Source organism: Cajanus cajan, chromosome 11 (genome assembly GCF_000230855.2).
Source record: "Cajanus cajan strain Asha chromosome 11, NIPB_CcT2T_4, whole genome shotgun sequence".
NCBI classification, from domain to species: domain Eukaryota; kingdom Viridiplantae; phylum Streptophyta; class Magnoliopsida; order Fabales; family Fabaceae; genus Cajanus; species Cajanus cajan.
Genome location: NC_138527.1, coordinates 31,219,766 through 31,291,854, shown reverse-complemented (window position 1 = coordinate 31,291,854; position 72,089 = coordinate 31,219,766). Strand labels below are relative to the sequence as shown.

The following is a 72,089-nucleotide window of genomic DNA, read 5'->3' as shown; positions in this document are numbered from 1 at the left end:
GCCAGTTCTCGAGCATCGGCTTCTCTTTGTCTTCGGATGGCTGCCATTTCCTCGCGCAATGCGCGCAAGTCATCATGGAGGTCGGGCTGGGCTCCGTCGACGTTCGGCCGGACCTCTTGTATCACAGGCTCCGGTTGTGTTTGAGGCATTCAATATGGGTAACACTCTTGGTTGTTCATGGCGGGATTGTTTTCGGGGTTAGGGATCGGTTGGGTTGTTGTTGATTGTCCTTTGCGTGTTACTACCATGTCTCGGTCTCAGTTATAGATTTCTAAGGGGTTGAAAATGTCTTCTCGGCCCCACGGTGGGTGCCAAATGTTCCTGTGTTAGGATACACACTTCAATTATCCTTGTTGCAGCGGGTCTGATCCTAGGTCTCGGTCTTCTTGTTCCTCTCCGAGCAGTCCGAAGTGAGGGGAGGTGCCTGCAAAGACACTCCAACGCTCAAGTAAGTGCTCGGCGTAATAAATGCGGTAGTTGAAAAGTTTGTTACATACCTCGTTGGGGTCCTATTTATAGTGGTTCTTATTGGGTCGTGATTAGGGATTGGGCCCCGGAAAATTAGGGAGCTAATCCGATGCATTATGTTAATTAAGCTCTCCGTAATCATCCTGGCTAAGGCGCTGAACTCGGCCGACCACACCGACATGTTTTATTCACTTTCAGAGTGGTCGGCGGGCTCGGTTATTTTGGTTTAGACGTTCACGGGTTTGGACATTGGCCTAGTCATCCACCATACGGTATACCTTTCAATAATTCACAACATTAAATCACTGTAACACAATAATTAATAAAATAAACAATAACTAATAAGAACGTATAATATTATAATAAGTTTCACATTAAAAGAAAAAAGTCCTAAAATAAGTACTACCATCGTATTAGTTTTCTAATGTAGTATTAATTATCTCTTTTTATTTATATTTTTAATAATATAATGTAAAAAATAATTTTTGTGTGTTATATTACTTATAACAAAGATGATTAATCATAAAATTAATTTTATAAAATTATTATTTTATTTTATTTTTTTATTTCCTAAAATGATAATTATTATTATGAGATCGAAATAGTTTTTATTTTTACTTATTCGTCATGTTTTTTATCCTGCAAATGTGGTTAAATCTTACGTACCATTTATTTCCGGGGTAGTTACTTTCATTATGCCACATACTCCATAATTTTGCTTATAAGTAGGGGCGGGCAAAAAAAACTGAACTGAACTGAACTGGTGGTGAACTGAACTGTACTGTACTATAAAAAACTGAACTGTTTGTAAAAAAACTGAACTGAACTGTTTAAAAAAAAAACTGAACTGAACTGAACTGTTGGATAGTTAACTGTATTGAACTATAAAACTGAACTGAATTATAAAAATTGAACTATTTTTATAAAAGGATAAAAATTAAATGTGTCTAACATGTTATGTCTTAATGGATTAACTCGATAGTCTAATAACTAAAACTTAAAAAAAAAAAAAAAAAAAGTGATCCAAAAAAAATTATATCAATTTTGTCGAATCTAACGGATCAATTGAGCTATGTTGGACTACTTATTTTTAGGCTTAAAATTCAATGAGTTTGTTTGACTTAATTATATATATATATATTTTGAAAAATTTAAATAAAATGGAAAATAAAGTAATATTGGCAAATGTGTCTTATTTTGATAGATCAATGAGTCAAAATTGTTCAATTCAAAATATCATAACAGTTCAGTGCAGTTTAAACTACAGTTCAGTTCAAGTTTTTATAGTATAGTTCAGTTCAGTTCAATGACACAAAAAAATAGTTCAGTTCAGTTAGTCTGAACTAATATTTAGTTTAGTTCAGTTCATAAGAACTATTTTTAAGTTCAGTATAGTTTTTATAAGTTCAGTTCAGTTTATTTTGCCCACCCCTACTTATAAGAGATCAAAACACATAGAGTAATTGCTGGTGTGATTGGCGAGAATAGTGCGATTCTGATACACAATTTATAAATCTAGATTCTAGACTATCATGTGTAGGTAATTTCACTCATGCAAGTTTTATTTAAAAGATATCAATATTTTTTATTGATTAAAGTTATTCAAATGATGTGATGTGTTATTTTTATCAGATTTATTATTTTATAAAAAAGTTTTAGATTTTCCATATTAGTTCATCATTATTCATTACATTTTGGAGAATAAGTTTCACATGATTTATATGTTCGAAGTATCTTACCTTTAAAATATCTTTTTCTTATTTTCTCTCGGAGCACTCTCACTCTCCTTCTCCACCACACACTTACTCTGCTCCTCTCACTCTCCTTGTTTGTCGCACTCTTATACTGCTCCAAAACCTAGTTTGTGTCAATTTCGCCATCTACAACAAAAGAAATTTCACTTAGGATTTTGTATCATCTCTGATCGTTCATTTATTTATCTTATTCCCTCTTATTTGTTGTTTTCATCAGAATTATTTTCCATAGTTTTGCTTAGTTTAAATTATATCTGCCTTGACCACGAAGGATTGATTTCCCCTTTTGAAACAAACGTTTTACACATTCATCCCTCGAATTAAGTGACCTTTTCTCAAAGAAAAGAACAATCATCAATCGAGGACTAACATGAAAATTAAACTAATGATTTTGCCTTTTATGTTAAAAACAACTCAGCAAATAATAAATATTAGTACTGAAAATTTCGGCCACTTGTAATAATAGGAAAGTCTTGTACATGGTAAATAGTACACAAATTTCCAAACCTGTGTAACTACTACTACTAATAATAATAATAATACACCGACTCTCATGACAACCTCTTGCTGCAACCAAACATATCCATTGCAAATTTCCACGTCAGATTATCCTCTTCATTATTCTTTTTTATTTTCCTTTTTGGTATTATGTCATATCCCAAACATCACAATCACTTCCTCTTTCAGGCTTGGCCAACGACAAATCCTTCCCACTTCCTCTTTTACAATTTTCTTACAACTTTTCTGTGTTTTAAATAATCAAACAAAAAGGTCATAAAATAAGTGACTAATTTTGTTTGCCAATCAAATGAAAAGGAATCTATAGATTCCCATTTCCCAAACACAAGCTTTTAATTAAAAACAAAAACCAAGGTTTAAACTTTAAATTAAAACTTAATAATATGGTAGTATTAATAAAGCTTTCAAGTTCACACTTGTTTCATGCACAATGTTCGATTCTCCGACAGATCCTCCATGCACACATCGCCGCCGCAAACCACCATTCTCCTGCCGTGGCTAACGGCGGCGTTGGTCACACTCCGCCACTCGGACCGGACCCCATCGATAAACTCACACACCACGAACTCCTCCGCTAAGGAAGTGTTCCTCACGTACACAAAATCCCCAATCCACGTCACCTCCACCGAACCTAACTCCGAACCTCCCATTAACCTCCGAACCATCTCCTTCGGCATCTCAGCCACTTCCTCCATCCCCGAACCTAATCCCCCCCGAACCTCCCACAGCTTCACGCTTTTCACGTTCCCCAATTCCCCCACCACCCCCGCCACCATGAACCGCTCCGCTAGGGTTCCGGTGACGCAGTAGCAAACACTCTCATCAGGTCTCAAATCGAAAGGTCCCCTCCAATTTTTCATTACAGGATCGAAGGAATAGGTCACGCCGGAGAATTTCTCCGTCACGTGCATCATTCCTCCGGCCACCGCCACCGACAGCCACGAAGACGCCGTGGAGCCCTTCAGCAGCGCCGGCATGGACTCGCACGTCTCCCACGCGCGGCTCTGCGCGTCGTAGACCTCCACCGCGAGCGGGTCGTTCTCGAACTCGCACGCGCCGCCGGACACCACCACGCGCGTCCCGACGCGCGCGACGATGGGGTCGGTGCGCCACACGCGCGGGGCCGGCGCGTGGTGCCAGTGGAGGTGGAGCGCGTCGAGGGAGAAGGCGAACTCGGCGGGGGTGAGCGTGTAGAGCAAGGTGGAGTGGGAGGAGCGCACGGGGGAGGTGTGGGACGTGGCGCTTTTTATCTGGAGCCACACGTGCGAGCGGGGGTCGTAAGCGTGTAGCGTTGTCACGTGCGAGGCGCGGGGGCTCTGAGTGAGGACTATGAGCCATGGCTTTATGGGGCTGATGTGGGCGAGGGAGGAGAACACCGCACGCTTCCAGGACTTTGACACGTGGGAGGCTGGCACGAGGTGGATGAGTGGCACGTGGGAGAATATGGCCTCTAATATATCGCCGTGGATGGGTGCTTCTTCTGGTGCCACTGCCAATGCCATGGGTGGTGTAATAAGCAAAATATGTGGTGTGTTTGTGTTTGTGATAGTAGTAGAGTGAGAGGGAAACGGGAGTTAAGGGTTTATATAGAGGGTGGAAAAAGAGAAGTGAAAAAATAGGTCCCACGTTATCCAATGGGTGCGTGCCACCTCTTTTGTCTTAGAATGTGGTATTGGTGAAGGATGGGGACCTCTCACTCTAATCAAAATTTCGTCTGAATTGGTTCACTACTTTAGTGAATCTCTTTCAACATTGATTTTCCACAATTATATCAATCTCGAAACTGTACAAATTGTGTGCCATCTCTAGGGTTTACTATTACTAAGTTTTCAATATTTATATGAAAACAATGTTTAAGGAAAAAAACTAACTTATGATAGCATGGTTTTGTGCCGGGAATTATGTTGTAATTACCCAAAAGGAAACGTTAATTTTGTATAATTAAGATGAGACTCAACTATGGTAGCACTATGATGACGATACTTGAATTTGGGTGATGGCATAATATGATACGGCTACGGCACTAGCTGAGGTGGACTGATGGTATTAATGGCCACCATAAGTTCGCCACAACAATAGTGGCATGTTGCGGCGACGAAAAAGTACGGGTACTTGTGGAATTTTTTTACGTAAATAGAATTTTTTTAAAAAAAATTATAAAAACAGCATCTATTACGCTTTATTTACACAACTAACACTGATCACTGTTCACATTCAGAATTCGGTTTCCCAGGAACCGAATTCTGAGCTTCAAATTTTTTTTTTTTGTGTGATTAGAATTCGGTTTCCGGGAAACAGAATTCTGAGTTGTTTTTTATTTTTTATTTTTTATTTTTGCATTTGTGGCCCAGTGTGCACGCTTTTTGGAAGTAGAACGAGCCGTTCTGGAAGCAAAACAGCCCGTTCTGCTTAAACACATAGAGTGTTATTTTTGAAATTGGAACGGGCAAAGAACGGGTCGTTCCAATTCCAAAAATAACACTCCATGTGTTTAAGCAGAATGAACCGTTCTGTTTTCGGAATGGCCCGTTCCACTTCCAATATTCTCTTAGACTGGGCCACAAACGCAAAAAAAAAAAAAATTAAAAACAACTCAGAATTCGGTTCCCGAGAACCGAATTCTGATAATAATAAAAATTTGACGCTCAGAATTCGGTTCCTCGGGAACCGAATTCTGAGTGTGAACAGTGATCAGTGCTAGTTGTGTAAATAAAGTGTAACAGATATTATTTTGGTAATTTTATTTTAAAAAATTCTATTTACGTTAAAAATTCGGTACTTGTGAGTGCTCTAGTTTTGTTTTTTTTTTCTTTCATAAAATATTTTAAAATTTGATTTAATCTTTTTTGTAAAAATTATTACATTTTTAAGTTCTTACAGTTATTAAAAATTTAAAATGATGTAATTTTAAGCTTTCGCCAGGAACTTATAATAAATGTTTGTGTTTAAATATAAGAATTAAAATATAAATATATTTCTAATTATTAAAAATGTCTTTTTTAATATCATATGATTTTCTCAGGATAAAATTATTTATTGTTTTAAAATATACCTTAACATTTTTATATAAATACAAAATAGAGAAAGGAGATTCTTTTCTTCTCATTTCATTTTAATTTGGGAGAAAACTATTTTAAGATGAGTCCGAATAAATATCTTTCTTTCTTTCTCCTCATTTCTCCCCTCAAATAAATGATTGGAAATAGTTTTTTTTTATTGTCATATTTTCTTCCTACGCCACTTTATTTTCACCAATTCCAGATTCTGACCACCAGTTGGATTCTAAAAACATTATTGTATCCTAAACAAAGTTGGAATTTTTTTTATGTCTTGTCCCTAGATGACAACTATCTATTTCTTTTGAAAAAAAGAAGCACGAGTTTAATGTTGCACCAGTAGCATTCTACTAACATCAATGGTCAATAATTTTTTTTAAATAAACTCATAATTGTCAAAAAATATTAGGTAATAGGCATTAAGCTATTGACATTTTTATTTTTGATTTTTAATTATTTTATACATCTAGAATTATTACTATAAGTTGATTATATCTTAAATTTTACTTTAACTTTAATGTATGTTAAATTTTAAGATAAAAAATACACTGACATTTTTTGCGGTTTGTTAGAAGTTAACACGTTATTCTTATTTTTTTTTTTTTAACATCTATAGTAAAAGCATATTGTATTTAATATTTATACTGTATATCTGTATGACTTTTTTTTTGTGAATAAAACAGTATAAGTGTGATAATAGTGCACTAATTTTTATAACTTAATCACACTCATCAATGGTTGAACTTGAATGTGATAGTTGAATTATGGTGATAACACAATAATTATGTCGCACCCATTGTGATGTTATATATAGCAACAAAAATTTATTGATTATACTTTATAGTTGATGATGTCGACGTGAGATGCAGATTAACTCTTACCATGTTTTTAATGAGTGGTGTATATTTTTCTTTTTGATGAATTAACTTTCCATTTAAAATAAATACAAAAGTATAGTAATTCTATGACTATGAGTTTAATTTTTAGAGAAAAAAATCTATACACGGATACGATAAAACATTTTTATATTATTATTTAATCATAAAAATATTATATGATTAATTTATTAATTTTTACAGTAATTATATTAGTATAATAAGAAAATTATTATTTAATTACGAATTATATATGAAAATTTTATTAAATTTAAAATAATCACATTAAAAGACAAATCAATTATATTTTCTAATGAGTTCACTGTAAAAATATAGTACACTAATAAAAATACCTAAACTTTTTTTATATATTGTGGGTATAAATTATTTACAAAATCAATATAATAAATAATTATAAATATAATCTTTAAAATAATTATTGTAAAAATTAAAAAAATTATTATACATAATATTTTATGATGAAAGTACGGATGGGAAAAAAACCCGCACCCGCGGGTATCTACAGGTAAAATCCGCTACGGATAATAAATGGATAGATTAATTGGGTACCCGCAGATAATGGGAACGAATACTTTTTTACCCATTTATAAACGGAACAGAGGTAGGTATGATGATATTCATACCCGCAGGTACCCATTTAATAATATTTCTTAAATATCCTAATTATCATTATATCACATAACCCTAAAACTACACTCTCTCATCTTTGTGATATGAGATTTTCACTTGTGAGATTGATGTATTTTAAGTTATTCATTATCTTGCATTTTTATTATTATTTCAACAAAATTAATGTTAAATACAAGTTCAAAATTAACATTAAATTTTTATTTTTAATATTTCAATGACATTAAATATAAACTTCAAAATATTTGTAATATAATTTTTAATTTCTTAAAAAATTTATAAATATTCATAGATATTCGTGGGTGTTCAAAAAATTCATGAATACCTGCTTAATGGATACACACGCGAATATAGAGTAAATATGGGACCAATTTTCATCTAGCAGGATAAGAATGAATTTACTATTACCCGCCCCATGAACCCCACTGTCAGTATAAAAATCTTTAATATTTCATTTATGTTTGATATGATCTAAACATATTTAATTTAGTCTGTTTTTAATCTAAACAAAATGTTCTTTTTTTATAGTAACATGACTGGTTAGGAACTTATAAATTCATTTAATTTATAATATATTTAAATAAACTTCTTCATAGCATTTATAAAAGAAAAAAATAACATTTATAAAAAAAAAGTATGAAAGAAAAATAAAATAAGTTTCTTTATAAATTAAAGTAATTTATGTATAAACTAAATTGTTAAAGTTTTCTATTCTAATTTTTATTTATTTTTAAATTAATGTGTAAACTAATTTTAATTCTATTTTTTTATTTTACTTCTTTTAGGTGCACTTTTAGAGAAGCTTATCATAACAAAGTCTTTGGTTTAACATGATCTTAACATATTTATTGGATTAAGTTAAGTTGGGATTATATATATATATATATATATATATATATATATATATATTTATTTCTAATGTAGGATGTAATAAGGGTCTTTGGCCCCCTCACTCCTAACTTTTTTATAGTTTATTTTTTGTTTAAATATGTTTTTAATCTTTATAATTTTTAAAAATTTTGTTTTAGTCCTTCAAATCATTAATAACATATATGAAAATAACTAATTAAAACGGTTATTGTAACGTAGTTTAAAAAAAAAATGGTGGCTAATTTAGTAGCCCGGAACGGGCCGTTCCCAATCTAGAACGGGCCGTTTCAAACTATTAAATTAAACTGAAATTCGTGGTTGGGAACGGGCCATTCCGGAGGGAGAACGGGCCGTTCCAAATTCCAGAGCGGGCCGTTCTGGTTGGAGAACGGGCCGTTCCGGAAGGAGAATGGGCCGTTCCGGAGGGAGAACGGGCCGTTCCGGATGAGTCCCGGAACGGGCCGTTCTGTTTTCAGAACGGGCCGTTCTGGGCGTGGATTTTGTGTGTGAATTGGGAGTTCTGTACGGGCCGTTCTGGCCTCTCCGGATTGCCTATAAATAGGGGTGAGGGGGGGCCGTGAGGAGTTCTGATTCTAGAGAGAAGTTTTAGAGAGAAGGTCTCTGGGTCAGTGAGCTCCTTTCTCTCCCAAATTTGTCTGTTTAATTCATTTTCTCCTCTAGATCAATAACTCCTTCTGTCTTTTCTTGAAATTCAGATTAGAAAGCTTGTTTTGGGAGGACTGAAGTTCCGAGTTAAGCCTCGAGGGAAAATTCTACTTTTGTTCAGTCTTTGGCTATCTGAGTCAATCTTCAGGTAAGGAAAGCTAGAATGTTTGTTATTTAGGATGTATGTGAGTTTACAAACTCAATGGGATTAGGCCGGGCGCAGGTTGAGTGTGCCAGGCGTGGAAGAGCTCAGAGCTCTTGGGTTGGTGTTAGGCTAGGTACGAGCTGACTGCACCAAGCGTAATTATATTTATAAATAATTGTTTTAAATTGATGCTTATGCATGTTTAAAGTTAAAGTTTTAGATCATATATGTATGTATGGTGCGATATGATTCATATGTATGTTTGTAATGATACGTATGAATGTTTGAATATGAATATGTTTATTGATCATAATGATGGATAGATCATTTATGATGAATGATGCATTATTGCATGTGATGTCTTATGACATGTGTATGATTGTTGATCATGATGGTGGGCAGACCATTATGATGTATGATGCATGATTGCATGTGATGCCTATGACATGAGTCTAGCCTAGGACTTGAGGAGAGGAAAAATATTTTCGAACTGGAAGAGCTCACATAGAGTCTCTTGGGAGTGGTGCTTGGATAGGCCACTGATATATGAGAGTGGTGCTCTGGGAGGCCACTGGATTTGGGAGAGTGGTGCTCAGATAGGCCACTGGGTTGGGTGAGTCTCCTCTAAGTCCTTAGCTAGTGTTGGAGCGGGGTATGAGGTCGAGGGTTATTCCCTTAACCAAGTACTCGGGAAGGTGCGTGGATCCTTGCAGATAGTCGGTGAGCGAACTCCACAATTGACTTGGTTAATGCATGCCAAGGTCGTGGTAAGCCCGTACCCAGCTGTGCTATACTTGACGGTGGATCTGGACTTCCAAGTGTGTAAGTGACATCATCCGAGTAAACTCGAGGGAGGATTATATCCTGTTTAGCTGTGACCGAGCGGGCGCTTTGGGCGTGAAAATGGTTGGGGTGGTTTCAGTAGGATGGAATGTCACTTATACAGCTCTATTGTTATGGAGATCTCCTAGGTGTATGCGTGACGACGCATTTGATGATTGATATGCATTGATATCTGTCATGAGATGCATTTACTGCATGATTATTGACATGATGAAGTGGGGTGTTTGACTTCATGCTTGATGAATGAATGATTGATTGAGATGAAAGGTTCCTTAAGAACAGGATTTGGGATGCATGTGTAGTATAGATTTTATTCTGTACTTGTATTATTGATTTTTGAATTGTAGCTTACCCTTTTGTTTTTCATGTGGTGGAACTGCGATGATCATACTTAGTATGGGAGCAGGTCAGGAATAGCTTGGGAGTAGAGGTGATCGTTGCGAGACGAGGAGCTGAGTCTCGTGTTTTGAGTTACCATTTTGGGTAACATTCTTTTTGTCAGTGCTTGACCGGCACTAAGGAATATTTTGGGATGACTGTACATATATGGTACTATATTTTATATACAGAAACTTAATTATTTTGATCTTTATATTTATGCCTGTATGTATGTGTTATCCAGTTTAATATTCTCTTAGTTAACTAGTTGTAGTGTGATTCCACTAAGTGTAGAGACCGTGACGAGTCGTTACAGTTATGCAATATCAATCGGATGTAATGTGATATTTCCACTAACGAGGACATCAATATATAAATTTTATGCAATAATATTTGATAAATTTTTTAATATATAAAATTTGAATATAAAGATTAAAATAAGATTTTTCGAAATTATATGGACTAAAAGCAACAATTTTAAATTTGAGGAATTAAAAATAAATTTATTCTAAATTTGATGGACTAAAAATATATTTTAAACTTTATTTTTTTAATACATATATAGTATTTAATATTAATTTAATTATTTTATTTAGATTTTGATAATAAAAATAATAATATTTAAGTGCTATATTTTTATAAAATATTTTTTATAGTATTAATTGATTATGTAGATAAAAATATTTTTTTTCTTTTTTATTATTTTCCTTTTATAATATTTATTGTAGAGATATTTATATATTTTCTTCATTTAGGACTATATTATTAATTTTTTTGATAATCTATTATTATTTTAGATGCCGTAATTATTAAATAAAAATTTTAAAAAATAGAAAAAGAAATACCTTAATAGTCTTTTTTATATATTGTTTATATTTTTTTTTTCTACTTTCTAACAAATTGAAAGTAATCTTTTTACAAAATTTATTGATTGTTATGATTATAAAACAAAACATGGGGATTAACATAATGTATCCTCTGATTTAATATATTTTTAATACAGTTAATAATATTTTTATGCAAAAAAAATTATATTCTCAAGGACATCCTTAACCCGTCGATGCGCTTTTTTAAGGACAAAATCGTGACGACCCAACGAGCGTCAAAGCGGACAATACTTCGAATACAGTAATCTTAATGATGACAGCGGACATACGGTAGAAACAATATATATATATATATATATATATATATATATATATATATATATATATATATATATATATATATATATATATATATATATATATATATATAAGCATCATGAATATATTATACGAGAATGAATATTGAAATCATTACCTATACAATATAAATTTAGAGACGATCGAATCTTTTTTAGAAATACAGATATGAATCAAGTAAATACTATATATACAATACTATATTGAAACTCTATTAACATATCTAGATATCACGAATTAGTTAGTTATTTTTATTGACCTTTGTTCCTGTTACATCCAGGTTCATTCTCCTTGTACTTGCATGTCTTTGGGTTCCACTTCCACTTGTATAACTTAACCTACACTTTACATTAATTTTTAAGGATAGTTAATACTTAATATGCCTTTGGGTTCCACATGTAACTTAACGTACACTTTACTTTTACTCTTAAGGTTAATTAATGTAATATACTTGGATTGGCTTAGAGGACACGTGTGGAATATATTTGCGAGTTTAGATCTAAGTATATTTGAAGTGTAATATGGGTAAGATATTAAGTTTGAATTTTGTTGTTATTATTATAATTTTTATTGATAAAAAAATAAATATTGATAAAATTAAATTTGGTGAACTAGTATATGTTGAAAGTGTCTTCTTCAATAGTCTTTTAACATATATATTAGCACAATAATAATTACTAGTAACATTAACATTAGTGTAAATGACAACTTATTATTAATTGTTATCTCGTATTTCATCCAACATCACAATATCACTTTTATCTTCTTGGTTTTCTTGAGTTTTTACCTTCTTAATTAGTACTTTTGTTTATTTGTTCTTCTTTCAACCCTAACAACCTTCTTTCTCCATCCTTGAATGAAAAAGAAAGAAATTGTCAACTTTGTATTTGTATTATTTTGTTTTAAATGATATAAATTTATGTTGTTTGTCCAAGTTAATTTGCAAGAAATCAAATTTTCTCTGCAAGAAATCTTAAAGAAAGTGGATTATGTAAACTCAACTAAATTTATTACAAAATCAATTTTAAAAACAATGATTATTTTTCACTTGAATAACACTTCTTTTATGTTTGTGATGATCACATTAATGTTAAAACGTATAACTTTATACACATATATATTTTTTATTAAGTCGCCTTTAATTATTAAATTTATATATGTAACGGTTTAATTCTCACATGATATCCAAACATTTCTTTTGAAATTAAATTATCTGCAATACCCTTTTTGTACACCAAATCTTGACTAACATTTGTATCCTGAAAATCAAATTCAACACTCAATTCGTGTTTTGGTTTCGCACGACACAATAGTGGTTTATCATCTCATTGACTTGAATTGAAGTAGACGAATGGTGGTCCCGAAGACTTAGTAAACGATTATTATTCTGTTTGTATTTGTCTTTCATTTATTGAAACTTCTAACTCCCCTTCAATCAGATCCATCTCCAATTCTAATTATACAATTATATCTACAATGAAAACATAATATATTCTTTAACAAAAATAATTGAGATCCCTAAACTTCAGAGTACATTTTCAAAATGTTATCGTGAATTTTAAAGCCCTCTTAATTAGTTCCTACACATTATACCTATTATTCTAATAATATTTTTCCATTTAACTTTAACTAAATTTCTGCAAAAAAAAATATTTTGAGAAATATTCTTAGTCTTATATGTTTGAGTTGTGACAAAATGTATCGAAGTATTCTTTATTTTTATAAGAGTGGATTTGATGAAAAGAAGTTATATTTTTTTATTAAGAAAATGAATATAAAGATAATCAAAATTTTACATTAATTAATTTATTATTAAATGGCATGCTAAATGATTGAAGTAATGTTTAAAGTTTAAAAGACTGTACAAATTTAAAAATTGGGATGATGTTGCGTAAATATCTCAAAATCTAAGGGGATTATATATATATTTTTAAGCTATCTTATCTTCATTACATAATAATATCTGAATTGATTTATTTCAACATAAAATTCTTTGATTTAAATATATTGTCAGTCGCTTTAAGATATTTTCTTTTCATATTTTGAATCTTGTAAAATTATTGTTTTTAAAAAAGAAATTATTAAACTTTTTTATTTTTATTTTTGTTAATTATTTTATTGAGTGATATAATATTTAATAAAAATTACACAACTTTTATTTAGTAATATACATAAATTTACATTATTAAAAAAATATGTCAAACATATAAATTTTGCTTAACAGTTAAAACATTTTTCAAATAATTAAAAATATATTTAATATTGTACTAATGTTTTTATAGTAATGATCGACATAAGTCTGAGTGCTATGAAGAAAGAGATCGACATAAGAGTAATACAAGAAATTGAGTCATTGACCATTTTTGTTATTCTAGATCGACATAAGAGTAGAATTGAGTTGTTGACCTTTTTTTATGATTCTAGATTTACGAGGATCACACATCTAGAAACGCGGTTGTTGTTGAATAATGAGGTTATTGATATTATTTAGTATTTACTGATTAAACAATTTTTGTCGATGTATGAACATGTGGTTTATGTAAAAAGACACTTACTTTTTTTAAAATTTTTTAAATAAGTCGTTGTATGTACCATGCATGTCTTGTTAATAAAAAAACTAACATTAGAATTAATTAATTTAATTATATTTAGAAGTTAAAATTAATATTTGGAACCTACTTGCGATATAAATTATTTTAGAAATCATTTTTAAGTTTAACATTCAATGAAAGATTTTTTTTAATATTATAATGAAATCTCTATATTTCTTACATCTCAACAAAAAATATAAATATCATCTAATTTAATATTTTCATACATTTATGTAATAATATATATGTAAGAGATAAATAATTAAAAACATAAAATCTTTCAGTGAGATTACACAGATATACAAATATATATCAGGCAGCAAAACATAAAAGTTCTAGATTGTCGGTCACATAATACCTATGTACATGTTACATTAGAATAACTCAATAAAATTATAAATCATCTCCAAAATAGTCATTCGTCAACATGCACTCCAACCAAATATTGTCCTGCTCCCATAATAATATGATCAATACAATTCAACAACATGGAAAAGTAAAGGTTAAGCCATTTAGATTATTTATCTATATTGTAAAAGATCTCTTAATTAAAAATGTATGACAATACATATAAATTTGTTTTGTTGTAAAGTTGATGGGTTGTAAATATGACGAGTTATTAAATTGTATGTTGTTAAGTTGTATAGTTGTACTGTTGTGTTGCTAAGTTGATAAGTTGTTATATGTTGTTAAGTTGAGTTATGACTATAGTTATGTTATTTTTGAAGAAGTCGCTTAACAATATATATGTAAGGAATAAACAACTGAAATATAAGATATCTTAGTACACATATATACATACAAACACAAATATCAAGTAGCAAAACATAAGGTTAGACTTTAAAGAAAGGCCTATGACCTAACTTCTTTAAAGTCTAACCTAACCTGTTTATAAAAAAGTTAAGTTTAAACTTTTTTAAAAAACTTATTTATATATAAAGGTAAGGTTTAGGCTTATAGAAAAGTCTATTAGGCTTGATATGTTAACCTATTTATTAATATAATATAATAAAAAAATTAATATATTATAAAAAATATAAATAAATAAATAAATTTATAAAACAAAAATAAATTATTAATATTTAAAATATTTTTTTATACATTTTTTTTCATTATAGGTTTATAAGTTTATGATCTGTACATGAGTGTCTATCAATATACATAGTTACGCACATGAATTGTCCCTTTAATAAAAAATGACTACATTTTCTCTTATATTTCTTTTAAAATTTAAAATTTTAATAATATTGAGTAAATTATATTTTAAAAATAAATTTTTTAATTTTTAAAAATTAAGTTTATTGGTCTAATTAATATTAATAATTTAAATAGATTTTTAAATAGAGCCAAACTTTAAAAAGGCAAGGTCAGACATATAAAAAAAAGTCTATGATAGATAATAAGTCAGATTTAAGTTTTAATTTTGCAGAACAAACATAATGTATATATTCAAAGCTTGACATATTCTCATCCCTAATTGTCGATCAAGCAACATATATGTACATGTTGTATCAAAATAGTTCAACAAAAGTATAAATCATCTCCAACATGGTCATCCATCAAGCATGCCCCCAACCTAATCTTGTCCCACTCCCATAACAATATAATCATCGCAATCTAATAACATGGAAAAATAAGGATAAACTTATATACATGAAAAAAAAACTAATAATATAGAAGCAATAGCTTATTATATGAACAATTTCTTTAAAATCAACACAACAATAGTCATAGCTCAACTTAACAACATATAACAACTTATCGACTAAGCAACATAATAGTACAACTATATAGCTTAACAACACATTAACATACAGTTTAACAACTCATCATCTAGTACAACACATCAACTTCACAATAAAACAACTTTATATGTGTCATCACACATTTTCAACTAAGAGATCTCTTACAACACAAGTGAACAGTTTAAGTAGCTTGCCTCTACCGAATTACAACACAACAAGACCAATCACCTTAAGGTCATACCTCGTATTTATGCCATACAACATAACATTGCATATTAAATCCATTTTCAACACAACATTGATTTCTCAAATTTTGCCACATAAACTAGAAAAATTCAGTATCAGTCGTCTGGTATATCGTAGCTTGGGTGTGGACTCATCACGACCTTGACATGCCTTAACTAAGTCACATGTGGGTATAACCCACTAATTATTCTTTAGATGCCACACACCTTTTTAGTAATCATTTGAAGATTTTATCTATTGACTTCATACCTTACTCAAATTGCTCACTTCTAAACCAATATGGTTTGACCTTTCCCCTATACGATATCAACTAAGGGCTAAGAGGTGACACAACACTCCACTTCAAGAGCTAGCTCTCTTGAGAAATATTTTTCAACACTTGGACTCTTAGAACACCACAACACAATATCCATGAAATAAGATATTTCAACTTCAAAGAATAACACCCTTTCCTCTAGTTTTTATCTTCAAAACACGAATTAACAACATGCATGATGCATCTCACCACATAATTCAACTCAACAATGTAGACAACACATGGTATAAAAATCCAATTCAACTCAATACATCTATCATACTTCATTTTCAACTTTTTATAACAAGATTCATTAATCTTAGCAATATATTACGACATAACTTCATAATGGTTCAGTTTATCATCTCAACATATTATATAATAGCATTCAATATGTAAGTTACCAAAACAAGGCTCCCATTAAGCAAGATGAGCTCTCTAAAGCTCTTCACTAAGTGACATTGCTCTCACTCAACAAGGAAAACACTTTGCAACTACCCTCACTAAGTAGGCTTTGGCTCGTCGTACGACCGAAGTCCTCTAAAGCTTGTTGTTGGGTGGTCAAGAGCATGCTAAGTGTCCCGCCTTCTATGTGAATATTCTCATTGAGCAAGCATATCACATTGAGCTACTAGGATCCTTTGTGGGTCCTCCCATTGGGTGATATCTGTCTCGTTAAGCAAGCTTAGCTACAAAACTATTTTCTCACTGAGTCAGGCATTTGTTGTTGAGTGAGAATGCAATTTTGGGCAAATGTTCATGCATGAGCGTTGAGCGTCATAAACTCTTACTAAGCGAGAATAAGGCTTTCACCCACAAAATTCAACTTTTCTCAACAATTTCAACTATCAATCCATACCAACCCAACATGCAACCTTCAAATCAGCATTTATACATCATAAAAAACTTAGATTCATCAAAATAAACAACATGCAATCACTACATGATCAATGATCATCACACCAAGAAAAACCAAAAAACATAGCCCTTAAGGTTCAATCCTTTAAATTTCAACATAAATTATCATTCAAGAACGAATTTAACACAACAATTCAACATATTCATCTTAGAAAATTAAGTCACAAGCTTCCCTTACCTTGAACCTTCTAGAAAACAAGGGGAAACAAAAAAAAAAAGAAAAGAAAGAAGAACAATGAAGAACAAGACTTCCCAAGACCTTATTGCACAATAACTTCAACTTCTGATTCTTAGCTCCTTAGCTTCAAATCTCAACTTGGTTACTACAATCTCTGCCCCAAGAAAGAATCAAAGCACTTAGATGAAGTTAGAAATTAAAAAGAAAAATCTCTTTCAACTCTAGAGTCTACCTCTCTAAACCTTTCTTTAAAAATTCGAGAAATAAACTTATGAAATTCAAGTTTTCAAAAAGTCTTATATACCTTCCACCAAACTTGATTAACAAACTTGATTAACTTTGACCTCAACCCAAAATAACTTTAAACAACTAACTTTTTAAAAATTTCCTTAATTCTTAATGTTTTAAAACAACAAGACATCACATTAACACAAATCATTTAAATAATAAAATTTAAAATAAATAAAAACCCACAACATAATGTCACACAACTATTATTAGAAGTAACGGAATTAGATTTTTTTTAAAAAAATAATTATTAAGTATTTTTAACATTTCAAAATTTTGATATACTAATAAATTCAATTTTCTTTTGTTATATTTCAACCTCGTACCTTAAAAATAACAAGTGAATTCTGAAAAAAAAAATTGTAATGTTAAAATTTCAATTACAATACACTTTCAAGTCTTCAGTTAATAAATTGTTTGAAATTATACCAACCCTTTAAAAATATTACTATAAAAGAACCTATTTAAAAATGCTAAAAAAACGAAGTTACAGACAAATCTGAAGTTACCTATTCATAAGCAAAATGTTACTAATAAGTTGACAATATATCAAGTTATTAGTTCTTATAATCAATTTGAAGTTAAGCTACAACTAGGATTTTAACCTATATATTATACAGAGTAAATGTTCATTGATTATATAATTGAACTTTACATTAAATATATTTTTAATATATAAATTAATATTTAAAATATATAAATTCTCTACTCCCATTCTCCCAAAAGGTGAGACGGATTTATATTTTTCGGGGTTAAAAGATGTTAATTTACATTTTAAAACATATCCTCGTTCATATCGAGTTTTATTATATTCGGCGAAATTTGCGAGCAACCCGCCACATCTTTTTTTTTTTTTAAAATATTACATGTTTTAAATAAAATTCATACTAAGTTATTATTTATTTTAATTCAAATAATATATAGAATAAATAAATAAGCTAGAAATTAAAAATAGAAAACTTAAGAATTAAAATATATTTTAAATTTGTACTTAAATGTTTCATTTTAAGTATTTTTATTTAATTATTATGATAATTTAAATTATTTAATGCTAGGAGTTAAATCATCCATTTTACCATGTTAGGGAAAACCTAAATATAATCAAACGGCAACACTATAAGTTTTGATTAATTATTATCTTTTAATTAACAATAATTATATGTTATGGTGTTCTAAGGTGAAATGTTGAAGAACTTTGGACATTAAGAAATTTTTTAGAAATTTTTGGATGATTTAGAGGGTTTCGCTAGATAGAAGTCTAATTTGACTATGAAGAAAGAAGTATTTAAAGTTTCTTCTTAAAATTGAGCTTCACAAGTTTAGTCATTAAGGAAACTAAGAGAGATATTCTAGAGAGAGGAGTTTTGGAGTACTTCTAACATTCATTTTCTTCTTTCTAGACTCCCTAAGACCATAGAAAACCTATGTTAATATGTGGTGTTATGATCAAAAGTTGCTGAAGTGGAGGATTTGAGTTAGAGTGGAGTTTTCTCAAAGCAATTCTTCTTTCTTTCCTCTCTTCTTATTTGGATCGAGTTGAGGTAAGGAAACTTAGAACCTTAATTATTGAATTGTATGGATTTCATGTTAATTGATTTTCATAAAAATATAATGTATTGATTGCTTTCGGAGGGTATGATGAATAGGTTGAGTTTGGGATGTTTTGAATATGAAATTTGGATTTTGATGAGTTGCGATTATTGATGGTTACATGTTGAATTTCTGGTGTGAAATGAATTATGGATGATGCATATGTATATTTTGTTGCATCACATGTTGGTACTTTCTAGTTTTCAGGTGGCTTTGAGCCAAATTCAAAATCTACAAGTGTAAAAATCGCAGTCACGTCGAGCGTGCCTTCATGGCGTTGGGTGTGCATGGTTCAATCAGGAGCACTCTTTCTTACTTACGTCGAACGTAGGATCAGTGGTGTCGGGCGTGAAGAGAGAGAATTATTTCAGGTTGAACCCAAACGTGATTTGAATATCGTCGGACGTGAGATGAGAGAATTGACTTTGCTTGGAGTGACATTGGACACCAAAGGAGTAGTGTCGGGCGTGAGAAGAGAGAATCACCTTGGGTTGGCGTGAGACCAAACATGGAATTTTGCCATGCCAGATGTGGGGGCCCAAGGGTTTCCTACCTTAGCCACGCCAAACACAAGTTGAGTGGTTTCAAGAGTGGACAAAGTAAAGAACTCCCTATCTCAATGGTGTTGGGTGCAGCTTGTGTGGGGCCAATCAAAAATTATTTTAAAAATACTTGTTACTTATATGACTACTTGGTGAACATTAATAGGTTAGATGAATTTATTGCATGTTGTACGTGGTGATGTTATTCTATATATGTTGATATGGGATGATATATGTAGGGGATTGTATGATTAACTGGTTCATATGCATTAGTATACTATCAATTTATGAATGTTGTTAGATCTACATCCATTAGCCTAGGGTAATGAATATAGATGAATGTTGTTGAGGCGAATGTTGTTGAGGCGAATGTTTAGAATATTATAAGCATTAAAACATGTCAATTGACTTAAGACTAGAGGAAATGATATTTTTAAAAGTTGAATATTTCATTGTGTGAATATTGGTGTGGTGCTCTAGGAGACCAGTTGTTGAAAAACCATTCTTGATTAAGTGATAAATCTTAGATTGGGTTGTAGAGTGTCCTTTAGGTCCTTAGTTAATGTTAAAGTGAAGTATGACGTTGATGGCTACCACTCTTAACTAATTACTAGAGAGGTGTGTAGTATTACAAGGATAGTTATAATATTGTCTTCTCCCCAAGTAATTGGTCACCAATATTTTTAAATGCTAACAATAATGACATGGACAATATCTTCTTTTTTTTTTTTTCTCAATATAATTAAGTTAATGTTTATATTAACCGTAATAAATTTTTGATGAATGAATTTTCTTCTTCAATTATTGATTAGGTAATATTACACTTTTAATTATGAGTTAATTAAGAGTTAACTTTGATAACCTTGATCATGATCGTTCTTAATTAACCGTCTTAGTCCAACCAAGTCTTTAGTTTTGGTTACCAAGCGTGCCAAAATTATCTAATTCTCAGCTATATTTCATCTCTGACCAAGGGTTTCGGTGTTGTCCATGTCTCTTGGTGGTTAAGAGTAAAAAAAAATGTCATTCTGGATGTTAGTACCTTCAAGTGACAAAAATGCCAAAAAAAAAAAAAAAAAACTTTGTTCCTTTACATGGGTTTACTTAGTAGCAGTACTTTTCCGGTATATCACATATTCATAGTAATGGAGGGAGGAAAGAAATCAACTTGTTTATTCAATCTCAATTAATTAAAGTGTTAGAGATTATAACAATATATTGCTATGTGTTTGAATAAACATGTAACATGTGCGATTAGAAAAAGAATATGAAAGATTCTCATTCACTTTTAAATCTCTCGAATAATATGGATATAATTAATCTCTCTAAACAATGAGAATTAAAATAAATAAATAAATAAATAAAAGAATGTTCTCTCTCGATGTAATAGTGTTATAGTTGGAACAAAACACACATGGAAAACGAACCATATATCTTTAGCATGAAAGTAATATATTGATGTAAATGTTTGATTCATTATTTAATAGTGGAAGACAATTGAAATCACCTACCTTTGTATGGGGCTTGTGCTCCTTAATTACATGTCGGTGTCATTTTGTCATGAAGCCGGTGCCAACCATATTATACCCCTTGTATGGGACAGTCATGAGATCAACACCAAACACAATTTCTAACATTTGATTATAAATTACTCAAAAAAATAAAAAATAAAAACTAAAAAGATTACCTTAATTTTACATCCAAATTATTTTTTTATCAAAAGCAAAGATTAGTGCCGCAATATACAGAACTGTCTATAATTTTGAAGTTGTATTTTATATTTAGTGGGAAATCAAATTAAAAATAAAATAAGTAATATCATCATTTTCTAAGGTGATTTCTTTTCTAGAAGGTTTAGATATTCATCATCTTTATGACCAAAGTCGCAGTTTACGCACCGATCTGCGTGAAACATGGGACAAAAAGACACAGACCACATTCTAGAAAAGGAGTATGAAAGTATATATGACATATAATGGTATGTCGATTAAAATATAAAACTATAGTTAAAATAATGATATAATCTTTCAGCTGATATAGTGGTTGTATTCGATTTGATAATAAAAAAAGAGGTCAATTGAAGTCTTAAAAGCAGATGTTTACTCGGATAAAAAGTGTCGACGGAGACCAGTCTTTCAATTATTTTAATTTTATTCACAACTACTTTTATTTTCTTTCAAACATTTCTATTGTTACATCTAGATCTAGTTTGAATGAATCAGTTTCCCATACATTTTCACGTTGAGTAAATTCTCGCATTCTAACTCTACCCTCCGGAACCCGATCAAGGACAAGTAAAGTTGCTCGGTTAGATAAATCACTTTGTATCTATGTGCTCGAGATTTAAGAATTATATATTCTTTGGAAAGTTCTTTAGAGTAAGTTGTTCCAATCAAATATTTTTATATTCTTATGTGGATTATCTATTCACTTGACTAATATAAAAGTCTAATGGGATTTACCATAAAGATTAAACATGTTTTTAGTTTATGATTTTTTTGTTAACTTTTTTTTAGTTTTTAATTTTTTTTACTAATTTTAGTCTTTAAATTTTTTGTTTTAATTTGGTTTATTACGTAAAGTAATTAAATAAAATTAATCAAATTTGAATTCCAAAATGTGACATTTTTGAACTATGAAACAACATGTTCACGATGCCCATTTTTACATACACGACTCTACTATTCATTACTTGTCTCTTTAAAAGCGTAAAGAATATTTTAATATATAAAAGCTCTACACTTAAGTAATTCAAGTAATGTGAAAATATTTTCTTTTAAAATATTATATATGTGCAATAATACTTTCAATTAACTTGAACATCAAACTATGTCTTTTCAAGTGTTCTCATTATAAATATTTGAACAATTAGAACGTCATCCCAACATTAAAAACTTACATATTCTGGTGAAAACAATTATTAATAAATATCCATTTTTCATTTAACGAATAAGTTTTATTAAAGATATTACAGTAACATTTTATTAATATATTAGTCTCCATGTTTGTGTTCTTATTAAAAATGTTTGTCTTCTTATTAAAGACATTTATAATAAAACTACACATAATATAAGTAGTTATTTTAATTAATGTTATTAGTTTTACATAAAATACAATCATAACATATCAATTTAAAATCTTAATTATTTATCATTAAATTATCATAAGAGATAAAAAAATACTTTATATTAAAACTTACACATTAAAATTAATAAAATCGATAAATAATACTAAAATTTAAGAAAAGAAATAAATAGGAAAGAGAATATTTAATATATCTTAAAAAACAGAGAATATTTATTTATAAAGAAATTCATTATTAACAAAAAAAAAACATACATACTTACTATCTTTAATAAAAATAAAAGATAAAAAATTAAAATAAATACTTATATGAAATATCAAGATTTCATACTAAGCTAAAGTTAGTGTAACATATGCATATTGGGAGTGAGAGTGACATCCTTGGACATGGCCATGAAACAGTGGTTAGCGCGAATGGTGGGTAAGAGTTGACATGACATTTTAACTACTGCATGAGAATGGTCCTTCTGCTTATTAAATATTAAAAAAATAAAATATGAACTAATAATGTATACGGAGTATTTTTTTTAAACCGTTTTTTAATTACAAGCTATTGTATATTTTTTTTTATTTTTTTTATTATAAGGTATAATTTAGAATAAAATCATTATTTTTTTATAAGATATTCTATAACTCTTATAAAATATTAATTTTATTTTTTATTTTTTATTTCTATTAAAAATTGTAAAAATATATACTTCTGAAAAGAATATTTGAAAAATAATTATTCTTTTCATCATTTAAACTCAATTATTATTAGTCAATTTTCTTAATATCGATGTATAATTGTTAATATAGAGTAATATCTTAATATCTTCATAAAAATTTAATATAAATAAAAAGAATAAAATTGATGTATTATGATTTATTTTGTAAATTTAATAAAATTAATTAACATAATTATTTGATCTGTGTAATTCAATTAAAAGTATTTTATAATAATTAACAGAGAAAACATAAACTGATTTTAATTTATAAAGAAAATTTATTTATTTTTCTAACATATTTGTAGAAGAAAAAAAATTGTGTAACATGTTGTGAGTGTGATTGGAAAGGAGTTACAACATGGTGAAAAATCGATCATTTTATTTTTATATTATCGTCAATAAAATATAGTAATGAAACAGAAAAATTGAAATTCCACCACTAAATATAAATCTATGCAAAGCAATGGACACAATTTCATAATGGTCACGTAAGTCATAAGGCACCTTTTGTCGGTGACAACTGACAGTGACATATCTTAAACTAGAACCCGAATACTAAATGTGTTTAATGTTCAAGAAGGCAACAAATAGCATGATTACATTAGGTTAAAACTTTATAATTGTGTTAAAATACTAGTTAGCATAATTTTTTAAAAATAATTTTTTTGACTGAAATTAAAAATAGTTATGTATTTAGTTTTATGCTTATAAAATGCTTATGAATTTATAATTGATTTTGAGTTAAACAAACATATTTAGAATCTCAACTATATGCAATATATTTAATTATTTTCTTTAATAAATAAATTGATTTGTAAGAAAATATTGTTAGAGAAACAGAATTTTTTTCCTGAATGCAAAAATCGATCGATTACACGGAATGAAATGAGGTTAAAGATCATACAAACCATAAAATTGGTTGTCCCTTTTGAGTCCCATTATCTGGTGAGTTTTGCTGTTAGTTGCAATCTTTATCATTAAGATATTTTTGTGATGAGTGATTAGGGTTCAGCATTAATTTTCACAAATACGTTTGGTAACTTAGTATACACATCATTTTTGCTGGCATTTGGATTCTTTCAAGTCACTAAAGTGACATGATACTGAAGTGACATGATGAAATTCTGATTATATAAACTTATTCCTTAAATAAAAAATGGAAAGCATTCTTATAATAAACAGAAATATAGTTTGAAAAAAAGAAATTTGAGTTGTTGGGTGAGAACTGCAGTATCGTACAGTTGCTTTTGAAATTTGAGATGCAGAATTTTTTGTCCATTTTTGTTGTATCTAATGATGATGCAAAGTACGTCATAACCTCATAAGAAAATTTAAAAATACTTATCATAAACCACAACCTTAACCCACCATTTTATTAGAGCATTATTTTTGTATAATTAAGAATTAAATTTCTAACAAAAATATTTTAAAAATTCAACTATTTAAAAACTAGTTAGATAAATATATTAACGCTAGAAGTTTTAGAAATTGTTGTTGACCTTATTTTAATATATGTTGATATGTTTAATTATGCTTTTATGTTGAGAAACTCTATAATTAAGGAACTCTTTATGATTTTAGGTAGTTAAGGGTTTCTATGGGTAGAAGTCTAGATTGATTTTAAGGGAATGAGTATATAAGGTTTTTGTTTAAATTTTAGCTTCGTAAGTTTAGTTCTTTAGAAACTTAGATAAATAAACTAGAGAGAAACGCTTTAGATCTATGAGTTCTATTTTTATCTAATTCTTCTCTTGTAAGGGTGATTTTCCCCTAGAATTTCATCTTAGTTGTGTTGTGTGTTGATTTAGGTCAGTAGAATCTTAAGTCAAGAGTAAAGATTTGTGTGGAGTCGTCTAATGGTTGTTCAAAGTCTTCCTCTTCTCTTACTCAATTCACTTCAATCCTAAGGTAAGAAGAGCTAGGATTGATTCTTTATTTGATTATTGAGTTTCACATGGTGTATTTTCCATCAATAACGTGTTGATGTTGGATTCTCGAATTGTAGGATGAAATGATTTGGGTTGTGGTGTTTTGAAGTATACTTGGGTTGAAAATCTATGTTTTGATACAATGGTTGTTGCATGTTATTTTTATGAATGAAAACGAGTTGCTAGTGTTGAGTAGATGTGAAATATTACCATGCATGTTGGAATTTTTGAGTTTTAGGTGTAGAAGAGGTAAATTTGTGATTCTGCCACATATTTCACTATCACATCAGATGCACCTTTATGGTGCCAAACATGGCTCACATTAAAAGCTCTCTGTCTCACTCATTTCGAGTGCAAGATTGGTGGCATTAGGCATAGGTTATGGAGAAGTCTTTGACTTGGTCACTTTAGAAGTGATTTGAATGGCGTCAAACATGAAGAGAGAAAAACATCTCTAACTTGGTGATGTTGGACTCCTAGTCGAGTGGCACCTAGCATGACCAAGCCAAAACTCTCTGCCTAGATGACGTTAGATGCTAGTATGGTAACCCCAGGTGTGAGTCAAACAAAGACTCTTTGCTTGAAATGAGATTGGGCCTGGGACTTTGCCACGCTAGGCGTGATGGTCCAAGAGTCTCTACCTAATCCCTACCTCAATGAGATTGTATGCTAAGTGGATAGTGTTGGGTGCAAGTTGTCTTAATTTAACTTGTTGTTTATTATGAAGTTGGTGAACATTTAATGTTGTGTTATGTGTTGTATATTAATGTTTGATATCAAATTCTATACATTGATATAGGATAATGTATAGTGGATATTATGGTTGAAAGTTGAGTTAGGTTGTTGTGTTGAGAATGTTTTGGCATTAAAGTTGTATTGTGTTGATTGACCTAGGACTAAAAGAGAAGTTATTTTAAAGTTGCATATCCCAATGTGAGGGTATTGTGTTGTGGTTTTCCAAGAGTCCAAATTTATTGAAAATTCTTATTAGGAAGTTGACTCTTTAATTAGATAATTGTGTCTCCTCTAGGATCTTAGTTGATTCGATATATGACCATGTTGAGAGATATTGACTACAAGCGACCACTGTTTATCCGTATGTGGGAAAGGTTGAGACATACGTGTATCAAGCGACCAAATTATAGTAAGTTGATACAAGGTTGGGGATTAGAATCCCTAATTACGTACAAGAAGGACGTAGCGTTTGGAGGGTGGTTGGTGAGTTAATCTCGTAGATGACTTTGTTATGTTAACCGATGTTGTGATAGACTCATACCCAAGTTGTTCTACCCTAATAAAAACACTAGACTTCCTAGTTTAAGTGACGACAGCTGAGAAATCATTTTGTAGGGATTGATGTTCCATTTGGTTGTTGAACTAGCCGATGAAAAAAGGTTGAGTTGTTGGTTCGGTAGGGTCAAGTCACTTAAACTATTCATTTGTGTTGTAGGAGATTTTCATAGTTGAGATGTGTGACAACACATATAATTGATTATTGTGCATATGTAATTGTGTTGCTTTGTTGTGCGATACATATGCTATGTTATTATTGTTGATTGAGTTAGGTTGTTGAACTCTTTGAATTCTAACTTACCCTTATATGTTTTCTATATGGTTGGATTACGATGATCATACTTTATATGGGAGCAAAGCGAAGATAAGCATGTAGAGTTGTTTGTTGGAGGCTATTTGGCAAATGGTGGCATAGATGTTGTTTTGTGCTACCTTGTGTAGTTAGTCTATAGATATTTTTTTGACCGACAACTTAGCTTATATATTTAACACTTACTAGATTATTGTACTTATACTATTTTATACTTGTATAGTTGTTTTACACTTATATACATGCTATAGAGTATACATCCAAGTATTTGTAAATATATAATTATAAGTAATTAGTTATTTTTGTTGTTAATTGATAAGTCGTTAAATATAACAATCATAATGGATTATTACACTTATAGGAGAAAAGAATTAAAAAAAAAATATTAAGATATTAAATTATAATAAAAAAATTGACATATTTTTTAACTCACTCTTTATTATTAATTAAAATTTATTAAAATATATGATTGTGTAAATTATTCTTAATAAATTTTATTCATAAAATTTATATTAATTTTTAATAATTTCTAATCAACAATAAAGAATCATATAAAATAAATAAATTAATAATATAGGATCAAGAATATGTTATCAACATTTCTCTTAATAAGCTTACCAAAAAAAACATTTCTCTTAATATATATATATATATATATATATATATATATATATATATAATATAAAATAGTTAATTTTACATTGTTATTTAATCATAAATTATTGTGTATCAGTTTGTTACCTTTTACCATAATAATCTAAAAAATTATATAACTGATAATTTATTGGTTGATGTTGGTGTATGATTTCATAACCCACCCAATCAATCGGATCTAGTTTAAATGAATATATCAAATTATATAATAAATAATTTATTAAATTAAATCTAACCGTTTGTATGTAGTGTGAACTTCATTCGATGAAAGTGAAATAGGATCGCATATGGTTCTATTGAAGTATTTGAGAAATTGTGGAAAATATTTGGGTTGAAAATTGAGTTATGTTTCTGAACTACATTACAAAGTCGAAAGAAATTGAATTGATCTTCCGACCTAACTCGTTGAAAAAGGTTTATTTAGCGTACAAGTGTTTCCTAATCCTGTAGAATTTTCTTTGTTTTTTCTCACTCATTAAATGAAGATTAATGTACAAAAATACTGTTGTTCTATTACTAATTGTAGGATCACAAAAAAAGTAATAATATATATATACACACGTAATTCTTGTATAAAAGATAATCATAGTAAGATATTGACATACTGTGGTTGAGCTTTCAGATGTGTGTGGGACAACTCAACTCACAACTCACACATGAATAAATAATGGATAAAGGACCCCAAACAAGGATAAGGATAGGGATAAGTCACTTCTATCCATGACAGAGACTCTTCCATTTTACTTTTCTAAGTTGTAAATATTATTTTAAAATTAAATGATTATGTTTTGTTTGTGCCCCTTTGTCTCTTTTGTTTTTTAGCTCCTTTCAAAAAAGAATTAAAAGTAAAGTTACTACTTCATGTTATTTTTATAAGAATCAAAAAGAAATTAATTAATTTAGGAGTGTAATGAAATTTATCATAAATATTTTTTTTTCATTATTTTGACATTAATACAAGAGATATTATAAATTAGTTCATATATAAAATAAAATTAAAAAAATAAAAAAACTAAGTCAAACACTAATATATTCTAGATTTTAAATTTTGAAATAAAAAATGAAAGTCAAAAGTTCTTAAAACTTTTTTTTTTTAAATTCATTTAAAAATTATTTTGTATAACTATCTTTGAGAGAAGAAAAAAACTCAAGTTAAAAAAAATCTTATTCACGGTTGAGTTTTGACTAACTACTAAATAGAGGATAGTGCTTAATCTAATGATTTCTTATATATCATTAATTCTCTATGTTATTTCTTATCTAGGTTATCCAAAAATCTTATCCAAGTCAAAAAAAAAAAAAGTTCTGGGAAGTGTATGCTTCAGTTTTTAGCCCAATCTTGAACCACTGGGTCCAGTTCATTGGGTACACCTTACCCGAAGCCCACAACCCAAATCTCTTTTCAGTCCAATCTAGTTCTCACTTTTAGTTTTTAGTTCCGATCTATGACTCATATTTGTTGGTTTAATTATGTTTTTATCTTTTTATTGCAACTAATGTGTAACTTTAATCTTTAATAAATTTTTTACTTAATTTTATTTATAATTTATGCTTAATTTAATTTTTATTTTTTAAAATTATTATAATCCAATCTTTGGATTATTTAAATTAATATAATCAAGTTTTTCCCCTAACTTTCTCAATTTCATTTTTCAAAGTTATATCTTTATTAACAAAATCTCCATGAACTGAACCCATTTAATCATTTAAAATTTCAAACTCTTACATTGAAAACATCATACTTGAACAAAGTTAAAATTAAAAAAAAAATTAAAACCTTAACCTTATATATCAAATCTTTTGACTTTCATCTTATATGGGAGATGATGCTTTGTCTTAATCTAAATTTTTTATCACCAAAAAAATACGAAATCTTTTGAACTTATCCTTCACGTGAATTTCATTAAAATGGTGCAAGTTTTATCTCCTATTAATGAAGTCCGTTTATTAAATAATAAGACAAATAAAGCTAACCTTATAATAAATAATATATTAAAAAACAAATTTGATAACATTCCTCTGCTCCCCAACATACTTTACAATCGACTCTGTACGATAATTAATATCACTTGCACTTTGCAACGAATATCGCCAACATCCTCACTATTGTCATTACTTTCATCCTCTTAGGGTACAACGATGTTTCCTTTATACCGAAACTAATAGATATTGTTATTTTTTTATACGATAGACATCAATAAAGTTTAAACATAAGATCTCATCTAAATTATTCAAACTCTATTACTAGGCCAACTAGTAGCTATTATTATTGCATCACAAAGCATATCCCAAGTTTCTATTTAGACATTTAGAAATTTCATTCCTGAACTTATCGAACTCTTGCGTTAATCTGTTATGTAAACTAGAGAGAGACAGAACACGGTTTAAGCATATCAAAAATAACGAATGATATTATTGAAGTTAAATAAGACATGATTACATAATAAATATCTCCAAATACTTCTCTAAAATATAAAAATGGAATTAAAAAAATCACTTGTGAAAAAGAAATGCAAATCCAAGCATGTTAAAATGTATAAATAAGGCTTAAACTTTAATTTTAAACTGATAAAACACCATTGAAGCATCAAGGATGGGAAAGAGAGCGGTAGCTTTAGGATTTGAAATTTGAAAAGCTCTGAAACTTTAATTAACCATAATTTTTTTTAATTACACGCATCATAACCATGATTTTTATTTTAATTATTACAAGTTTAATTCTACATTGACAAATCGATTTTGGATGCAAAATTAATTTTAAATTAAAGTAACTCTTCGATTAAAAATTTTACACGTACTTAATTTTACTACTATGAAAACATTTAGATATAAATCACATTACATCAAAATCAATTTTGCCATGCTCATCTGGGGACATGCATAATTAATAACTTAAGCAAGGATTCATAGGCTGTGGGTCCTACTCCTATCCCATTTACTACAATAGAAAATGGTTAGGAGTTAGTAGTTGATTAGGACCCAAACCCAACAAATATCTAATCAATTACTCTAACTAAGGAAATACCATTCATTATCTTCACCGGATTCAAATCTCAAAAGCAATAGATGTTGGTCAACTACAGCAATCTTTTCCATGATAATTGGAATCTTAAATTTTGTGTAGATGAGGATTGGTTGGAACTAGGAAAGTTAGTTTAATAACTAGCACTCCCACCATCTTTAGTCCTTTAAAGTTAATGACAATCCATAACATGTATCTGTTACCCTTCCCCCCTTCTCTCACATTAAAGTTTTAGCAAGACCAACTATAATCAAACAAAATTAAATATAGTAAAATATGCGTGAAGAACATTGTTCAACTATTAAACATGCATGTTCTTCTAAGAAAGCAGATCAAGACGCTTGGAAAAATTATAACAGTCAAACGAAAAACACTCTTTATTGTGTAAAGACAGTGCCATCAAAATTCTACAAAAACAATGTGACAACATCCTCGGCCACTCTTTCTTGGATGGCTTGATTTTATAAACATGTACTCTGGCTAAATTTCCAAATTCCAGGAACAGGAAAGGAAATTAAGAATCAACGTTCACTTCGGACTAGACATGAAAATACCGTAAATGAAGGTGTTGAGTGTTGACCTTAAGCAGCAGCAGTAATGAACTGTATTGCCTCTTTGCAAATTCCAGTCATTGTGGCTTCGGGTCCATAAACCTGTAATAAAGATATATTACCGAAAAAGATTAAAGACAGTTCCTAAGGAAAATTTTCCTAACAGTATCAGTTGGGTTGTTCAATACTCCATTACTGCGGAGTGCTAGTAACATACTCCTGGTTAAAGTTAATTGAAGACTACAAAATCATGAGTGCAACTTATTAAATAATAAGTAAGACTAACAAAATTTTGTGATTTCCAATAAATTTCAGCTAATAGTAGAGATTGTATTAAAGAGTATGTTACCAGCATTTATGATATTATCAATAGTAAAGGCATGAGTTATCTAACCTCAATGGGGATGCCAATCTCATCTCCAAGTGCTCGCATTAAAGCTAGACCCTTCTGGTAGTTGGGACCACCTCTCCTCACATAGATGTGCATCCTTGCTGCTTTCAATTTTGATTCCTGAATTGGAATTCAACCCTCAATTAACCCTACCACAAGAAGATTTTCATCATACATCTGAACCCAAGCTCAGTGATCAAAGGTTTACCTTCTCCTTTAGTGCCCGAATTATACCACTAAACGTAGCAGCAACATCAGTGAAGTTGGCTATGCCTCCTCCAATCACAAGAGCTCTCTTCTGGCCATCAGGGTTTGCAGTTGCACACTGGAAAGAAAAAAAGGAGATTATAATCGATACAGAATAGATATGGTATCGGTTGCAAACTTAGCATGCATATCATAAGCTATATTTGGATTTGGACACTACAAACAAGGACTGCATGATCATGTGAATGCAAATGATAAATCTCTAAATTGATAGTAAAACCAAAATTTAAGAAAAGATGTAGGTTAATTACATCAATTACAACTCTGGCGTACTGCAAGACCTCCTCTTCTTTGGGTGCACCGCTGTATTCGGCATAGTTTCCAAGCTCAGATGCAAAGCCAAGATCTCCTACCTGTGTTAATATTTGTACTATGTTAGCTGTCACTTAATGCTACAAAATATGGGTACTGGTTATGACTTTGGTTTTAAAATAAGAGAAACACACCGTATCAGCATAGATGACACTAGCACCTCCCCCAGCTACCATTGTCCAAATTCGGCCCTTTGGGTTCAACACTGTGAATTTTAAAGATGCACTTGTCTGCAATATTAAATAAGCAAAAAAATAACTATCAAAATTGCAACTATAAGCAATAGTATTATTGCATTCATCATAAATTATTCATGAATGTTGTTAAAGAAGTACGAGGATTAAGACCAGGTGATACTGAGAACCTAAACGGATTTGGGTAAACAGTTTAATTAACCAATTATTTAATAAGCTTTTATCACATATAGCTTATGTTATAAATTTACCACAAAACTTGTTTAAATAAGATGAGCTTATTTTGATAAGCTTCACCAAGAAACTTATTGAAATAAGCTAACAAAAGCTTATATGAGTCATAAATTTTCATTAGTTAAAATAAGTTTCTCATTACCTATAACTATAAGCACTTCCAAATACCCCCCCCCCCCTAAAGCATGTTTACTTCCCGAGATTCCTCCAGGTGGATTACAGAAAAATAACAGGTTCATTATCATTACTCAGCCAAAGAATTTTTTTTACCCTAGTAAGGAGAAAAAACAATGTATGTATATGTACTATGTACAAACAAACGCAAACACACATCATATGGAAATAGTTTTAACTTAATTGCTTTAGATTGTATATGCAAGTCAAAGTTATATTTGTGCACCTTTTCATCTAATCCATGAATGAAAGACTCAGTGGCACTCATAACCCTTCCAAATGGTAGTGGAAATTCAATGTCTCCCCATCTACAACAAATTCCACCGTATATGTTAGTTTAAAAATATTAACTGCAAAACATCCACCGGTTTTACATTATAAAACAGAAATCTAGTATTCTATCCTTGAAAATAATACTTGGCATTCATTAGAGGGAAAGAACCTACTTCTTGAAGTTCTTGAAAGCAGCAGTGTCATCTAGCTCGCCTCTCATATCCAAAGGATAAGGCTTTCCATTAACCAATGTGAAAGGATTCATCTCTAAGAAAGTGAAATCCAGGTCTAACACAAAAGAAAAGTAAATAAATAAATACATAAAATAAAGGAAAATGGTACCACTAAAATGTAATTGTGACTTAAGTCAATTGCATATGCGCATCCCCTGATGTTTTGATAACTTGATGTATATATTTTGTATACCTTGAAACAGAGTGAAAACCACTTTGAGAAATTCCTCAATTTCTCCCTTGATCTGTAGAGAAAAAGTACAGGATTCAATCACATGTCCCGATTGATTTACATCAAAAATCAAAGTAAGATGCATAAACACTACTATGGAAAAATGTCCAAAGTTAAACAATTCATAAAATAATGAATTAGCAGTTAAATTGAATTTACCTCCAAGGGAAGGGTTGCAACAAGTGGGGCAACGATTTCTGACGTAATAGATATGCCTGTTGGAACAAATACAGTCTTAACCTGAAATATGAATTAGCCACTTTGTAACACAAATAAGGATAAATTTTACATGGACAAATATAGTATTTAATCTGAAAGGTAAATAATATGCACTGTAGTAGTGTAGTACCTTATCCCAGTTATCTTCAATTTCAATTCCTCCACATTCTGAAAAGCTTATGCTGTTCCCAAGTCTCTCGGAGACAATGTTAAGGTAAAACTCTTCATTGTGTGGGATGAAAGGTTCAACAATGAAAGTTGTTATGGGTCCCTTGCATCCACTCATCTCAACCTATATATTAGAGAAAGACATGACTAAAATACATCAAGGGAGGAAAGGGAAACATCACGAACAACTGAAAAAATTAAGAGTAAATCACCTCTTTTCCAAGACGCTCTTTCACAAACGAAACAACTTGTGCAAAATCCAAATTCAAGGCAACCAAACCGCTTTTGCCACGCTTTCCAAATAACATGTCAGGCTTCACAACCAATTTGGATGATGAAAGCCAAGGTTCCTTCTCTTGTAGCTCAGTGAAATCAGTTGATACAGTAATCTTGAGACACAAACAAACAAATTCATTGATCATTACAAGTTCAACAAGCACCATGCTACAAAGCGACATTTAGAATGGTAACCGATTAAAATTTTAATTAGAACCTACCTACCAACAATGTGGATTTTTTTTTTACATTACATCCAATCATAAACTGTCATGTATGCTAAAATTGTTGACTTTTATAATATCTATTTTAAAGTCATAATCAAGGTGATTTTTAATTGGTTAACAGTATAATTTTTTTTACAATGACAGTATATGAAAATTAAACTCAGATTATTGATTTCTGACAAAAAAACTAGATTTTTTTATTATTTTCATTTGCATTCTCATTATAAAGTAGAATAAATAAATAATACATACACAGACAATATAAAAGTTTTTACATTGTCATCCAATTACAATTTGTCATGTATAATATGCTTATTTCCTTTTGTAATAACTAACTTAAAAAGTCATATAAATGATGAATTCTGATTCCTTGACAATATAAAGGTCGTTTAAATGGCCACCCAATTACGTATTGTATGTTGGTAATTGTTGACTTTTATAATAACTACATTAAAACTCAGCAAATATGATTTCTAACTCGTATGTGTAAAAAATTTTATCCTGAAAGAGCAAGCCTATTAAACTCTAAGTAAATAAGATGACTCAAAACTCTTAGTAAATAAGATGACTTAAATGAGCAATCAAAGTTTCTCATTGAAGTGAAAGTGAACTTGTCCTGAGTGTTAACAAACTCTAGTTGATAGATCTTACGCATAATCGAACATTAATGTTTATAGTAATTATAGTAACCAAGTCATGACAAGAGTACTTACTTGTGCAGACTTGATCGGCAACTCCTTGCCAGAGAGTCTCTTAAAGTGCTCCTTCAACAACCTCTTGGAGTCGTACTCTCTGATCTTCTTGCGCGCCATTTGTTCTTACTCTGTTTCTTCAACCAAACAACCCAATCATCAATAATTCATCACAACAGATCTGAACAACAACAACCACATGCAATAAATTGAAACACCAAATTCCCTGCTCCCCCCATTATAACCAAAAATGGAAAGACCCATCTCAAATTAGCTTCAGGGGACCTCGAAATTGAGATCAAAATCTTAGCTTTAAGACTCGGGAGATGGTAGCGAACACGTAGAAACATGAAAGAAAGGATCAAAGGGAAAGGGTGTAAGGAATTACCGTTGGGTAGAGAAAAGAATGAGAAAGAGGGAAGTGGGTGAGTAGTTAGATCTAACGAACGAGTGAACGAAGGATAAGAGTGTGTGGTGGGTGTATTTATAAGTGAAGGGGTTTGATTATTTTATTTGGGGAAATGGTGGTTGGGTTGGTGGAATGTAAGAGAGATATTGAAGAGGAATTAGGCATACACAAGCAGCACAATCACATGAGGGGTTACCCACCTACTTACTACTCTTTCCTTATCATCAACGTCTAAGTTTCATCTTTCATTCAACCAGTAGTTGGGCGTGTTGGGTACACATATCCGACTTTGTATTTGGAGCAATGTGATTGAAAAGAAAACAAATATTTATATATTAGAGGAATATAATGGAGAAATGTAAGAGCTGTAGTTGTTAGTTGAGGAAAGTGTGTAGATTAATATTTATTTTTTTATGAGTGAAATGGTAAATAGGAGATAATATTTTATGATTATTGAGGACATATCTGAGATGTTTAGATCAAGTATAATTGTCTAATTACTAGTTAGTTGAAGTTCGGTAATGTTTAGTTTGTTTTAGAACTTTACTTGTTAAATTGAGAGCTAATAAAGATCTATTAAACGAATATTCTTTTGGTATCAAATAATTTTTTTTGAATAAGTATGCCTAATTAAATAAAATTTTATGGCAGAGATATTGAACTTGCTTCATAGAAAGTGCAAGTTTAAATCAAATCTCTTAGTATTTATTAGAGCTGTCAAAATGGGCTCAGCCCGGTGAGCCAACCCAGCCCACCACGGGTTCGAGCCGGGTTGGGCTAAAAAAATTTTGCAAATTTCAGTGTGGGCCAATTTTAAACCCGGCTCACCCGGGTTCAACCTGTGGTGAGCCGGGCTGACCCACCAGCCCATAAAAAAAAAAAAAAAATTTCTGCTATTGGGTTGGGCCAAATAAAACTTCATAGACCATCATAGGTTCTCAATTTTATGTATTTTTTCTTCAAATTATGTAATTAGTGTAAGAATTTATTTACTTTTCTCTAGAAAAGCTTATGTGCATACTATTTTTGCAGGATTAGGCATTAAATTTGATTACACTTTTTTAAATTAGGTGATTTTTTCAAATTAGGTGAGCCAACCCGTTTAGCCCACCAACCCGTGGTGGGCCGGGCCGGACTCAATTTTTTCCAGCTCACCAATAAACGAGCCGGGTTGGGTTGGCCCACCAAAGGCTCAACCCGTGGTAGGCCGGGCCGGGCCGGGCCGGGTTACCCGTTTTGACAGCTTTAGTATTTATGTTAACCCATGATAATAGTAAATTATTATATACTTTATGATATTGAACTCCATTTTAAGAATAAAAAAATATAAAAGAGAAATGTGTAAAAGAAAAACATAGATTTTAAGAATAAAGCTTTGATGTATTTTAAATTTATGAAAATCAATATTTTCTCTGCATTTATATTTAAACAAAAACATGATTTTATAAAGATTAAGAAAGTCGGTTGAATTAATTCAATATTCATGATTTCATGTAAAATATAAGCTACATTTTATAAAATATTTAATATTTTTAAAATTAAACTAGTCTAAGCATTAGTTTGAAGTTCAATGGTTTAACTATAGTTGAATCGTGATCAAACCAACATGAAAATTATTATTATTATTATTATCATCATCATAATAATAATAATAAATAAATATAATATTATAATATTAAATATTAAAATAAAATATTATTTATAGATTCTTAATATTTAATATATATGTAAAATTTTGAATTATATATGATATAATATTTAAGTTTAAGTTTTGATAAAATATAACAATGCTTAGTAATAATAAGTTTACATCTAGAATAAAAAGCATCAAATTAATATAATATAAACTATAAAAAAAATAAAGATGTTAAAAATTATAAATTAACATAAATTATTAAATTATATTTATGAGAGATATTAAAAATAAGTTATTCTAATTTATAACTTTTATAAAATATTATTTAATTTAAAAATATTTTAAAAATATATATTTATTTAATTAACTCGGGTCAAACTATTTGAGTGATTTTTTACAGTTTTTGACCGATTTTGAATCCATTCTACCGATTTTTGATCGGTTCTCTATAGAACTATTTTCTGGTTGAATAGAGTCTCTTTTAAACCGATTTTATGTTCGATCAGCCAATTTGATATGATTTTCATAACTATGAAAATGTCTTTAACCACAATTATTATACATGTAGCTTCTACTTATTGTTTAAGGGGTGTTTTTAAAATTGTAGTACTCCATGTTAAATAAATTTGGATGGACTAAATTTATTTATATTCAAATCCAAAAAATTTAAGTATTTTTTCTTATGTATAAGTTTAGAGAAAATACTTTTTTTAATAACAAATGTATTTCTCTAAGTGATGATTAAAAATTAATTATTTTTACTTGAAATAAATTTCTTCCATAGAGTCTTTCTTACCAATCATGTTGTTCACTTATTCTTAGTTTGATTGAAAATGAGATGGGAAGAGGAGGATGAAAATTACTTCTTTGTTTATCTGTCATTCAAGTAAAAAAGTAAATTTTTTTTGGTTAATCTCCTATGCAAATTGCTTCCATTACTTCTTGACATGAAATTGATTATTTTTATACAAGAATTACAATTTCAACAAATGATAAAATTAAAAAAATAATGATGATAATAAAGTTTAATTTATAATTATATATATATATATATATATATATATATTATTTTAACCTTTTATTATTAGGTCAGTTCTAATATTTTTTATTTTTTATTTTCTTAAAAATAAATATTTTATATAACATAATTTAGTTTTAAAATAATAATTAATTTATACTAAAAAAAATATTTAATAAAACATTAAAAATATTAATATAAAATTATTTTTATATGATTTTTTTGTTTAAATATGTTTTAGTCACTCATATTTGAGTTAAGACTAATTTTGATCCATCAAATTTAAAATTTTCACACTTCATGATTAAAAATCTCTCATTTTTATTTGCATAAAATCTCACACTTCATGATTAAAAATTTATCACAGACCACTCACATTCATAGTCTACAATAATGTTAAGAACAAAAATTACAAATTCAACAAACGTAAATTTTCCCTTCTTTTCTGTTCACAATGTCCTCCATCATTTACATATCGAACCACCCCTCTATTATTTTAGGCGAATGTTGTGTCATAAGTATAAATTAATCATTAATTATTATTTTTTGGGACAATGCTCGAGTTTTTTACTCAAATAATACTATTTTAGAAAAAATTTACCTAAATAACAACCGTATAAATTTATTTCCTAAACTAACATCATTTACTGTTCACATTCAAAACGGGTTGTTCTGATTTCAGAACGGACCGTTCCAGATTAAAAAATAACACATGACGAATGGATCAGAACGGGCCGTTCCAAAATTGGAACGAGCCGTTCCAAACTACTAAAACAAGGGTGATTTAGTAGCCCAGAACAGGCCGTTCCAGACTACTAAATAGGCTTGTAAATCCTAGTTGAGAACAGGTCGTTCCAAACATGGTTGTTGTGAGTTAAATTTAACTCCAGAATGAACTGTTCTAGACGTGCCAGAACAGGTCGTTCTGGTTTTAGAACGGGTCGTTCTGCATGTGAATTTTACACATGACGAAGGAGCCTAGAACGGGCCATTTCAGATTCGAAACGGGCCGTTCTGGTCACTCCTGACCTCTATAATTAGGCGTTGAGGAGGGGGAGAAAAGGGGAACTTAGAGAGAGGTTTTAGAGAGAAGGACTCTAGGCCAAGAAGCTTGCTTTTAGAAGATTGAGGTTCCCAGGTTGAGCCTCGGAAGGAAATTCCGCTTCTTCTCGGCTCTTGGCAATGTTGAGCCAATCTTCAGGTTATGGAAGCTTCATGCATTGTTTTCCTTGAAAATGGTTAAGTTGTTGGGTGCGGATTGAGTTAAAAAGTTGGGTTTTGTTGTTAGTGATTGCATGTAGCTGTTCTTGAGTTTTAGAAGTTGTTTATAACGTGGTTTAGTTGCTAAGTTGCCTGATGAAGATGAGTTGAGTAGTTGTTGGCTTAAGTTGTTCATATGTTGTGTGTTGATAATATGTGATATGTTGTTAAAGTTGTTATACGTTGTGTATTTGGTGAAACTAAGTTGTTTTTATGTTGTTTATTGTTGAATTATTAATAAGTTGAGATGTATAAGTTGAAGTAGTTTATTGTTGTAAAAGTTGTTTAAAGTTGTTAAGTTGCATTAAGTTGATTTAAAGTATCAAGATGACTATTGTTGTCAAGTTTAATGAAGGGTGTCTATAGTTGTGAAGTCGTAAAGTTGATATTGTGATGACTATAGTTACTCAAGTTGTTTATTAAAGTTGTATAAGTTGCCTATTGTTATAAAGTTGTATAAGTTGCCTATTGTTGTAAAGTTGTATAAGTTGTCTATTATTGTAAAGTTGTATAAGTTGTCTATTGTTATAAAGTTGTATAAGTTGCCTATTGTTGTAAAGTTGTATAAGTTGTCTATTGTTATAAAGTTGTAAAGTTGCCTATTGTTGTAAAGTTGAAAAGTTGGGGACATATGGTGAAGATATATGTCCTATGTTGAGATACATAGTACTAAGGTAATAAGTTGAAAGTTGTTTTAAAGATGAATCCCTTAGTACTGTGTGGGTGACATGGAAGTAGTCGATTCATGTCATGGTTGAATGACCAATTTGAGTAAGGTATCTAGTTAAAGATGTAGTCTTTGACTAGGTACTAGAGGGTGCATGGTACTTGGAGGACAGTGGGTGGGCTAACTCCATATGTGGATTGGTGATGCTAGTCAAGGTCGTGGTAGGCTCGTACCCAAACTCTTCTGTCCTAAAGTAGTACTGGACCTTTGAGTCTAAGTGGCACACTTAAGCAATCACCTATTGTTGTTTATGTCTGGTTCTCTTCGAAATTCCTAACAATGTCCTATACCTGACCTGGTTGAGATAGGTCAAACGCTGGATTCAGTAGGGTTTATGCCACCTAGACTGCTCAACCTCAGTTGTTGGAGATCTCCTAGTTGTATATGCGTGACGACGCATTAGTTGATGTTGCATGAGTTGTTCATTCAAGTTGTATATAATGTTGTATGAATGAGTTGATAGTTGAGTTATTGTGATAAATACTATGTAATTGTGTTGTGACGAGTTGTTGATCACTAGGACTAGAGGAGAAGTTTTCAAAGTTGCTCATCCCATTGTACGGATTGAGATAGTTGTGGTGCTCTGAGAGCCCAATTTGTTTAAAAAACCCTCCCTTGGAGTTGATGATTTGTTGTTCTCCTCTAGGACTTGGTTGGTCTCGTGTGTGGGTAAGGTCGAGGCACACGTGTATGAAGCGACCACGGTACAGGGGACAGGCCGAGCTATACCGATTACAAGCAGCCAATTTGAATAAAGTGCGATGTGTTGAAAATGTTATTGCTAGTAGATTATATTATATATCTATTGTTGTAGGTGTTGTGTTGCTTTAAGTTGCAAGTTGAAAGTATAATTTTATTGCTGTTTATTATATGTTGATGTTATTTTCTTATGATTATTGTTGTGAGCTTACCCTAGCATGTTTTCCCGTGTGGTTGGGACTGCGATGACCATACCTTGGTATGCGAGCAGATCAGGATTAGGTGCTATGCTGGCTGGGTGAACTTCTTTTTGGTTGGGACTTAGGAGGAGGGCTGACGTTGTATTGAGTTGATTGGTAGCAATTTGACTACCTAGTTGTTGTATAGGGTATTATTCCCTATTTTCAGTTATATATATTATGGGACTTTTTAGTTGTGTATTCTCATTATATATATAATTGTTTAGTAGTGAGATTTTATTTTATACTTGTATTTGGACGCTATAGACAGTGTGAGACCTGGCGGGTCGTTACACTATATGCTAGAACGGCCTGTTCTAGAAGCAGAATGGCTCGTTCTGGTTCCACTTTTCATGTGCTAATTTTGAATTTAGAACGGTTCATTCTGATCTATTCACCATGTGTTATTTTTTTAATCTGGAACGACCTGTTCTGAAATCAGAACGGCCCATTCTGAACTTGAATAGTAAATGGTGCTAGTTGAGAAAATAAATTTGCACAATTGCTATTTAGGTAAAAAAAAATTTAAAACAATATTATTTGAGTAAAAAATTTACAATACTTATCGACAATTATGTTTATGACAATAAAATAAAATAAAACAATCTCTAAAACACAAAACCTAAAAAAAAAAGGTAATTTTGACTAAATTGATGATCAATAAATTAACTTTATTTATAGATCCAAAACTCTAATAAACACACATTTAAAGATATAATTAATTAATAACATGTTTTATCATTAAAAATTACTCGTGTATGAATTAAATAATATTAACAATTGAACCACTAGGTATAATAGCGAAAATTATTACCCACAAAGTTTAAATTATGACGTTTTTTTTACATCATTACACATACGAAATGTGAATAATTATATGCTCTTCATTTTTTTTATATAGATACACTTCATTTTTTATGAAACAGTCTTTAGTATTAATTATTATTTTCATTAGAAAAATACATTTACTTTCCATACACATCTTTCTTAATTTTGTACAAAAGAAAAATCTTTCTTAATTTATTATTTTCTTATAATGTGTGTAGAGGAAGGTTTATTTAAAGAATAAAAATAATTATTTATTGTCATTTGAAAAATAATATATGTTAGGTGGGATAAAAAAAAACCAAAAATAGGCCATCTTTTTCTTTTGGTATTTAAAATATGGCCAATGAAGAAAAAATAAATAGTGGTATGAATGTATGAGTAGGCCTTGCATGAGAGAAAAGTTCAATTGAACAAGGTGATAAGAATTGAAGCAGCCCTCTATTTTGAATTTTGAAGTCCATACATTAGTGTAAAGGCACCACTTATTTATTATTTCCCATATTTGAATTTTGAATTTGGAATATGTGTCACCTACCCCTACCCCTACCCCTAACTTGTGTAGTAAAAGTTAACTCAACAGAGTCAAATTATCTGTTAGTTAAACTGTGGAATTTATTTGAGAAATTCAGACACGAATTCTAATAATTAATTAAAATTAATATAATTATACTATTTATAATATATGTATGTATTTAATTATAATTATTTTTTAATGTAAATTTCTTCACTTTTTGAAGAATTAAATTCATAATTTTTTCAAATGTTAAGGACACGTGAGTAAAGAGATAAAATTAAATAATAATTGTTACTTGTTAACCTTTATGAAATATTGTAGAAATTAATATTGTGAAATTTCACAAGATTAGTAAATAATTTAAAGCACTTTCTCCTTAAAAACATTTTTCTTATTTTTCAAGCTTTCAAGAGATAGTACATAGGAAACGACATACCTCGTTTGTCGTTTGGCACCATATTTGAAAGCAGCCTCAAAATTCGTGGTCGAAACGAGATCCACAAATCGGAAAACCCAGAGCGCCGTCGAAAACCGCCGTTTGCGGCGGTAGCACTCGCCTTTGTGTCCTCTTTATCTGCGACGGAGCCTCTCTCGGCTTCTCACTCTCCGAACGCCGAACGCGACACCGAAACGAAACGCCGAAAACTCGATTTCGCAATGGAAGAGTTGGAGCAATGGAAGGAACAGCTTTCTCACTACTGTAACCTAGCTGTGGATCGTCTTCGCGAGGTTCCCCCCGATCAGCTCTATGCTGCTGCTGCTATCGCGATTTTCACAACGCTGCTTCTTCTCTCGCGTGAGTTTCGCGGTATTGTCGAATTCTTACACTTTTAATCGATTATCAGTGTTAATTATTGGTTTGTGTTTGTAGTGAGGTTGTTCAAGCGTGCTAAGTCAAACACCGTTGTGTTGACCGGGCTCAGCGGGAGTGGAAAAACTGTTATCTTCTATCAGGTGTTTGCTCCAAATCACAATTATTGAGTTTCTGCGTTCATTGCTTCTGATGTTAATCCTCAATTCAGTTTTTTTTAATTTGTGGTTTGGATTGTTTTGGTTAATCTGGAATCTGGAGATAAATTGTTGTATTAGGTTTTACACTTGGTGAAGAGGGACTGAGGGAGTGAGGGTTAGGTTAGGTCATTGCTGAAAAGTTTTTGAAATGCATAGCCTGGTGCCTTGTAGTGTTGTTAAATAGCCGCTATACGGTGCTATAGCACCATTTCATTGCGCAATTCCTTGGATCTTTGAAATGCATAGCCTGGTGCCTTGTAGTGTTGGTAAATAGCCGCTGTAGCGGTGCTATAGCGCCATTGCATTGCGTAATTCCTTGGATCTGTGATTACAACTCCGTCCGCAATTGTGGCTATTATGGTGTCATGTTTGTAGCATGTATCCTACATTCTCTTGTCATCTCTGCCGAGTCTTCAACTAATTGAACTTTTGAGTTAATATTATGTCAATTCGTATGCCTTTTATTTTTAACTTCTAGGCGCCCTATTTGCCTGAGATGCTATCTGTTATATGATGTAGCAGATTATTGGCTTTTCTGCCATTTCTTGCAATTCGCAATGGATAACATTGGTGCCTTGATTGTTGGTTGCAATAATGATTATGTAACAAAGGAAACAATTGTAGTTAATTATGACCAAATGGAGCTTGTATGAGGTCATTGTCTATGCTCTATAGTCACAACCAATAAGCTCAGGATGACATTTAAAATTTTTCAACAGACTTCATTCCCTTTTTGTACTTTTCATTATTATTTTGATGCATCTTGATTTTTTGAGTGCTGTGGCTATAGGCATTGTACTCATTCAAGAATTGTTCAAAAACGAAAACATTTTGTAATCAGGCTCCTTGGGAAGTATTAACAAGCATGCTTTCCTTGTGTTGACTTTTTTCCATGCTAACATAATGTTCTTGACTTACTTTTCATGCTTGCTGCAGCTTAGGGATGGCTCTACTCATCAGGGTACTGTTACATCAATGGAACCTAATGAAGGCACTTTTATTCTTCACAGTGAGAAAACAAGGGTAACATTTTAGCCTCCCACACTCAAATAATTGCTTTAATGTACAGGCCTAAACATTTACTTCTCCTTTAAGATGCAAAAAATTGTGCTTCTCATCTCTAGAAATAGAGGATATTAACCTTTTATTGTTAGATGAAATTTGTTTGGGATGTCATAGTAGATGAAATTGTGTATATTTTATTTTCTTATCTTTCTTTGTTGATTGTGGAATCAGACAATAGAATAGACTTAAATATTTTCTTATATTTCTTTTATGTTGACAGAAGGGCAAGATAAAACCTGTTCATATTGTTGATGTTCCTGGGCATTCTCGGCTTCGACCCAAACTGGATGAGTACTTACCTCAAGCAGCTGGGATAGTTTTTGTGGTCGATGCTTTGGACTTCTTACCAAACTGTCGTGCTGCTTCAGAGTAATTCCTTCTGTTCATTTGCTAGGTTACCATCTTTATAGGAAGTATGAAGTAGCACTTTTTATTGATATTATCAGGGAGCCACTTGTCTTCCGTGGTGGGAAGTATCAACATACTCTTAAGATATTTTAGCATTTAATATTAAATAACTGGTCATTTCCCACTACTCCTTAAGTCCTTAGGAAGAAGGGATGTCAGCAGATAAAAAGGATACTAACATTGTCGTTTATTTTGTTAGGTACCTATATGATCTATTGACTAAAGGAAGTGTTGTGAAGAAGAAGATTCCAGTGCTTATCCTCTGCAACAAAACAGACAAAGTCACTGCTCATACAAAAGAGTTTATCCGAAGACAGATAGAGAAGGAAATGTATGCCTTTAAATCCCAATTTTTTTTTATCTCTACTCACTTTATCAATCAGCAATTACTTTATGATTTCATTTTATTGTCCAGTTGATAATTTTTGTGGTCTGTTGGATGGGACATATGCACATTCATATGTCAATGCCGTTATTGTTGATTGGTTCACATTGAATTATCTTCTATTTTCTTTTAAATACTCTTATCTTTTAGCTTCATTTATTTAGTTGCTTATCTTTTACGCTCTTAATCAACTGATTGATTTGTTTTGATCTTGAAAATGTGTATAGTTATTTATTATTTAATATATGATAACCTGATTTTTTTTCATGATTTCACTGTCGGCTCTATTTTTGACTCTTGATATTCTTTTCCAGAGACAAATTACGGGCATCAAGAAGCGCAATATCAGATGCTGACATTGCAAATGAGTTCACCCTGGGGGTACCCGGCGAGCCATTTTCTTTTACCCAGTGCTCTAACAAAGTAACAACTGCAGATGCTTCTGGTTTAACTGGGGAGATATCTCAGCTGGAAGAGTTTATCAGAGAACATGTAAAGCAATAGCTGGGTATTGGGTTTAAACTCAGATTTTGTTGAATTGAACGAATGAGTAGCGTTTTTTTTTTTTTTTTTTTATCTTGGTTACTTAGATTTCAATGTGCTGTTTGGATGAGAAGAGGCTAAAATGAGAAAGGGGTTTGGGGTTGGGGTTGTTTGGAGTAGGAATGACTATGTTGGGAGCAATGAGGATTTACTTCATGGTAAATCCTGGTATACTTATTAGACTTTAATGATTCATCCAATTGTATCGGTACTTTGTATTTACTTTTATCTGTTCTCTTCCGCTGCGTCACGTGCTTTTTTGCCCCTTGTTCTCAACTTTATTCAGATTCTTTTGGTTGCTTTTCTCCTTTGGTCACTTTAACTTTTACGTTGGGTGGCATAACCAAGAAAAGGTAGAGGGTTGTTTTACCAAAATGCAATTCAACGAATCATTTGCCCATTTATGTAATCATCATCATGCTGCTGCTCGTCATGTAATGATTGGTAACTAGTTCTACCCGAATCGGATTTGGCTCTGTTAAAATGATAATCCCCTTTAGAGGAAAAAGTAAGTGATGTTAATTGTTGATCAGAAAATCAATGGTTAACAGACATTACGTATGTATGCATAAAAAATTATGCATGTATGTATTAGAATGTTAAACCATATTTTTCTATTCAACGATTAAAATGAGCCAAATCCCACTGAAGCATGCTCTTAGCAAGAAAAACTTATAGCTGCAGATATCATCACTCCCTAATGTGGCGGGGCCCTCATATTCCCAAACTGTAAGCCCAAGAATGCAAGGTTTTGTAAATTTAATATGACAATTCTGGGTTAGAGTGGCAACATGGCGCCGGTTCTTCCTTCTAACCATTAACCACAATAGTAGTTTTTTATTCTCATCCAATAAAAAATTCATGGGGGCATCTGGGAAATGCTTGGAATTTGGGTTGTTTGTGTCACGCGCTTACTCATCGAGTAATACCAAGAGCATCCATCCTCCTGAGATGTCTTCTCGCTCGGCTTTGACTGTTTAGGGTTTAGGTTTTTATGAAATTTATCATTGCAGTATCGCTCTAATTAAATTTATTATGTATATATACATAATATCAAACATTGATTTCTCAATAATGACCAAGATTATGTTGCTTTAAAAGAGTTACTGCTTTGCTTACTTTAGAAAAACCGGTTCTGATTGAAGCTCTGCATGGGGTACATATTTTTCATTGGGAAGGCATTAGCCTTATCTTGAGTTGGTGCAAAATTCTATTGACACTTTTTTTGTTTATTAAACTAGACTAGTACTCTTGTAGCCGAAAAAACTAGAGTAGCAGCCATGTAGTCAGCACGAAGAACATCACAATAGTGTATACACCAAAAACAATCCATTTTCAATTAAAATGCAGATGCTATTAATATCCTAACTGAATACAAAATAGTTATGCAGATTTTACTTAGGCTGATTAACTCGATGTAGGAGGATATTATGGAAGACACCATACCATAAACATGGTTAGATCAGAGAAGTTTCATGAATTCAATCTAAAGTAGCAAATACAAATACATATCCCCACAACTACACCCGCAAAAACAAAATAAAATACAGTCATCTAAACACTTTTTGAGGGGAGGGGGGATTCAATTCTGATATTCAGATCAAATATTCTTTTGCCACAGTGAAAGTAGCCCTACTCCGATGACTATTCTTGAATGTATTATCACCGTACAAACTGACAGGACTCAGGGAACAATTTTGACAGCCACAAGTGCTTCAACTTCATTACCAAAGCAAAAACGCCATAGCATGGAATGTGCAATACACCCACAGCTAAGTACCTAAAAGGTCCAACAAGAGATACACGTCATCATCTTAATGCCTATATTAGTTTCATAACCAATTGCAGCATTCAGTAACATATAAGATAAACACATGTAAATGTGGCATAATAAATTGCTCCTTGCTAGCAAGTTTATTTTTAAGTTTAGCATATTTGCAAGCGTTGACCAAAACAAAAATTCTAGTTTCGATGTCAACATCACTAGATATGCAACAACATCCTCTCATGTGATGGGATAAGCTTATGTCAATCAGTGGTGAGGTTAATTTTTAATTTTATGGATTCTATATGAGTGGTGGATGCATTGAATTTAAGAACATACCATAAGGGCGCATATGGGGATGACAAATCAAGGAAAGGATAGGGCCACCTGTAACAACGGTTAGCAAAACTATGAACAACAGAATTGTGTCTTGTGAAAAGCAACAATCAGGAAATGGGATAATCGTTTTTACCATAATGAAACACAAGCATGGATGACCCACTGAAAAACCACAAATATAGCCGTCCACAAAATAAAATATGCAAATCGAAACACTGGAAACCTCTGCATGTGTTGAGAAGTAGTTGTAAATTGGAACTAGGTATTTAAGGAGAAATAATATAAGCAAAAAGAAAATAAAATAAAAATCACCATGCAATTCAATGATGCGTCTCCGAGGAGGAATATAGCATTAAGGGAGTGCAAGCAAACATCCATCTGCAAATTGAAAAGTAAAAACATTAAGGGTTCATTAGGAAAATATATTATGAGTAGAAAAGTACTATCATATTCTATTAGAACTAAAAGTGAATACTATGTACATTCATAAACCCTCAATAACCTTTCTTTGGCTTATTTGGTTGTTCTATCGTAAGGTATTTCAAACAACTACACCTATTAATTACGTATTTCGTGAGGTAATCAATGTTTAGCACATGCTGGAAAATGCTCTAAATGTTAATTACATGCAACATGTTCTAGATGAATGTCATGTAAGTGAAAGACAGAATTACTGGTAGCAAAAATTTGAATTAAAAAAAATAGCAAAACTGTTCCCTCACATTTAAGCAAAATAGGATACAGCTGGATTCAAGGATATGATGAGTTGCAACAGGAGAACACTCTCATTAGTAACATTGATATTCAATGGAAATTTCCAAAGTGTTCCAAATTTTTTTAACAAAACTGAAACTAGAAAGGAAAGGCCAAACATTCCTCAAAACTTTTATTAGTAAATTAACTTGTTAAGTATAACTTTCTTAACTATAAGGATAAATGGCAGACCAGGGACAAAATCAATAATACTCACAAATTTCAGCTGGAAATCATGGGGTGTCATAAATGGATAAAGGACAAGCCAGAATACAATGTCAGTGAGCACTACAGCACCTGCACAAGTCTATATATTAAAGAAAGTGAAAACAAATCAGTAGATTGCCTCCTGAGTTCAACCAGTTAATAGCACAATGAAATTCGAAATCCATTATGGTGTGTTTGATAAGCAGAAAAGGAGAAAGATAAGCAAGAAGACAACATTATGAAAAACATAAAACTTTAATGGAGTGACTGCGTCACAGCCTTTTACAAAATTATGATCATTGTGGAAACTTTCATCTGCAAATTTATATTTTAATACATAATAATTTTTATTTTAACACTTTTCTCTTTAATCAAATAAATAACTGGGACTTACAAAACTATAAATGATTAATTAGCTGTCTTGGTAAGGATAGCATAATTACTACAATTATGAGCTTATAGAAGAATTCCTTTTCAGCCATGACAGATCAAATAGGAAGTAGGAACTATCTTACCTAATCATTTTATTTTAAACAAAAAGTTATTAGAAAGAAAAGAGGGGAGTGAGGCTAAAAGAACAAGAAAAACAAGTAATTCCATAAAGCTGCTCAATCTCTAAAACAAAATTAGTAAAACAACACAGAGAGTGTACAAATAGAGGATGTTGACTGCCTAAAATGCCAATAAAACAAATTTCTCAAATTACTTTCCTCACTATGATCAAATGTTGCTGATGTTGGGATCAATTGTGGATAAATTCTCTTCGGCCCCAAGGAAAAGCCAGTTAAAAAATTTTATTTGGCAACCCATGCTTTCTCCATGTCAAAAACAGACACTTTTACAAGCTAAACATTTGACAAACATGAAGTTTCCTAATAACTTTTCAATTCACGTATCTTTATACTGCTTCAAGGCTTCCAACTTCAACCATACCACCTTTCTTTCTCGATTAGTTAAAATAAGCGTAATGCAATATATATATATATATATATATATATATATATATACCTCCAATAAAATCTTGAAGAAAAAATCACCTGAAAAATTATTTGAAAAATGTAACCCCATACACCAGCAGTATTCCTAGAGTGGGGCTCCTGATAGGCACTGGAATTCTTATACAGGGTAGGTAATTCTGCAGTCCCATCAAGTGAAGGAGCCACATAAGAGCCTTCTTCAGCCTCTAAATAAGTTTGATTGTGTTTATAGTAACATCCATATATGGAAACACAAGACCCAAGCTGAAAGTGAAATTGAGAGCAGAAGTCACTAAGAGAAGATATAAAATGAAAACACAGAAAAGAAAAGTCAACTAATAGGTTCAATTGTTTGCTCTAATGACCACATGAACCTGTAAGTTACAGAATGCCATATAAACCAAATCGAAAGATCAAAGAAAATGCAATTTTATTATTATAATATCAGATGACTTGAAGATGAGAAGTTTTACCCCAAAGTAAATAGTGACCAAAGTAAATGTCCACCTGCTCGGCAAGAAAGAAAGAAAGAAAGAATCAGCCTATTTCTAACCAACAGACCCGAGAGGGAAGATTACGACAGTGATGTTTTATCATAAAAGTTAATCATTTAGTCATTTTCTTCCAATATACACATGTGCCTTGAAAACTATAAAAGTTCTTCAATGTTGACATATGTGACCAGATGGACTCAAATATTCTGTCCCTAATCAACACAATACTAACAATTATGTGCAAAAAAAAGTTTACTACCAACTAAGAGAGAAGTGTCATTTTTCACTTAGTTGGGACAGTATTTCAAAGGGGAGAAATTATTGAGGGTACAGAGAAGGAACAGAAGACTTGAATCCTTTTCGTATAGTACAAAGTAAACTGCAACCTACAATGAAAATTTTCTTCAAAATCCCTAATACTGGATTCGAATTGAAAAAAACTAATAAATAAGTGAATGTATAAGCAAAGTTATTGAGTTAGCAATAAATTAGGAACAAGTGCAAATTAAATATATAGAGCAAAAAATAATAGCCTTTTATTTCTTTCTCAATAAAGAAAGCATGCATACAAGTCTAGGAGCATTGGGCAACTTCAAGCCAGCTTGTCTATAACTTGTTTAACCTATCTCATCACTAAATAGCTGTAGAAAAACTAGAATATACAAGATATGTGTAAATGTAGCTTACTGAGTGTAGAAGAAAAATATGCCACCTCCATCAACAACCGCATTGGTAATGATCAAAGCCAAAAGCACAATAAAAGAAAATATCCTGAAAGCAAGCAGCCAAGCAGGATGAATTCCTTTAAGACATGTATTCCATGCTTCATCCTCATAAAGCGAACCAGCTGTTTCTCGCTGCCTTTCTCTTCTCTCATTCCTCAATTTATTGAATTCTTCATACTTCCATATCAAAAATGATGCTAGACCCATAGTCATTAAAATAAATACTGCACATAGGAAGAACCTCCAATTCAACCAATAACTTAGGGCAGTAGTATCTTCTGCCATGGTGGGCAGCCAACTATGGCTCGAGGAACCTGTTAATGTTAAGAAACTGATCAGTTACTTATACTTGCTTTAGCAAGTATGTGTTCCTGCTATCTTTCTTAAAGTTCTAATCACTCGGTTAAGACTGCGTACTGGATATTCCCAAGTACACAAGTTATGAGGGGACAAAATTTAACAGGTCAGGTTCAGATGAAGAAAACGTTAATAGATACCAATGATGCATAGAATTAGGCAAGAAAAGAAAGAAGGGCATACTAAAATCCTGTTTGGACAAACTTCTCTATAAATTTTTATAAGAGAAAAAGATAAGAAAGTAAGATAAATTTAGCTTCTCCCGTGAGCTAAATCAACTTAGGCACTTGACTTTTGTAGAGACTCTCTCGTTTGACTTATTCAAAAGCTGAAGTGCATAAATTGATCTTAGCTTATGAGAGAAGTTCAATTCATTTTATCTTGTTATTTTATTCTCAATTTATCCAAACAGTACCAAAGTTATTAAAAGCAACAAAGACGAAGGAACTGCTCCCTCCCACCAGGAAAACATCATCATAATTACTTTTGGTACCTGAGTACATTTGAATAATAGAGGCAGGAGTACAAATAGCAAGAGTTGATCCACATATTTTTCCAGAAAATAATGGGAATTTAGTCAGAATCATCTCAAATTCTCAACTGAGTCAGTTCTTCACAACAGGGGGAAAATGATGGGAACATAAACCGAAGAAACAACAGGAATATGACCAAAGTTCAACAGCAAAAAACACACAGGCATTCAGAGAATTCAACCAAAAAGAGTCAGTATTTTGCCATGGTTATTCTATTCTTCTCAAGAACACATAAAATCAAGTCCATAAGACAAGGAGCAAATTAAGAACCCCTCCGATCAAACCCAGATTCCTTACTTGAGATGGGTTTCACTAATATTCCAAAAAGTTCAGTACTTGATCAAAATGAAGGGATAAAAAAAACGATTCCAAATTGAAAAAAAAAAACTAATAAAAAAAAAAGGCGTAGAAGCACTCACAGAGGGAGATGAGAAGTAGTACTAAGAGGGCAGAAGCGTGAATGGTGAAAAAAGATGCCTTGGTTCGTCGTTTTATATGGGTACGTACGTAGGAGAAAAAGAAGCTGAATATTTGTAAAGTGTGAATGAATGAAGCAAGAAAATTGGAAGCATTAATAAATTAATAAACAGTGAGAAAAGGTAACACGGTTGATTGATGAGTGGCTTGGGACCAACTTCGATTCACCGGAGAAGACAAGACGCGCTTTTTCTCTCTTCCCAACATTTATTTCCTACGTCTCCTTCCTAATTATTCAAAAATATTATCGTTTTCATTTAAGGTTACATTTTAGTTTTCTGTTCTGTTCGTTAGTCCATGTCAGTTTCTTTGTTAAATGCAAAAAATTAAATTAAATCTTTTAATTATATATAAATAAATATTTAGCTCATATATTTCAGATTGATAAAAAAAAAAGTATACAAATTAAAATAATAGTTGTAAGTATCTATTTTTTTTAATTATTGTTGGTGTATCTGATGTACAATATTTATCAACGTTTGATTTGGTGAGCAGATCGGATAAAATAAAATAATTATTTTGGTTTATTCTGATCATTAAACAGATCATAAAGAGTTTTTTTAGTTTAGTTCAATTGATTAAACTGTGGATAAAATATAAATTATTAGATTGTTATAATCTTTGGTACTTTAAATTTGATTCTTAGGGATAGGGAAAACAAAAAGGAGATTCCTAAAACTATGGTACCAAAGCATATTTTTTATAATTAACACGTAAAACAATATTTAAAAATGATAACGTGTTTTTGATATGTATAATTTGTTATGCATGTTTTATCCTTTATTTACCAAAGTAACCGCATAAAACATTCTTTCTGTGTGTATAATTTGTTATGGTAACAAAATATTTGTTGTGGTTAAAAAAGGAAATTCTTGAAATTCATGGAACTATGGTAACAAAACATATTTTTTTTATAATTAACAGGTAAATCTATAATTTATCTCAATAATATCAAAAGGTGATAAGGTGTTTTTGGTATATGGATGTTCTATTTTTTATTTATCAAACTAACGACAGAAAACATGCTTTTTGTGCAAGGTAATATAATAACTTTTACTATTATATTAATTAATTAGTTAATTAATTTAAATTGCTGCACGACACTCTGCAACCAATTACAACTGGATCAGTTTGATTTGATCTTCGTGGCACTATATATATAGAGCGGGAGAAATTATTTATATTTATTTAAAATATTTGTAGTTTTATTCTTTTTTTATTATTTATACACTCTCTTCATCAAATAAAATAACGATTAATATATAAACACAAAAATTTAAATGGAACACTTTCTATTATAGTAGTTGTAACATGTATATAACTCACTACTTCTCTTATTTTAAATTTCTTTTTTTCTTCTTATTTTACATTTCATTAAAATAAAATGTGTAGAAATATAAAATATCTCAATCATATTGGTATTTATAATTTATAACATTAATAAAGAAAATATCATATTTTAGTGTCTTCGTTCTTTTGAACTTTTTTACATTTTTTATTAATTTGTTCAACCGTTTCAGTATTTTAATGTTAAAGTTTAAATATATTGTTAGTTTCTATAAAATGAGTAAGTTTTGATTTTATTTTATTTTATTTTATTTTTTTCATTCTTCTAAAACTTAGACTATTGTTTTTAGTCTCTTATATTATGTAGTTATTTTATTTTATTTTTTTATTTATTAAAGGGTCAAGTGATCATCTCAAGTGTCACTTACACATGTTAATGATACGATGTTAAGTATGACACTTCTAAATTTTTTATAAATTTTTAGAATATATATTATTTATCTACCATAAAATTATTGTTAAAGATAAAAAAATAGTGATTTTAGATTTTGCAAAGATGAAAATAAAATAAATTAAATTACAGGAAGTAAAAGCAAAATTTACTCATTTTATAAGGACAAAAAATAGATTAAATTTATATTTTATAAAAAAATTTTAAAATATCAATTCACAAATTCTATACTATAATGTTAACGGAATCATATATATAAAAAACGAAATAAGTAGATTGATTAATATTAAATTGTTTTAATGTAATCATATGTTTCAAGTGTTATATGTAATTGTATGAAATATTTAAAAGAACATCTTTAATTAAAAGATACATGTAATTTAAAAATAAATAAATAAATAATTGTGGCTTCTAAGTTCGAGGAATGATCCTAATTGACGTGGTGAGGTATCTTATGTTATCAAAAGAAATTTCTTCAGAACGAGGACGAGCCAACGAAGCACGTGGTGGGGACTTGCTGAATTGAATATTCCGTTAAATAGAAGAATACAAATTCACAACTTCTCCTTCCCTTCTTATTTCTCCCTTCATTGGTGAATAAATAATAATTAAAAATCTATTTTCAATATATTATTAATTTAATAATAATTCAATTAACAATGTCGCATACCTTTGAGTTAAAAGAGTTGAGTTATTGTAAAAAAATAAAATAAATAAATCTTACTCTCGAGTCATCGTTATAAAACACAATTTTTTTTAAAAATGGTAGTATTTTTTAAAAGAGTATTTTCAACCAGAGTTGTTTATGTGTTAGTTAATAATACAATATTATTTTAATATGTCATATATAATTTTAGGTTGATTTAAATTAAAGAGAATTGTTTATATAAACAACTCTTCCTTTAAATTGTTTAGTTTTTTGTATACATGTAGGAGAGAAAAATACGAAAATATGATAGTTTAAGAGTTATATATCTATAACTATTAATAAAGGAAATATATTTTTAAATAATCATTTTATCTCTATTTTTTTAAAATTTTTTTTGTTTATTTGGTTATGCAGAAACTCCTTATAGATAAAAAATAAAGTGGAGAAAATATATTTAAAAAAATATAATTATTTGTGTAATTATTAGAGATACGAATGATCCTCTATTATATGCTAAATTTCATCAAAGACTTAAGTTTAGTTTTAACATTTGGTATCAAGATCTTATCATGTTAATCACTATAAAATATAAGCAAAAGGCGTACCTAAACTCGTAACAATGTATAAACATTGCAAATTGAACTTGAGAGAACTTTTTAATTATCCCTTTATCTTTTTATGATAGTGTCGAGAAAAAAAAATATTATTATTTTGAGACTTAACCTATTTATAGAAAATCATAAGATCATTTTTTGATATTTTTATTTAAATCCATCACAAAATAGAGTTATCCTTTAATCATTACACATTAAAGATCTATACACTATCATATACATAAATATCTAAATCATTTATACATTATTAGAATAATTTAATTAGGCATAACTTTATGTAATATTGAATACATGATTGTTAACATATGAATCCATTGTTTGATTAATGACCTAATATTAGTTTGTCTGAACTTAGAAAAAATTTAATCCATTGTTGAATTAAGGATCTATTATGAGTTTTTTAAATTTGGACAAAATTTAATAAATAAATATCATTTCTCATATTTTAAGCTCTTGAATCGTTATCTATTACTGATTATTGATGTTGGTGCACAAATTTTAGTATAAAGTACTATTCTTTTTGTTTCTACTCTATTATAAATGGATATTAGTTTTTCTCAACTTTATTTTCATGGTGATTATAAATTGTACCTGTCTGAGGGCACACTCGTAATCTTTTGGGAGGTGAAGGGCCGAACGGGGGCTTCAAGTGGATTCTTCGGAGGGGGAGGTACCTGCAAAAGGCACTCCGACGCTCAAGTCAGGACAAACACGATTTTCTAGGGTAATAAAATGAATAGTGACGTACCTTGATATAAGTGACCTACTTATACTACCTCTGATGGGCCTTGTCAGTAATGGGCCTCTTCTGAAGCTTACCAAATTAGGAAATATGACGCTAATCGGCTGATTATGTCTTAATCATGCGTTTGTCCTTGTTAACCGTGATCAATACCGTAATCCTTATTTTATCCCTCGACTCATTGCCGAGCCAACAGGTAAAGGCTTGGGATGCTGGACGTCTTCGGCCGTTGGCCGGGCTGACAGGTATTTGTTCGGTTATCCTACTCGGTCGGCGCTTGGCCGAGCCGATACATAGCATATGGAGATGCATCATGGTGTTATTCTTATCGGTCTTCAACCGGGCCAAGATTGCTAGCAGACTCTTCTCGGCTTTCGGCTGTATGCTGAGCCGATGTTAACGTCGAGGTTTGTGTGGGCATGGTTGTTTTCAGTCTGCATGGGTGTCTGACAGAACGGCACGTGTTGGTCCACGTGACCGATAGGATCCCTCCGGTACACAAGCCCCCCAGCCTTCAGGAGTGAAACGACGCAAAGGGTAAATTTGATGTTTCGGTTGTGGAAATTAGTAGGGAATGTGGGGAGTCGTGACCATAGGGTATGTGTGTGTCTTTGGAATACGGAGGGTTGTTCCCTTTGAGGGAAGACTTGTACAAATTAACGGTTACAACTGCTGGTGGAACGCGAAGGGTTTTAACCGTTGGGCATTGATGACGCATGCGAAGGGTTACAACTGCTGGTGGAATGCGAAGGGTTGTAACCGTTGGGCATTGATGACGCATGCGAAGGGTTACGCATTGTAGACCATTGGATCTAATTGATCCAACGATGTGCAAAGGGGTGTGGCGTTTGACATAGTTGCAAGGAACGCCTATAAATATGCGTGTGGTGGGGACCCAAAGGTACGCGTTTATTGTTTTCTCCGTGTCGAAGTCACAGTGCAGCTGTAGCGTTCAAGCGTTCTTTCATCGAGGCCAATCAAGATCCACTTCTAGGTACGTTAACATGGCGGATGTAGATGTTGTTCAAATCGGCTCCTCTGGGGACACAAGTGATTCTGCCGGAACCGGGTCGCGAGCAGCACCGGACCGACACGACGTATCGACCTCGGCTTCCAATGGGGCAGATAATGTAGAGTCCGTTTCCAGGTCCAAACCGTCGCAGAGTGGGAGTGACTCTTCGTCTGCGATAGTCTCTGATGGTCATCCGAGCAGGGGTGGCGGGGCTTCCAGGCGTTTTGCTCCCATAGGGACCCCTGGGTATTCATGGGTGCACGGGGAGGTTGGCAGTGTGTATTCTCGGTATACCGATAAGAATTCTATTGTTCGTCTCGTTTCGGCTGTGAAGTTCCTGACCTTTCCCGAGGAAGAGGAACCTTCCCCCATTTTCTTCCAGCCGTGCCGAGGCGACGGAGGGCCGAACCCCGACTTCGTATACTTGGACCAAGGAACGTGCACGTACCAGTACTTTTATGTGTACGATTACATGTTCTGGGATTTGAAGGTGACGCTTCCCTTCGATGATTACTTCGTAGGTATATTGCGACTTTTGAACGTGGCACCGAGCCAACTCCATCCGAACACTTGGGCGGCCATGCAAGGCTTCCGACAGCTTTGTTTGGCAATCAACATCGAGCCAACCCCGCATTTATTCCTATATTATTACTCGTCTCGGCCGACGAAAAAGGTTAAATGGTTGTCGTTGGTTCGCCACAACGATTATTTGTTGCAACCTTTCACAACGTCCTACAAGAATTTTAAAGTAGGATTTATCAAGGTGATGATTCGGCTGTCGACGGGGAATAAATATTTCTTCGATGCTAAGGGGAATTCACTATTTCCGCTGTATTGGACTCGGAAGCCGAGGAAGTACGACACGGTGTCCAAGTCTCGAATGTCCCAGGAGGAGAGAGCTAGTTTAAATTTTTTGGAGAAGCTACCTCGGCCTTTACCATGTTGACCTTTGGTCTGATTGTGTGAATCGGCCAACGTAGTCGAAGAATTAATTGGTATAGTACCTTTCCTACTTATTTGAATTCTTACGTTATCATTGATTTTGACTAATGATGTGCAAGTATCATGGCGAGTTATGGAGGCGACGATTTGGACATCTGTACTCTGATCGGAAATCGTATGGCTTCTCCTCCAGCTACGAGGGCCCCGGCTGACGGGCGCGTGGTCGGGAACCAGACCACTCCCCAAGGTGGTGGAACGGGGCCGAACCAAGGGTCCAACTAGGCCCTAGGGCGAAAAAAGAAGGCCCGAAGACATCCGGGCCGAAGATGTTAGCCGTCAGGCTAAACAACAGCGCTCGAGCAACTCGACCGTTCCACAAGATTTGGTTGGGCCGGGCTTCTTGGCCAATAACGTCAACGCTCAGGATTTCCTGAGCCAGGATTTGACCTCCGAATCAGGTCAAGGGGTCTTGAGTCGGATGAGTTCAGCTCAGAAATGGAGCTTCTTCTGCGAGTTCCAAGTTCAGGCAGTAGCCTTAGCGCAAAGCATCGTTATGGAGCCGAATGGTGAGGCTGATGGGCTGCGTCGGCAATTGGCGGAGCAGGAGAAGTCTTTGCAAGAAACGTTGGCCGCGTTGACTGATGCCCAAATGGCCAATGGGAAATTCTAGGCCGAGCTGGACCGTCGTGGGCGAGCTACAGACGACCTGGCTCTGAAGGTCCAACGTCTCGAGCTATCTCTGAAGACCGAGACGGAGAAGGTTGTCGTGCTGAGCAAGGAGTTGGATGCTGAGAAGCTTGTCTTCGGGGCTTATAGGGAGAAGGCACGTAACAAGGTCCTTTCTCAGCATCAGGCCGGGTTTGCCCAGGTAGCTCGGCAGGCGTCCTTCTTTGGCGACTTTCCCCCTGAATTTCACCTTGATATGACCAAGGATTTCTTCCAAGATAAACTGGTGGACTTGACCTCGATCCCTCTGGACCAACTGTAGACCCCTAAAATTGTCCGGGTCGGAAATAAGACTCGAAGACTCTCGAAGATCAAAGGAAAGTCAGCCAAAGGGACTCTTAGAAGACCGTGGGATGACAATCTGTAGGTTTAGAGGTCTTAGAGTAGCAAAAAATAAGAAAGTGGAGGGAATGAAGCCCAATACGGCCTCCCAAAAGTTCAGTACGGCCGTATTGAACATTTTAAACTACAATACGGCCGCACTGAACTCAATACGGCCGTATTGAAATTTCTGAACTTCAATACGGCTGCACTGAACTCAATACGGCCGTATTGAGGTTTTTTGAACTTCAATACGGCCGTACTGAATTCAATACGGCCGTATTGTAGTTCAAAACTTCAATACGGACCGTATTGACCCCCAGAGGCCGTATTGCGCCTCATCCCTATAAATATGACGTCAATTGGACGTCATTCTACACTTTTTTTACTGAGTTTTAACCCTCTTCTTGAGTATTCTGGGTTTTTTTGAGCAGTGCTCTGCCTAGAAATCACTCGGAGAGTTGATCCGACGAAGTTCTTGAGTCACGAGCCATTTGCTTGAGTCTCGAACCTAGTCGAAGGGAAATCCTCCGGATTTCCATAGTTAAAATTTTATAGGAGGGAGCGAGCGGTCTTGTAGAGGGAGGGAACGCCAAAACGCTTCCCAATTTCTGTCAAGATATATAAGAAAGCACGCTTCAAAGGTTTATCTCTTTAAAGTCCCTTCTTTTACCGCTTTCTGTGTGTACATATTTAAACTGTCATCATGTAGATAGTTAATTTATAATTGCTTAGAATAAATAGGGGTAATTTAGTAATTTTGCACTATTATTTTTAAATAATCTGTCATAGGGAACCCGAAAGGGGCGCTGTGGGGTGCTAACACCTTCCCCACGCGTAACCGACTCCCTTACCCGACTCTGGTTGTAATGGCCGAAGTCGATTTTTGAATCGATTGCCTTAAACTTCTTTTTCCAATGTTTTGAGTAAAACATTGGTGGCGACTCCATGAACCCTTCCTTTTTATGAAAACCGCTAATCCATGGAGGGTCCCGCTTGGGATTAACATGGATTGGTGAGCCTTTTAATAAAATTGCTCGTTTGACAAGGTCTCAGTTTGAGAATAAGTCATTCTAGCAATCCATATTTTTAAACAAATAAAAGAGTCCAACCATCATTCGCGAATGCCGAAAGCCCGTTTCGGGCCGGTGGCGACAGATGGCGACTCCGCTGGGGAAGCCTCGAGAGTCAGTCCCATTTAGTGACAGATTATTTTTAACAAATAATAGTTAAAATTACTTTATTACCCCTTGTTTGTATGATAATATGTTTTATCTATTTGGCTTTTAATAACTGTTGTATGTTTAAATTTTCCGCAATTGTTTGAAATATAAATTGCACACAAACCTTTGCACACAACAGTTCCCTCTATACCCGGGGGCATGAGTGGTAAGCCATAGGGAGTGGATGTTAGTACGGCCGGTTGTCGAATGGGTCTATAGGTGCCCGTAGACCGTTGTCGGAAAGCATCACTCAAGGTGATAACCATGAACTCGAGTCCGACAGTGCGTTGGAGCTTTCCATCGGCTTACGACGAGAGGAATTGGGTCCCTATAATGGGGGCACCTTGGGGGCCTCAGACCGGTGAGAACAGTTAGAACCACCTTGAATATGCACCTTTCTGTAGGAAACCCCTACCTCGTGATTCGCTCGTGACTGTTCGTGGATGAGTGAAATTGTTTGTGTAAATGCTTATGTGCAATTGTTTGTGCATTAATAAATAACCTCGTGATAAGGTCTAAGAATAAATCCCCATGCATGAAAAAAACCATGACATGAGAGGAAAGACCATGTGCGAAAATATAATAAAAGTGAGGAGCATGTACATCATTACCAATAAGACATCATGCATCCTCATAAACCATGCATTTTAGGTTCACCAATACCTCTTGACATGAGTAAAAGAGACCCATAATTATCGAGATTCTCCGTTGGGGAGGGATCATAAGTCAAGGAGGGTGGTAACACTCCGTTTTAAAAAGGCAGCGCCTTAAAAATGGAGGGTTATCAAGCTCATGTCAAGAGCGTATTCATTCCATAAATTAATTAAGATTAAATATTCATTTTTAGAAAGTGGCTGGTCATCTCTCTGTCCTCACACGCGCGCAGAAAATCAAGAAGATGGAAGCGCTGGAGGACTAAAATAAGAAGCTTACAGCCGAGCTCTCGCAGCTCAAAGAACAAATGGCGCAAATGATGGAGCTCATGCGTCATCATAATGTACATGGGTCTCACCACAGTGACCATGAGTCCCATCATCATGAGGAGGAGGAGCACGAGGAAGAACCTCCACGAGCTGTACCCCTTGGGGCGGGGATCATGATTAAAGAGCCCGAAGTTTCAAAGGAACAATTCCACGCCCTAGAGGATCGGCTAAGGGCTATGGAGGGGCATGACTTCGATATTAAAGATGCCGCCGACATGTGTTTAGTGAGGGACATCCAATTCCCTCCTAAATTTAAAGTGCCAGATTTCCCAAAGTACGTGGGATCGACTTGCCCTAAGAGTCATCTCACCATGTACTGTCGCAAAATGGCTGCATATGCCACAAATGAAAAGCTCTTAATTCATTGCTTTCAAGAGAGCTTGGCTGAAACCGCACTCAATTGGTATATGCAGCTAGATGGAAATCTAGTACATACATGGAGGCAGTTGGCCGACGCCTTTCTCAAGCGCTATAAATACAACATCGACCTAACACCCGATAGGTCAGATCTTCAAGCCTTGAGTAAGAAAAGTGATGAATCTTTCAAGGCGTACGCCCAACGATGGAGAGAGTTGGCGGCACAGATAGAGCCCCCGCTGTCGGATAAGGAGACGGTGTCCTTATTCATCAACTCGTTGACTGGTCCCTATTACGATAAAATGATAGGGAACACAACGACACTCTTCTCGGACATCATCACCATTGGGGAGAGAGTGGAACAAGGACTTAAAAGTGGGAAGCTGGCTAAGCCTTCCCAATCATATGAAGCTAAGAAGGCCTTCGGGAAGAAGAAGGAGGGAGGAGTCAACGCCATAACCATTTCTTCATCTTCTTCCACTTCGAAGTCAGGAAAGTCGCAGTATAACCCTGTGAGGAAGCTTGATAAACTTCCGACCACATATAGCGACCTCCTGCCGAAGTTAGTGGAAGCTCATCTTCTAGCTTACATTCCACCAAGGAAGATGGATCCACCTTATCCCGAGTGGTACAAACCACAAGATAAATGCCTATACCACTCGGGGGCACCAGGACATTCAACGGAGAACTGTAAGGCTCTCAAATACAAGGTCCAAGACCTCATTGATGCTGGGTGGGTCACCTTTGATTCGACAGCACCCGACGTGAGCAAGAATCCTCTACCAAAGCAGGAGTAGAGAATGACAAGCCACAATAGGGCCCCTCCATATTTTTCTTTTCTTTTAGGGACTCGTGATCAGTACCCGAGATCATGAGAACCTTTTCATGTAAATAAGGGTCTTTGTACAAATTTTAATACATATCAATAAAGAGGCATTTTTCGCACATTATTCTCTCATTTGTTCTTTTCTCTCTTTCTCTCATTAATATTAATAAATTCTAAACCTAAACAGAACCAATAAAACAATTATGTCTGTGATTGTTCGCTCCGACCGGGATCCGAAAGTTGAGGATGAATGGGTTGAGTTGGACAGTGATGAGGAGACCATTTCTCCGGACTTGCAAAGACTGCTAGATCAAGAGGCTCGTCTACTCCAACTGCATCAAGAAAAATTGGAGACCGTGAATTTGGGGCAAGGCCAAGAAATAAAAGAGGTCAATATTGGAACCCATATCAGTGATGAAATAAGGGAGCAATTGATCCAGTTGTTAAAGGAATACAAAGATGTATTTGCATGGTCGTACCATGATATGCCCGGTTTGGACTCTAATATCGTCGAGCACAAATTACCACTGAAAGAAGGGTTTCGACCCGTCAAACAAAAGCTCCGACGAGTCAAGCCCGAATGGTCTCTAAAGATCAAGGAGGAGGTAGAAAAACAATTAGACGCGGGGTTCCTGATTGTATCCCAGTATCCCGAATGGCTGGCTAACATAGTGCCGGTCATTAAAAAGAATGGAAAGGTTAGAGTTTGTGTTGACTACAGGGATCTTAATCGTGCTAGTCCAAAGGACGATTTTCCCTTACCACATATCGATACATTGGTGGATCATACAGCCACAAACACACTCTATTCCTTCATGGATGGGTACTCTGGGTACAACCAAATCAAGATAAATGTGGAAGACCGCGAGAAGACTTCCTTCATTACACCCTGGGGTACTTTTTGCTACAGGGTAATGCCTTTTGGACTCAAGAATGCGGGTGCCACCTATCAACGAGCGATGGTGACGTTATGCCACGATATGATCCACAAAGAAATTGAAGTATATGTGGATGACATGATCGCAAAGTCAAAAGATGAGATGGACCATGTCCAATATTTGAGAAAATTATTCAATCGGCTTCGCAAGTACCAGCTTAAGCTAAATCCGGCTAAGTGTACTTTCGGAGTTCGGTCAGGTAAACTTCTCGGGTTCATTGTCAGTGAAAAAGGCATAGAGGTGGACCCTGATAAAGTAAAGGCAATAATGGAAATGCCTCCTCCTAAAACCAAGAAAGAAATAAGAGGATTCCTCGGCAGGGTGAACTACGTTGCAAGGTTCATCGCACAGTTGACTGACACGTGCAAACCGATATTCAGGCTGTTGCGCAAAAATCATTCTGAATCGTGGGATGAGAATTGTCAACAAGCTTTTGATAAGATCAAACAGTGCTTGGCCAATCCACCAGTATTGGTGCCGCCTGTCGGGGGAAGACCATTGATCCTCTATCTAACTGTGCTCGATGAGTCCATGGGAGTTGTGCTAGGACAACAGGACGAAACTGGAAAGAAAGAACGAGCCATCTACTACTTGAGCAAGAAATTTCTCGATTATGAAACCCGCTACACGCCATTAGAAAAGACATGCTGCGCGTTAGCGTGGGCAACACAACGGCTCAGGCAGTATATGATAAGGCATACTACTTGGTTGGTTTCCAAAATGGATCCAATCAAGTACGTGTTCGACAAACCAATAATCACTGGGAAGATTGCCCGATGGCAAGTACAGTTATCAGAATTTGACATAATACATGTCACACAAAAGGCCATCAAGGGCAGCACCCTAGCTGATTACCTAGCACATGGGCCGACCAACGACTACCAATCCCTTCAGGATGATTTCCCCGATGAGCATATAATGCATCTACAACATGAAGAGCTTAAAGATGATGCATGGACCATGTATTTTGATGGAGCCTCCAACATGCTTGGACGAGGGATTGGCACAGTGCTAATCTCTCCACAAGGAAAACACATTCCCATAACGGCAAGACTCAACTTCGATTGTACAAACAATATGGCAGAATACGAGGCTTGCGCGTTGGGAATCCAAGCAGCCATCAACAATGGTATCCTAAAGCTCAAAGTGTTTGGTGATTCGGCCCTAGTCATCTACCAATTACGAGGTGAATGAGAAGTCCGAAATCCCAAATTGATACCATATGTTGAGCACATCAAAGATTTGACACAACTCTTCCAAAGTGTCGTCTTTGAATACATTCCAAGGGAGGAAAATCAGTTTGCCGACGCTCTTGCTACACTATCATCAATGTTCGCCTTGGATAATGAGCATGAAATGCCCATCATCAATATCCGGAGACATGATAAGCAAGCGTTTTGCCTTCTGATAGATGAAGTAGTTGATGATCATCCATGGTTCCATGACATCAAGCAATATTTAACAAAAGGGGAATATCCTGATATGGCCAGTGATAATGACAAGAAGCATATCCGAAGAAGGGCCATGGGATTTTTGCTAGTCGGCGAAACCCTCTACAAGAAAAATTATGATTCGGTCTTGTTGAGATGTGTAGACCAAGTCGAAGCTCAAAACATGATCAAAGAAGTTCATGAGGGGGTTTTCGGTACCCACATTCCCGGGCCCGCAATGGCTAAAAAGATCCTCAGGGTGGGATATTATTGGTCAACCATGGAAAAGGATTGTTACCAATATGTGCGAAAATGCCATAAATGTCAAGCATACGCCGACAATATTCATATCCCACCAACCCCACTCAACGTATTGGCTTCGCCTTGGCCATTCTCAATGTGGGGCATGGATGTTATTGGACCCATTGAGCCGAAAGCATCCAACGGGCACAGATTCATTCTTGTGGCCATTGACTATTTCACCAAATGGGTAGAAGCGGCATCGTATGCTCATGTGACCCGAAAGGTGGTAACATCCTTCATCAAAAAGAATATGATATGCAGATACGGTATTCCTGATAAGATCATCACTGATAATGGATCCAATTTGAATAACAAAATGGTGGGAGAACTGTGCCAAGAATTCAAGATCCAACACCACAACTCTTCCCCATATCGGCCAAAGATGAATGGGGCAGTCGAGGCAGCCAATAAAAACATCAAGAAAATAGTGCAAAAGATGGTTGTCTCACTTAAAGATTGGCACGAGATGTTACCCTTCGCTCTCCATGGTTATAGGACTTCCGTACGCACATCTACCGGAGCTACTCCATTCTCCCTTGTCTATGGGATGGAGGCAGTTCTACCCGTCGAAGTCGAAATACCCTCTCTGAGGGTAATCATGGAAGCAAAACTTTCCGAAGCAGAATGGGTTCAAAGCCGGTATGACCAGTTAAACCTTATTGAAGAAAAACGGCTGAACGCCATATGCCATGGTCAAGCCTATCAGAGAAAGATCAAAAAGGCTTTTGACAAGAAAGTCCACCCTCGAGTCTATCATGAGGGAGAACTGGTAATGAAGAAGTTGCTACCAGCTCAAAAGGACAAAATCGGAAAGTGGGCCCCAAATTACGAAGGACCATATGTGGTGAGGCGAGCCTTCTCAGGAGGAGCACTGATCCTCACGGACATGGATGGAGAAGAACTTCGATACCCAGTCAACGCTGACGTGGTAAAGAAGTACTACGCTTGAAGACGTTGCTTGCACAGGCCCGCTAGGATGAAAACCCGAAAAGGGCGTCCTAGGCAAAAGTTAGGGCAAAATAAAAAGCCCGCCAGTACAAGGGTACTAGGCAAAACAAAGGCAAAATCACCCCCGCTAGGATACGTCCTAGGCAAAAGTTAGGGGCAAAAGAATAAGACATAAAAATAAAGCAAGCAACGATCACTTGAATCGAAAACCGAAAGGCGATTCATGTGATTATCTTCTAGAAGCAAGCGTCTTGCAGTGTCTACACTCCTGACTCAGGCATATCACCCGAAACAACTAGGAGAACGTACGGAGCAACAATTACAGATATAATTGTTAAGCCCAATGTAAATAGCCTACCCAGGCCAGCCATTCTTCAGAAATTTCCTTCTGTATATCTTTCTGTAAAAACACTTGTGAATATTAATAAAATATCTATTCATTTCTTTTCTCTCTTGACCATGTGATTATGCCTCTAAATTGGTATTTCTAAAAAATTGTATGAAATTCCTAAATAATCGGTCAATAAAAGAAAATGGGAGGGGTTCCTATAAAATCCGTAATCTCCTGCGTAAAAAGGCTCACAAAAATATTCCCTCACGTCAATGACAGAAGTTCCTCCAAGAAGAGGAGGATAGGGAGAGCCATTCATTTTTTCTGAAAATATTAACAAAATAATAAAACTTACATTCCGTGCATCACACACATATTAGTTGCATATTCAAAGACCTTATCATAAGGTAATTGCATAAAATAAAAAAATTGCTTGTGTATGACAACAGCCGACAAAAAAGGCAAAAACACAGAAGGCAAAATACAGAAAATCCAACAAATTATACAGAATAATTGAGCCTGGAGAGGCTTGCTGAAATAATACTCCCACAGAATAATTAAGCCTGGAGAGGCTTGCCGAAATAATACTCTCCAAAAGACGTTTCAGCTCACATTCTCGGGCTGAACAAAAAACCAATTCATCATACAGAATAATTGAGCCTGGAGAGGCTTGCCGAAATAATACTCCCACAGAATAACTGAGCCTGGAGAGGCTTGCCGAAATAATACTCCCCAGAGATATTTTAGCTTTCACCCTTGGACCAAATTTCCCAGTGAAAGCTATCAAGGCCAGATCATCGAAATTCCCCAACGGAAGCATGATCCAAACAAAATATCCAAGTCAAAGGACTTAAACTTCTTCAGTGGAAGATAACTTTCCAACTCAAACAAAGAGTGAAGCTAAGCCTGAAGAGGCTTTCTAAATAATACTCTGGGATACATAAGATCCCCAAATCCCCAGTCGCCTACTCAAGAGGCACCCTTACAAAAGGAGAAAAATAAAAAAATAAATAAATATTCCCCAAGCGGAATTCGGCATCTAGCCAAACCACTAAACATCAAGATGATTTGCCTAACAGAAGAGGTCAATCAAAAATCAACATCCAGAATCCCCAGCGGATAACAGCCTACACAGAGGCAGCAAAAATCAGAAAATCCAAAAGAGTCACCCGAATAAGGATAACCGGGATACTCCACAACGTCGAAAGGACGACAGCCAATCATAAGGCACCGCTCACATCAGAAAGAGCATCTTTGTGTCTGCACCCCCAAGGAATCAGAAATTCCCCAATGGGCACCAACTACGCAATGGAAAGTTGGGACGCAAGAACCTATGAGTAACTGCACATCCCCTAGACGGATCCCTGCGTTATCCAGCCCTCAGTGGCACAAAAATCAAAAAAACAATCGTCGAAACAGCATCGTGGATTGTGGAGACAAAATCATCACAAATCCCTGGAGAGGGCAAACTCATGCTACCCAGATGTCCAGAGCACCGAGGTATGCACAAGCCTGGAGAGGCAATACTCAGCTACCCTGAGGTTGTCAGGAACACGGAGGTATCCAACTACCCCGAGGTTGTCAAGAACACGGAGGTAAAGCCTGGAGAGGCGGTACTCACAACTTCCAGCTCGGGCGTCGAGTGAAGTTGAGCCTGGAGAGGCGGGTACTCACAGCTTCCAGCTTGGGCGGCAAGCGAAGCTAACCCTGGAGAGGGCAAACTCAACTGCCTAGGATGTCAGAAGCACCGAAGCAAAGCCTGGAGAGGCGGGTACTCACAACTTCCAGCTCGGGCGCCGAGTGAAGTTGAGCCTGGAGAGGCGGGTACTCACAGCTTCCAGCTTGGGCGGCAAGCGAAGCTAACCCTGGAGAGGGCAAACTCAACTGCCTAGGATGTCAAAAGCACCGAAGCAGAGCCTGGAGAGGCGGGGTACTCACAGCTTCCAGCTTGGGCGGCAAGCGAAGCTAAGCCTGGAGAGGCGGTACTCACAACTTCCAGCTCGGGCGTCGAGTGAAGTTGACCCTGGAGAGGGCAAACTCAACTGCCTAGGATGTCAGAAGCACCGAAGCAGAGCCTGGAGAGGCGGGTACTCACAGCTTCCAGCTTGGGCGGCAAGCGAAGCTAAGCCTGGAGAGGCGGGTACTCACAACTTCCAGCTCGGGCGTCGAGTGAAGTTGAGCCTGGAGAGGCGGGTACTCACGCTACCAGAGTGTTCAGAAGCACGGAGGTATGCAGCTTCCGGCTCGGGCGACGAGCGAAGCAAAACCTGGAGAGGCTACTCAGCAATTTTCCACCGGAAGACACTACAAGTCGGAAGGATGGCCTTATTCCCCGGACAATTAGGTCAACTCCTTTACTTATCAACCGGTACACTAAAAGGCCGTTTGACTAAGTAAAGGGGGGGCAGCTGTAGACCCCTAAAATTGTCCGGGTCGGAAATAAGACTCGAAGACTCTCGAAGATCAAAGGAAAGTCAGCCAAAGGGACTCTTAGAAGACCGTGGGATGACAATCTGTAGGTTTAGAGGTCTTAGAGTAGCAAAAAATAAGAAAGTGGAGGGAATGAAGCCCAATACGGCCTCCCAAAAGTTCAGTACGGCCGTATTGAACATTTTAAACTACAATACGGCCGCACTGAACTCAATACGGCCGTATTGAAGTTTCTGAACTTCAATACGGCTGCACTGAACTCAATACGGCTGCACTGAACTTCAATACGGCTGCACTGAACTCAATACGGCCGTATTGAGGTTTTTTGAACTTCAATACGGCCGTACTGAATTCAATACGGCCGTATTGTAGTTCAAAACTTCAATACGGACCGTATTGTAGTTCAAAACTTCAATACGGACCGTATTGACCCCCAGAGGCCGTATTGCGCCTCATCCCTATAAATATGACGTCAATTGGACGTCATTCTACACTTTTTTTACTGAGTTTTAACCCTCTTCTTGAGTATTCTGGGTTTTTTTGAGCAGTGCTCTGCCTAGAAATCACTCGGAGAGTTGATCCGACGAAGTTCTTGAGTCACGAGCCATTTGCTTGAGTCTCGAACCTAGTCGAAGGGAAATCCTCCGGATTTCCATAGTTAAAATTTTATAGGAGGGAGCGAGCGGTCTTGTAGAGGGAGGGAACGCCAAAACGCTTCCCAATTTCTGTCAAGATATATAAGAAAGCATGCTTCAAAGGTTTATCTCTTTAAAGTCCCTTCTTTTACCGCTTTCTGTGTGTACATATTTAAACTGTCATCATGTAGATAGTTAATTTATAATTGCTTAGAATAAATAGGGGTAATTTAGTAATTTTGCACTATTATTTTTAAATAATCTGTCATAGGGAACCCGAAAGGGGCGCTGTGGGGTGCTAACACCTTCCCCACGCGTAACCGACTCCCTTACCCGACTCTGGTTGTAATGGCCGAAGTCGATTTTTGAATCGATTGCCTTAAACTTCTTTTTCCAATGTTTTGAGTAAAACATTGGTGGCGACTCCATGAACCCTTCCTTTTTATGAAAACCGCTAATCCATGGAGGGTCCCGCTTGGGATTAACATGGATTGGTGAGCCTTTTAATAAAATTGCTCGTTTGACAAGGTCTCAGTTTGAGAATAAGTCATTCTAGCAATCCATATTTTTAAACAAATAAAAGAGTCCAACCATCCTTCGCGAATGCCGAAAGCCCGTTTCGGGCCGGTGGCGACACCAACAAGCCGACGAGGAAGCTCCGGCGCGGCCAAATGGGCCGAATGAGGAGGATACGGCGTACGAGGAAGGTGCGCCTGAAGATGGTCCGATTCAGGGGGAACCGGAGGTGGTGTCTTAAGGTTGTCTTGTGTTAAGTTCTTTTTTGTAATGATGGGCCGATAGTGCCCCTTTAATGTACTTTTTTGGGCCGATTGTGCCATATTAATGAATTTGAATTTCACTTGCTGCCGTATATTGATGTAAAATGATATATTGCCTTTTTCGGGAGGGAAGATGTAAAAATTAATGTAAGCCGCATCCTTGGTCGAGAGAGATCTCGGGAGGGAAGACTTGTACAAATTAATGTAAGCCGCATCTTTGGCCGAGAGAGATCTCGAGAGGGAAGACTTGTAAAAATTAATGTAAGCCGCATCCTTGGCCGAGAGAGATCTCGGGAGGGAAGACTTGTAAAAATTGATGTAAGCCGCATCCTTGGCCGAGAGAGATCTCGGGAGGGAAGACTTGTAAAAATTAATGTAAGCCGCATCCTTGGCCGAGAGAGATCTCGGGAGGGAAGACTTGTAAAAATTCTGAAAAATTGACACTTATGTGGAATGGGTCTTCATTAATGAATTGATGCCTCATTAAAAACCTTGCCGACCAAAAACCCCTTTTCACGTTTTTATAAGGGGGAAAAAGATCAGTCAAGGAAAAGAGTGCATCGTGATACATATACATTGTTTAGGCATTACAAAGTTGAATTTAACTATAGTATGTCTTCAGATGGGCAGAGTTCCAAGTTCTCGGAATGACCTTGCCGGACAGTTCCTCCAACTTGTATGCTCCATTGTGGAGTGCATGCCGTACCCGGAAAGGGCCGTCCCAGTTGGCTGAGAGCTTTCCTTTAGAGGAATTGCGTCTTGCCGACCCGGTTTCTCTCCATACGAGATCCCCTGCATGAAATGTCCTTGGCTTTAAGTTGGAATTAAAGCGTCGGCTCATTCGTTGCTTGCACGCTTCGGCCACAACCTGTGTCTTCTCTCGCACTTCGTCTAGAACATCGAGCTCGGCTCGGAGTGAATTGTCGTTAGACTCTTCATGGAAGTGCTGCCGCCGGAATGATGGTTCCCCAACCTCAACCGGGATCATCGCATCCGCGCCGTATGTTAGGCGAAAAGGAGTCTCCCTGGTGGTTGACTGTGGTGTGCATCGGTATGCCCAAAGGACTTCCGATAATTCCTCGGCCCATGCTCCTTTTGTCGAACCTAACCTCTTCTTCAATTCTATCAGTATGACCTTGTTGGCCGCTTCGACCTGCCCGTTTGACTGAGGATGCTCGACTGATGTGAACTAGTGCCGAATGCCAAGGTTTTCAATGAAAGAGTTGAACTTTTTGTCCGTGAACTGAAGGCCGTTGTCCGAAACAAGGGCGTACGGGATGCCAAAACGGGTAACCATGTTCTTCCAGACGAACTTCTGGACGTTGGCAGTGGAGATGCAGGCGAGCGGTTCGGCTTCTATCCACTTCGTGAAGTAATCCACCGCGACTAGGAGAAACTTGACCTGCCCCTTTGCCACAGGGAATGGTCCAAGTACGTCGATACCCCACAAGGCGAACGGCCATGGAGAGCTGATGTTGTGTAATTCGGCGGTAGAGGTGTGGATGAGGTTCCCGTGCTTTTGACATTGCACGCATTTTTTGACAAACTCGACG

At 34.0% G+C, this 72,089-nt stretch overlaps 6 protein-coding genes across 7 annotated transcripts in view; 1 reads left to right on the top strand and 5 right to left on the bottom strand.

Annotated features, from left to right (window-relative positions):
* The window catches only part of LOC109800386 (uncharacterized), a 9,297-nt gene extending 6,788 nt beyond the window's left edge, over window positions 1–2,509 (bottom strand). Inside the window, exons 1-2 of the mRNA XM_083066389.1 lie at window positions 2,208–2,509; window positions 1–746 (exon numbers count right to left, since the gene is read on the bottom strand). The exon at window positions 1–746 is cut by the window's left edge and continues 6,788 nt beyond it. The gene's annotated coding sequence lies outside the window, so the exon portion shown is untranslated. The remainder of the gene's footprint in view (window positions 747–2,207) is intronic.
* Window positions 2,510–2,653: 144 nt separating this feature from the next.
* LOC109800389 (Kelch repeat-containing F-box family protein) lies at window positions 2,654–4,318 on the bottom strand. The gene has a single exon (XM_083066391.1). It carries the CDS (start codon window positions 4,241–4,243, stop codon window positions 3,152–3,154), a length of 1,092 nt encoding a protein of 363 aa, XP_082922517.1. The 5' UTR covers window positions 4,244–4,318; the 3' UTR covers window positions 2,654–3,151.
* A 26,726-nt stretch (window positions 4,319–31,044) lies between these two features.
* Window positions 31,045–35,824, bottom strand: LOC109800662 (ATP-citrate synthase alpha chain protein 1). Of its 2 annotated transcripts, none has more exons than XM_020361478.3 (13): window positions 35,629–35,824; window positions 35,262–35,377; window positions 34,258–34,434; window positions 34,008–34,169; window positions 33,818–33,898; window positions 33,620–33,671; window positions 33,367–33,481; window positions 33,147–33,228; window positions 32,453–32,548; window positions 32,258–32,359; window positions 31,948–32,064; window positions 31,743–31,859; window positions 31,045–31,450 (listed from the first exon to the last, which is right to left on the bottom strand). In XM_020361478.3, exons 2-13 carry the CDS (start codon window positions 35,358–35,360, stop codon window positions 31,379–31,381), a joined length of 1,272 nt encoding a protein of 423 aa, XP_020217067.1. In that variant the 5' UTR covers window positions 35,361–35,377; window positions 35,629–35,824; the 3' UTR covers window positions 31,045–31,378. The 2 variants fall into 2 exon arrangements, with proteins under 2 accessions (XP_020217067.1, XP_020217068.1); XM_020361479.3 differs by having other exon boundaries at window positions 35,262–35,371.
* Window positions 35,825–43,007: 7,183 nt separating this feature from the next.
* LOC109799823 (uncharacterized) lies at window positions 43,008–46,232 on the top strand. The gene is made up of 6 exons (XM_020360457.3): window positions 43,008–43,366; window positions 43,442–43,524; window positions 44,518–44,604; window positions 44,867–45,015; window positions 45,254–45,385; window positions 45,754–46,232. The coding sequence occupies exons 1-6, from the start codon at window positions 43,228–43,230 to the stop codon at window positions 45,941–45,943; spliced, it is 780 nt and encodes a 259-aa protein (XP_020216046.1). The 5' UTR covers window positions 43,008–43,227; the 3' UTR covers window positions 45,944–46,232.
* Window positions 46,233–47,439: 1,207 nt separating this feature from the next.
* LOC109799822 (uncharacterized) lies at window positions 47,440–52,812 on the bottom strand. Its single transcript, XM_020360456.3, has 9 exons — window positions 52,552–52,812; window positions 51,205–51,556; window positions 50,497–50,530; window positions 50,084–50,287; window positions 49,057–49,146; window positions 48,399–48,464; window positions 48,220–48,311; window positions 48,087–48,134; window positions 47,440–47,762 (listed from the first exon to the last, which is right to left on the bottom strand). Exons 2-9 carry the CDS (start codon window positions 51,525–51,527, stop codon window positions 47,645–47,647), a joined length of 975 nt encoding a protein of 324 aa, XP_020216045.1. The 5' UTR covers window positions 51,528–51,556; window positions 52,552–52,812; the 3' UTR covers window positions 47,440–47,644.
* Window positions 52,813–71,137: 18,325 nt separating this feature from the next.
* LOC145953506 (uncharacterized) lies at window positions 71,138–71,524 on the bottom strand. The gene has a single exon (XM_083067475.1). It carries the CDS (start codon window positions 71,522–71,524, stop codon window positions 71,138–71,140), a length of 387 nt encoding a protein of 128 aa, XP_082923601.1.
* Between the last annotated feature and the right edge of the window lie 565 nt (window positions 71,525–72,089).

What these genes read in the sequence shown, in the direction of transcription:
- LOC109800389 (XM_083066391.1), bottom strand. Translation starts at nt 4,243, where the DNA reads ATGGCATTGGCAGTGGCACCAGAAGAAGCACCCATCCACGGCGATATA.
- LOC109800662 (XM_020361478.3), bottom strand. Translation starts at nt 35,360, where the DNA reads ATGGCGCGCAAGAAGATCAGAGAGTACGACTCCAAGAGGTTGTTGAAG. An exon ending in AAGAGCGTCTTGGAAAAGAG is followed by an intron (nt 34,170 to 34,257) that starts GTGATTTACTCT and finishes TCTAATATATAG; the next exon opens with GTTGAGATGAGTGGATGCAA. An exon ending in ACGCCAGAGTTGTAATTGAT is followed by an intron (nt 32,065 to 32,257) that starts GTAATTAACCTA and finishes TTTTCTTTCCAG; the next exon opens with TGTGCAACTGCAAACCCTGA.
- LOC109799823 (XM_020360457.3), top strand. Translation starts at nt 43,228, where the DNA reads ATGGAAGAGTTGGAGCAATGGAAGGAACAGCTTTCTCACTACTGTAAC. An exon ending in AACGCTGCTTCTTCTCTCGC is followed by an intron (nt 43,367 to 43,441) that starts GTGAGTTTCGCG and finishes TTGTGTTTGTAG; the next exon opens with TGAGGTTGTTCAAGCGTGCT. An exon ending in AGACAGATAGAGAAGGAAAT is followed by an intron (nt 45,386 to 45,753) that starts GTATGCCTTTAA and finishes ATTCTTTTCCAG; the next exon opens with AGACAAATTACGGGCATCAA.
- LOC109799822 (XM_020360456.3), bottom strand. Translation starts at nt 51,527, where the DNA reads ATGGCAGAAGATACTACTGCCCTAAGTTATTGGTTGAATTGGAGGTTC. An exon ending in ATATTTTTCTTCTACACTCA is followed by an intron (nt 50,531 to 51,204) that starts GTAAGCTACATT and finishes CTTGCCGAGCAG; the next exon opens with GTGGACATTTACTTTGGTCA. An exon ending in ATGATTTCCAGCTGAAATTT is followed by an intron (nt 48,465 to 49,056) that starts GTGAGTATTATT and finishes TTCAATTTGCAG; the next exon opens with ATGGATGTTTGCTTGCACTC.
- LOC145953506 (XM_083067475.1), bottom strand. Translation starts at nt 71,524, where the DNA reads ATGATCCCGGTTGAGGTTGGGGAACCATCATTCCGGCGGCAGCACTTC.